Source organism: Danio aesculapii, chromosome 3 (assembly GCF_903798145.1).
Source record: "Danio aesculapii chromosome 3, fDanAes4.1, whole genome shotgun sequence".
NCBI classification, from domain to species: domain Eukaryota; kingdom Metazoa; phylum Chordata; class Actinopteri; order Cypriniformes; family Danionidae; genus Danio; species Danio aesculapii.
In genome coordinates this window covers 7,723,517-7,795,605 of record NC_079437.1, presented here as the reverse complement: position 1 = coordinate 7,795,605, position 72,089 = coordinate 7,723,517, and the positions used below count along the sequence as shown (strand labels likewise).

At 39.7% G+C, this 72,089-nt stretch overlaps 4 protein-coding genes across 4 annotated transcripts in view; all 4 read right to left on the bottom strand.

The window, feature by feature from the left end:
- Positions 1-1,074: 1,074 nt before the first annotated feature.
- Positions 1,075-13,036, bottom strand: LOC130220817 (uncharacterized). The gene is made up of 9 exons (XM_056453062.1): positions 12,904-13,036; positions 11,907-12,224; positions 11,492-11,815; positions 5,464-5,547; positions 4,420-4,503; positions 2,132-2,160; positions 1,967-2,035; positions 1,808-1,879; positions 1,075-1,723 (listed from the first exon to the last, which is right to left on the bottom strand). The coding sequence occupies exons 1-9, from the start codon at positions 12,956-12,958 to the stop codon at positions 1,673-1,675; spliced, it is 1,086 nt and encodes a 361-aa protein (XP_056309037.1). The 5' UTR covers positions 12,959-13,036; the 3' UTR covers positions 1,075-1,672.
- Positions 13,037-25,184: 12,148 nt separating this feature from the next.
- LOC130220767 (GTPase IMAP family member 8-like) lies at positions 25,185-32,300 on the bottom strand. The gene is made up of 3 exons (XM_056453003.1): positions 32,248-32,300; positions 29,806-30,453; positions 25,185-28,618 (listed from the first exon to the last, which is right to left on the bottom strand). The coding sequence occupies exons 1-3, from the start codon at positions 32,273-32,275 to the stop codon at positions 27,636-27,638; spliced, it is 1,659 nt and encodes a 552-aa protein (XP_056308978.1). The 5' UTR covers positions 32,276-32,300; the 3' UTR covers positions 25,185-27,635.
- A 6,173-nt stretch (positions 32,301-38,473) lies between these two features.
- On the bottom strand, positions 38,474-53,251 carry LOC130220768 (GTPase IMAP family member 8-like). Its single transcript, XM_056453005.1, has 3 exons — positions 53,224-53,251; positions 52,449-53,078; positions 38,474-39,502 (listed from the first exon to the last, which is right to left on the bottom strand). Exons 1-3 carry the CDS (start codon positions 53,249-53,251, stop codon positions 38,505-38,507), a joined length of 1,656 nt encoding a protein of 551 aa, XP_056308980.1. The 3' UTR covers positions 38,474-38,504.
- A 14,308-nt stretch (positions 53,252-67,559) lies between these two features.
- Positions 67,560-72,089, bottom strand: part of LOC130220816 (GTPase IMAP family member 4-like) — a 9,619-nt gene continuing 5,089 nt past the window's right edge. The window contains exon 2 of the mRNA XM_056453061.1: positions 67,560-68,701. Coding sequence (XP_056309036.1) covers positions 67,707-68,701 — 995 coding nt within the window. The 3' untranslated portion in view covers positions 67,560-67,706. The remainder of the gene's footprint in view (positions 68,702-72,089) is intronic.

Sequence of the window (72,089 nt, the reverse complement as noted above, 5' to 3'; positions counted from 1 at the left end):
TCTCTCAGCTCACAGCACTTGTATAAGTGGACATGGATGTCTAATAAAACAGAATAATCGCGCGCTTCGATACTGCATGGACTGTTCACGTGGACGCGCCTACTGCACACGGTTCAAATTCTGAAGTAAACAACTTCACAGCGCATGCGCGGCTGAGAACCAAGAATGTATACAAAGAATGCTTTAGAAACAAAACCCATGTCTGCAGGTTACAATCGTTACCAAAAATGCAAACGTTGAGGGAATGACTAAATCTTAAGACTTAAACACATACCAATATGCATATAGGTTATTTAAATATATCTGCTGCAATGTGATTCATAAACAGTCTATAAAATGTTTTCGTTTTCAAACAATAACTAAAAGACACTGCATGATCTAACAGACATGGCCACATTTAGCAGGTTACTGTCTACAAGTCAACTATATATATACATATATTATAAAAAGCGATATACAAATAAACGAATTGAATTGTTCATGTATTGTGCAAAACTACTACATGCACAACAAAAATCAAGCGAGAAACAAACAACATTAAAGTATGTTAAGCATATTTCTTACCTTGAGCAAAATACATGACGAGAAGCCTCTTGATTTCTCCCCCAACTAAGCATCGAGCGACTGTGTGCTCTATTTACTTCTCTGAAGGGCGTGGCTTTAAATGGGGCGTGTGTAGGAGGCAGGGATATAAAGTTGTCTCACAGTTATCGAGGATACATTCACACTGCAGTCGACGAGGTTGTTCATGATGTGGAGACGCTAAAAAAAGCGATTAAGCTTAAATAAAGTTTGTGAATGAGTACCATTTCAAAATTCATCCACTGCAAATGTTTCTATGATTTTTACTTTACTAAACTCTGCAATATTTAAAAACATGTGCAGATGAATGAGATATATTTGTACATTCAGAAAATACACACATGAACTTTTATGTTAAATATGTGACTTGCGTATGGGAATTGTAATTATATTTTACATATATATATATAAATATATATATATATATACTTACATTGTCTCATTTATGCACAAACACTGCATACATTAGTGATAATAAACATTATTTCACTCTTAGTTTGAGATTTTATTTTCACAAAAGTTTCATCTGAAACATTTATACAGACACATAACATCACTGTAGTACTATTAACTTGATGTGAAAGCTAAAAAGGTACTTTCTACAACACATAAACATGTATATGATGTTAGTAATAAGATATTAAAAATACATTTCTATAAAGCAAGACAAGACAAAACTATTAATACAGTAATCTGAACAGAGAGATCAAGATTAGAGATTTCCTCCGTGTTAGTAATTCTGTCAGATATAAACTAATACAAAAACTTCTGATAGAAACACAAACAGACAGTGCTGTAATTCTCCCACTGCAGTCTTCTCTTTCCTCCACAAACACAGCCTATTTTTCTGCTTTCTTTCTTTCTTTCTTTCTCTCCTTCAGAACAGCTGCTTTGTCCTCTTTCCAGTGCAGTAATATTCCAGCTGTGTTTGTTCTGCTCTAAATCTCTCCAATTCTCCCACACTAAAGTCCTGAATCTGCGCATTTGAGGGAAACTTGTGCTCCTGAAATGCTGCAGTGATGCTGCTGTGATTTCTGCCTGTTTGTGTTGATGTTTATTCCTGAAGGCTCTTTTTCTTCTTCTGCACACATTAAGCTCTTCTGCTGACGGCGGCGTAAGTCACTGAATCATTAGAGTGATCCTGAGAAACAGATTCTGCTCATCATCATCATCATCATCATCATCATCATCATCACACACACTGATTGTGCTGAACTCTACTCACACTGGCTGATTTCTCCGGCTTTTTCCCAGCACAAGTGACCTCAGAATAAGTGACTGGATCCTCCGTCTGCTCCTAAACACAATGCAGAAGAGCAGAATCAAGCTGAATCCACTCAATCCGCCTGAAGATGTGGAGAAATCACTGATTTGGGCCACTCACATGGGCTCTGGCAGCAGGATTAATGGACATGTGGATTGTTTGATAGTGGACTTGATTCTCATCTTTGACCTTTACACAACAAACACTGCATGAGGGACACTTTACTGAGCTTTAAAGACACAAAATCAATCAGTCCATCTAAATGAGTGGCGTTACTGAACTCACCGCTGATTCACCAGTCGCTCTTTGATGAGCTGCTGAGGATTGAGGAGAAAACACTCACTGTTAAAGTTGTCAGGAGCAGTTTAGAGCTAGTAATCAGGTAAATTGCTTAAATGATTTGATTTAAAACAGGTGATTGTAATTGATTAATTGATCAACTGTAAATGATCATCTAAAATGACATCTCATCGAGAGAGAACACCCAAGAAGACCCAGCAAAGACTTCACACAACCTTGACCCCAGCCTGCTGCTGACATTTTACTGTGCATCCATTGAGAGTTTACTGACATACTGCAGAGTGCTGTAGCGCAAAATGTGTGGGCCCACCTGCAAGAGTCAAGGGGGGACCCCCCAGAAGTGAATCATAAGGGGGTGTGCTTATGATCACGTGAAGATGAGTGACTTATTTGGAGGCGGTGTTAAGGCTGAGATGAGTTATGATTGCGCGAACTGACGATGGTTGGAGGGGTTTATCACGCAGGGCCCCTGTGTGGCCTGCGAACCTGTCCTATACACCGCTGATACTGCATCACAGTATAGTACAGTTGCTGCACCATAGCAGACAGGGAGAGGCTCCAGAGGTTAGTCAAAGCTGCACAAAAGATCATCGGCTGGCCTCTCTTCTCCTCTCCCTGCCTGATGTTTAAACCTCCCGCTGCCTCAGAAAAGCTGAGAACATCATTAGGACAGCTCTCATCCAGCTTCTGAACTGTTCTACCTGTTGCCCTCAGGAAGACGCTACAGGTGCATCAGAACGTGGACAACCAGACTCAAGAACAGCTTTTTCCCAAAAGCCAATAGAGGAATTACCATCTTACGTCACATATGACGTCACACGGGTTCCGGTTTGCAAAAAAAGACCGGTTGCAATAGTAAAACATGTGTTGTAGGATGCCAAATTCGAAACTTATCTTTTAGCGTACACCACACTGCTTTAATGCCAACCGCAGACATCTTTGGCTAACAGCCATCAGAAGAGCTGAATGGAGTGAGGACCTAATTAAAAATACTGGTCTCTGCAGTTCTCCTGTTATATCACTGAAAAAAGTGTTGCATGCGAAACTGTTGCAAATAATTTATTTGTGTTGAATTTAAACAAACAAATTAAATTTAATAATGTTCAAATTAATTTGTTTGGTTAAAATCAGCCTAAATAAATTGTTTACAACCACTTAACGTAAACTTAACGTTTACCTAACGTAAAAACAATTGAGTTAAATCCAAGGAATCATCTTTGAATAATTTTTTTCAGTGTAAGTTCCTGCTATGCTGAATCAGACACATTACTGGTTTCTGATTGCAGTAATGATTTCAGCATAACAGTTCAACATAATTAAACTGCGGACACTGAATGCTCAGAGTGAAATGTAATGTGTTCACACACCCTGCTGTACAGGTGTAGTTGGCTGTCAGAATGCAGTTGTTCTGCTTGTTGATGATGACTCAGGCCTTATTTCCTGCACATGACCACACAGAACAACATTGTAGGCATCCAAACACTTGTAGATCTTTAACTTCTCTCTTGTAAAATCACTTGGAGTTTCAGTGAGATAGTTGTATATTTGGAGCTGGATGCTTGATCATTTCATCTTATGCAATATCCACTGGGAGCTATCACAAATGGACCTGTCAGACGAACGACGCTCACTTTAATGTTAATTTTGCTGAATAACTGTGCTTATCACTGGGAGATGAGCTGTTATAATACACTGAAAGCATTATGTAAATAATATATATAATATGTAATCAATATAACTCATCTCTAATACAACAACAAACTCTGTACCGCATCGGATGTCATTCCCTCACTGTAAATGCTAGCGCTCCTGGTTTTTTCTGTAACCTCGCTGCGCGCGCATCCTCAATGTTTACAAACATGGTAATTGGTCTATACCATCTTCAACTCACATGCACTGACCAATACATGCACACACATGGACTGTACTTTATGCAGAACACTTCTAATTATATACATCTTGTATATATCTCGTTCAGCCTCGGAACTGTATACTTCACCTCCCCTGCCCCCCTATCATCCCCTATTTTGCACTGTTATTGTCTACAGTTATTTCAGCTGTAGCTGGTTGTTGAGTGTGATTGTATTGAAAGGATATATTTAGATGTGTGCAGCGAGTAGTGAGATGCACTTAATCTCACACACATGTATATAATGGGCATCATATATGTGTACAGTGACAATAAAAGGCGCATCGAAAGCAAGTCAAAGTAAATTTGGAAACCAATTCTGTATTTATTCAGTGTTTGTAATTGGAGTAAATGTGAGACTCACCAGCTCTTCTTCTGCGCTGGATCAAACACAGAACAGCAGCGATGAAAACAGCCAAAGCAGCAGCAGAAAGCAGAACTGAAAGCACTGAACAACAGAAGGACTCAGTCAGATAAAGGCCCATTCAGGACTAGAACAGACTAACTCAAGACTGAAGCTGCTGATGGGGATTTGGACTAGACCTGCCTCTGACTCTTCACTTATTATTCACACTGGGAGGAGAAGGAGGATGATGATGATGAACGCTGCATTCTGATTGGCTGATCAACAGCACCTTATTGGTGAATTTTCCCACTTGTGGCCAGCAGATGTCCTCAGTGAAGCAGTTATAGTCAACACACACTCAAACACACACACTCTCTCTCTCTCTCTCTCTCTCTCTCTCTCTCTCTCTCTCTCTCTCTCTCTCTCTCTCTCTCTCTCTCTCTCTCTCTGTCTCTGTCTCTCTCTCTGTTAATCTCATTCTGAATGTAAAGCAGTATCAGTATCTTCATCTATATTGTTAATATCCTTGCTGTGAACGACTCAGTGAACATAGTGTGTAAAAAACAGACAAAACTATTATGGGAGTAAAATCATCATCATCATCATCCTGTACCTGTTGTTATTGAGGCTCCTGCTGGTTTTATAGTTGTGTTTGTGTTTGTTGGAGTCACGGCTGCGGTTTTAGCTTCAGCTGTAAAAGATGAACATTACAGAATCAGATTATGACAGTCATTCATAGTTTAATTAGTCAAAAACCCTGCAGATAACTCATAAATACTCAGAATAACTCATAATACAGCACTGATGTCTGTCAGACAGTGTTCAGACCTGCTGAAGCAGCTTTTGGGTTTCTGTTGTGATGTGGAGTCGTTGTTGTTGTTGTTGTTGTTGTTGTTTTAGCTGTAAAAGATGAACACTGCCAAATCAGGTTTATGGATATAGGTCATTTATAGTTTCATTAGTCAAAAACACTTCAGATAACTCACTAATACTCATAATAACTCATAATAAATCATAATCACTCATAATACAGCACTGATGTCTGTGAGACAGTGTTCAGACCTGGTGAAGCAGCTCTGGGTTTGTTTGTTTTCAGGTTTGTGTTGTGACGTGGAGTCGCTGCTGCTGCTGTTGTTGTTGTTGTTGCTGTTGTTGTTTTAGCTGTAAAAGATGAATGTTACCAAATCAGCTTTATGGATATAGGTCATTCATAGTTTAATTAGTCAAAAACACTCCAGATACTCTTAATAGTCAATCACTCATAATAAATCATAATAACTCATAATACAGCACTGATGTCTGTCAGACAGTGTTCAGACCTGCTGAAGCAGCTCTAGGTTTGTTTGTTTGTTTTCGGGTTGTGTTGAGTGAGCTGTCTAATATAAATCACCAGAGTAACCCTTATATAATATAGGCCAAATTACAATTAAACTCCACAAATGTTGTGTTGTATTCTGAAGCTATAATATACAGTAAATATAAACACAGCCAGAAATGAATATCCACCTCTGCATGAACAGATGATTTTAATAAAGTGTACTGCTGTTAATTCACTCTAGAAACATGACAGTAAGAGCTCAGTGATTTGACATGATGCTTAAACGTGTATTAACCCTTTAAGGTGCACTCCTTGAAAATATTTTTTTGGCACACGCTTGCATTTAATAATATATTGACACAACTCTGATAAATAGTAATAAGCAATTAAAATAATAATGGTAGCCAATGGATAAAAGGTCGACCAGGTGGTTATGATTCTTGTTAATGGGTTAAACACATACTCAGCAGTCAACATGTGCAGTCTACATCCCTCATTACAAGCCTACTGTGTTGGGCAAGCTTCTTGGAAAATGTAGTGAGCTAAGCTAATAGTTGCTCTACTTAAAATGTAGCTTACCTACACTAAAAGCTATCCCCTAGGAAATGTAGCAAGCTAAGCTAAAAGCTACTTTGCAAAAGTAATTTGGCTACAGTACATCTCAGCTATTTTTTATTTATTTTAAAATTTTTAATTTTTAAATTAAAGAAACTTCAATCCAAGTCATTTCTGTCTTAGTGATCATAAAACTGCCAATGAAGCATACAGTATGCAGCATAATTGTTAAGTTCATTTATTGTACTTGTTAGGGTCTTGCTTCAGAAATAGTTCCTCTACAGCAAAGACTTCTTCAAACTAGGGCCCGCTGGCCAAAGTTGGGCCATGGTAACCTTTGATTTGGCCCACCATTCAACATGAGAATGATGGAGTTGGGGTGAATGCTTTTAACAGAGATCATCATTTCTAATTTAACATGACTTTATTTGTTTGTTTAATTCCTGAGTTACAAAAAAGCAAACTGAAAATAAACGGTTTAATTGAATGCTGTAAATAAATCTAATTTTTCAAAATCACTGTCAAGTTTTGGGGAAGGTGGGAAGGGGGCCTGTTTAAGATATCTTATAGTAAACAGTGAGGAGGATCATTTTATCTGGTGAGCTTTATGGTCTCCCGATTACGTTAATAAATTTGTATGGTCCATGACAAGCCAGAATTTTTTAGAAAAATCTTTTCTTTATATCCAAACTGTCCCAATGAAATCTTGTTATTGGTGGGGACTTTAATTGTGTCCATGATGAATATCTTGATAGATCATCAATTTAAATCGCTCTGCATTCTGCATAACCCTAACCCTAACCCTAATTCAAAACATTTTGTGATTTTTTATTTTATTGATAATTCTAATTTGGTAGACATATGGAGACTTATGTACCCAACTGAAAGAGATTATACATTTCACTCACATGTGCATAAAGTATATACCCGCATTGATTTTTTTTTTTAGTAGACCACAATCTCATTTCCAATATCCTAAACTCTAAAATTCATTCATTCATTCATTCATTCATTCATTTTCTTTTTGGCTTCGTCCCTTTATTAATCTGGGGTCGCCACAGCGGAATGAACCGCCAACTTATCCAGCATATGTTTTACACAGCGGATGCCCTTCCAGCCCAACCCATCACTGGGAAACACCCACACTCACTCATTCACACTCATACACTACGGACAATTTAGCCTACCCAATTTACCTGTACCGCATGTCTTTGGACTGTGGGGGGAACCAGAGCACCCGGAGGAAACCCACGCAAACGCAGGGAGAACATGCAAACTCCACGCAAAAGTGACCCAGCCGAGGCTCAAACCAGTGACCTTCTTGCTGTGAAGCGACAGCACTACCTACTGCGTCACTGCGTTGCCCTCTCTAAAATTCCCGATATACTGATTTCAAACCACGGCCCTGTTAAAGTTGTTCTAGATCAAACATTGTTTATTCGTCCTTTGTGGAGGATGGACCCTCATTTAAACCAATGATCCGAAATCCATAGATTACATGAGTTCGCATTTGGATGGGTTTTTTTATTGCAACGATAAGCCAGAAACTTCACCAGGATTACTCTGGGAAACGTTAAAAGCATTTATAAGAGGTTGCGTTTTATCATATAAAGGGTCCAGGAACAAATTATACAAATTAAAACTAACTCATTTAGAGGAACAAATCCACCAACTAGACACTGAAAATGCACTAAACCCCTCAGTGGATATACTTATAGAAAATAGATAGAAATGTTTACGATTAAGGTATGAATACAATAATATAGTCTCTGGTAAAATTAATACAACTTTTCATTATGTGAAACAGAAATATTTTGAATTTGGAGAGAAACCCTTTAAATTACTAGCTACACAGTCACGCAAAATAAAAGCCAAACATGGGACTCACTGTATCGCAAATAAGGAGATAAACAAATGTTTTAAGGTATTTTACTCAAAGTTATACTCCTCTGACACTGAGTTGGACTTCATGAATGTAATCTCCCCAAGTTATCTTTGGAGGACCGGGCATCTCTTAATAAAGACATTACTTTAGAGGAATTAAAGATCAAAATAAATACTTTAAAAAGCGGTAAAACTCCCGGTCTCGATGGGCTGCCTGGATTACCGCCAACTTTTTCTGAGGCTATTGTCACAGTGATTCCTAAAAAAGGTAAAAATCCTGAAGAAGCTGAGGCGTACAGACCTTTCTCCCTTCGCAATGTTGGTAAAAAAATATCATCTAAAACACTTGCTAGTAGACTCTGTACATTAATTAATAAACTGGTTAACTTAGATCAGAATGGATTTATTCCAGGAAGAAGCACTATCCATAATATAAGATGACTATTTAACATAATTTATCACCCTAGGGCAATTTGATTGTAATGGCCCGTTTCCATTGAGTGGTACAGTACGGTTCTGTTTAGTACGCTTTTATGGCTGTTTCCACTGTCAAAAGGTGTACCGAACCGAATCGTACCGTACCACTTTTTCGGCACCCTTTCGAAAGGGTACCAAACACGAGAAAGGGTACCAAAAGGTGGAGCTAAACGAGCAGCTGAATGCTATTGGTTTACAGAGATACGTCATTCGCTTACGCAACAAGCCAGAATGAAAACAAAAAACCCGCCATGTTTAAAATACACAACATGGGTTGCAGCTGGAAGGGCATCCGCTGCATAAAAACATTCTGGATAAGTTGGCGGTTCATTGCGCTGTGGCAACCCTGGATTAATAAAGGGACTAAGCCAACAAGAAAATTAATGAATGTATGCGGATCCCATTGGTTTGAAAAATCTATAATATTTACGTTCCACAGAGAAAAAATTTTATACCTTGGAATTGTAGTTACCTGTAAATACTCTCTACTCTTCAAAGCTCATTTCAAACCCTTATTGTCTAAACTACAGAACTGCATAAACTATTGGAAGACTCCCCTAATCTCTCTAGTTGGAAGAATAAATGCGATAAAAAAGATTTTTCTTCCTCAAATATTATATTTATTTCGTAATATTCCAATACTGTTACCCAAGACCTTTTTAATCACTTGGACTCCATTATTCTTCCATTTCTGTGGAACTACAAAAGTCACATAATTTTAGAAAATCATCTTTGTAAACCCAAACAGGAGGGGAGTTTAGCCCGTCTGGATTTTTGCATTTACTACTGGGCTACACAGATACAAATTTTTACAATGATATTATCTCCAGTGATGGTAGACCAAACAGCAGTTAATAGTATTGTTATAAATAATCAGTTATGTATTTAGAGATAGATAAAAGATCTGTTAATCCAAATTGCAAATAACCCATCATTCTTTCCTTCAAGATTGGATACAACCCTTAATCAATGGAAGGAAGTGGGTATATGCACAGTTAAGGACCTTTATATGGATGGGGTTTTAGGTTCTTTTGTTCAGTCACAACAGAAAAATAACCTTTCAAAAAAACATTTTTTCAGATTTTTACAAATAAAGAATGACCTGCGTACACAACGTTTTCCCTAGGTGGGGGATTCGAGAAGAATGGGAACGAGAGATTGGCATCAAAATTTCAAGAGATTTGGCAGAATAGCTTAGAGGATATTGATAAGTAATCAATCAACACTAGATTACGCCTCATCCAGTTCAAGGTCCTACATAGACTACACTTCTCCAAAAAGAAACTACATAGGATTTTCCCCAATATATCTCAAATCAAATCAGATCACTTTTATAGTCACATCACCAGCAGCACGTGTGCTATGATGAGTGAAAAGCTTAAATGGCTTTTGCAAAGGGCTCTACTGTTAATGCGAACAAAAAACAACCCTGCCTGGTTCCTCTTTTAAGATAAAATTGTTTTCTATTTGTTAAAACACATGCTAATGGACTACTGTACAACATTTTTATTCAAGTTATAAACTCATATCCCAAATCAAATTTTTCAAGGACAACAAAAAAGTAACTCCACTCCACTCGGTCGAATGCCTTTTCGGAATCTAGTGATATTACAATCAAATTGTCTTTGGTTGATAAATTATGTTAAATAGTCGTCTTATATTATGGATAGAGCTTTTTACTGGAATAAATCCAATCAGATCTATGTTCAGCAGTTTATTAATTAATATACAGTCTACTAGCAAGTGTTTTAATATATATATATTTTTTTATATCAAGATTGAGAAGGGAGAAAGGTCTGTATATCTTCTAATTGTGATAAGTGCAAATGAGAAGAAGCTGATTTAGCTCATAGTTTTGTATTCTGTCATAAAATACAGGCATTCTGGAATAAGTTTTTTTTTATATATTTATGCTTATTTGTGCTATATTTGTGCTTATTATATAAGGACATTCTGATTATATAAATTTACTGAGCAGTGCACAACAGAAATACCTCACATATTGTTTGATAACTGCTGCTATTACTGTCCTGGAAAAATGTTAATCCTTCAACTGCCAAACTATGGCTTGAAGAATTGATATCTACTCTGCACTTGGAAAAAACCAGACATCATTTAAAAGGCAACATTGGACAATTTCAGAAGATTTGGAGCCCTTTCGTTTGTCACTTCATGGGAAATTCGTTTCCCCAAAGCAATGTATTGTAACTAAAAAGTTGTTTTGATTATTACTGTATTGTGTACGGACAGGCTGGGCTTGGGGTGTTTGGTTTTGTAAGTTTATGCATATCAGAATTTGTGGTTATTGTAAGATTATTCAATGACCAAATAAAACGTATTAGACAAAAAAAAATTAATCTGTAGAATATAAGCAGTTATACACTGACACGGGTCATTCTGGCATACTTACTGTCCAGCCCTGGGTCAGAATAAGAGATCTGGACAGCAGAAAGGATTTTCAGTGCTGGATCATCACTACAGGTTATAGTTTGACCCTGAACATTTATCAATGTGTGTGTGAATGAGATCTTACAATTAAGAAGCAGCATGACTGACACGAATAACTGTGTTCGAGTGAGGAAAATGATGTAGGTGAAAACATACAGAGACTGAGAAGGAGAGGATGATCATGTGATGTGTGATGTCACAGCGAAGGTTAGAGTTAGTGTTTGGTGTTCATATCACACGTCTGCATATCTGAGCGTGCCAGAGACAGACTCTTCTCTATTATTATCCCCATAACTAATACACCAAATTATCATGATGAGTTTAGGCAATGCTTAGAGTGACTTTTCTATCAGGTTTATTGTGGTTCAGTGATGTTAATGTGAGTGTTAAAGTGACTGATGTTCTGACCTGAATACTGGACAGTAAACGTGTCTGAGGTCTTCAGTTCATTTCTCTGATAGACTCCACATCTCCACTGTTTATCTTCATCTTCACTGATGAGTGTTGTAGACAGACTGATGATACAGCCTGTAGAAGAGATCTGATATCTGGAGTCTGTGTTCAGATTAACACCAGCCTCATTCAACCAGGACAGATGAAGATGCTCAGATCTGAACAAATCAACACAGGAGAGTCCAGAATCTGAATACAGCTGACAGGAGAGAGTCAGAGAGAGACCCGGACGAACATCAGATGAAGATGATGATGAAGATGATGATGATGATGGAGAGACTGAAAGTGAACAGAAGACACAAATCACTAATCATGAGCTGAAACACAGAATTCAGCCCTGATTAAACTGAACACATGAGGAGGAAATTACCAGCAACAACATGCAGATACACAGGTGAATCAGAGCCTTGTTTCTGGTTTTCTCTCCACTGTTGGCAGAAGTAACGTCCAGCATCTTCTGTTGTGACTCTACTGATGATCAGAGAGCAGTCAGAGCCCAGATTCAGTCTGTCTGAGTTTCTCTTCTTTACCCCTAAACCAATCAGCTCAACTGCTTCTGTCTGTCTGTGACTGCTATTGAGCCATGTAGTTCCTGATGTGCTGCAGTACTGAACAGTATTTCTACAGGGCAGATGAACAGTTTCTCCAGATCTGCTGAACACATGAGTCTCTCCTGCTCCAAACACACCTGAAACACAACATTTAATGTCATATTTTACTGCACTGTAATAAATAGTTAAAACAGACATTTTAGTGTACCAATATATAAACTGTTGTGAATATTGTAAGTGGTAGGATTATAAATACTAAATAGAGTGGTTTGAACAGAACACTGCATCAGAGATTTAAAAGACATTTGACACTGAACCACAAAACCATAATTCAATGGGTCAATCACTTTAAAATGAAATTTATACGTCATCAGAAAGCTGAAATCATTTTTTCATTTGAACTTTCCACTGATCTACACTTTATTATAACAGGACAACATTTGTCTGAGAAACAACCAATTAAAATCTGGAGTCTGAGCAATCTAAATATCTAAATATTGAGAAAATCACCTTTAAATTGGTCAAAATAAAGTATTTAGAAATGCAAATTACTCACAAAAATATAAGATTTAAAATATTTACAGTAGGAAATTAATTTAACCAATCTTCATGACATAAAATCAATCATTTTGACCCAATCAATGACTCTCTAAATGTCGGCTAAACTCTGCCGCTGCATCATAAGACACTGAGGTCCAGAGTCACATACTGACTCACAATCCATTACTGCAAACATCACAGCCTCCTAAAACACACAGAATAATGAGCTGAAGTGCTGAGTTTATAATCTTGTAGATGATGAACAGCAGTGTTTACCTGTGCTGAGTGTCCAGAAGATGAGCAGCAGAAACAGAGGACTCCTATCAGCCATTCTGTGTTTCTGACACTCGTCTTCTGCTTTATATATATATGTTCAGCTCTTCTTTAAACAGCAGCAGCTCCTCCTGTGCTTCTGCAGCTTCCTCTCAGTGATACGTCACTGTTTTAACTCTATAATGGACACACAACATTGTCATATTGCTGTATTTTAGTGACATGAAGAAAAAAACAGAAGAAATGTCAGTAATACGCAAGCTTGTGTTTCTCGACACAATATCAGGAACTATATTAGTATCGTATGATGTGAATATTTCATCTTTAAGCCTTCCTCATTCATAGACTAAATTTGAATGATTTTAATGTGATTATTTCCTATTTAATCAAGCACACTCCTAAACTCAAGTTTAACAGTGGGGTTTCCTGTGTGATCAGATAGACGTGCGGTTTCATGATGAAGAAAGCTAATAACAGAACAATTGAGAAGAACAAGTCATGATGGAACTCAGGAGAAAGAGCTGAACACAGGTTCAAGCATGTTTGTCCTGTAGCTAAAATGGATCCTTTTACTGCCATTCAACTCTCAGCCAAGTAGGTCCGCAGATCCAGATCTAGCTTTCTCTGCTAATGGCAGGGAAAGAAACGATTATATTCCCGGCTCGTACGCGCAACTGATGGAACGATAGAGATACAACGATAAAGATTTTAATGGAGAGTAACTATTGTCATTCTTACACGATAATTGTTTGTTATTTACGTGGGCCTACACTCTCAGAAAAAAGGTACATGGTGGTTAAATTATGTACCTTAAGGAACAGTTTTGTACCCCTGTAAAAATTGTACCATATATGGTACAGTAAAGAGCTTGTATGACACTGTTCAGTGCCTTTTACGGTACAACTGAAATGAAGGTACAAAATTGTTCTCCCATCAAAGGTACAAAAGTGTTGGACAACCCCTACTTCATTACATTTGCAAATAAAATACAATCGTTCATTCATTAATTCTTCATCTTAGTCACCAAACTGCCTAAAATACAATCTCTATTATAAATATGACTGGAAAGTGATTGTGACTCAGTTATTACACAGTGAATAACTGTGTAAGTGGATATACAGTATGAGAGTCATACCCTGACCCTTTTTCTTATTCAAGTCATTTACTTATTTTCACAGTTATTTAGTTTGATTTAATTACAATTCATTTTATGCAGACTCAAGACTATCCTGCAATACTGTCATGTCTGATATACTGAAACACACACATACACACAGATCCTACAGTGTAGCTGATCCTGCATCAGTTCTGCTGTTTTCAGCGCTGTGATCTCGCTCTTCTGGTTTAGATCTGTTGTTCTGCTGACTCTGTGGAACTCGGTTAGTTTGACCACACAAGTTAACCCACATTCAGCAGTGTTTGGTCAACCAGTTTAGCTGATGGTGTGAATCTTTCCATCACAGCTCCTCTGGGTTCCTCTTTCCGTGTGCTACTACAGGCTGCCTTTGCTGTTAACCACAGCTTAACACTTGTCTGATGCATCAGTTTTTCACACAATATTATCTGAAGGCCTGATAACTATAAATAAAGTGCTCTTACTATCTGACCAGTGTTAGTTCTGGAGTGTCCTGTCCAGAGCTCTTGTCTGACCAGTTATTGTAATCTAGACCCAACACTGCTTCTGATAGCCAAAATATCAACATCAACTGAAGGTACTAGATCCTTCTCAAGTCAGCAGCTAAACTCTGGATCAGCCTACCTAGCTCAGTTCTGGAGGCAGACACACTCTGTCAGTGTAAAACTAGACTAAACACACATCTCTCTGGATTAGCATACACATAAAACACAAACTCAGAACTTTTGCAAAAAATGAAAATCCAAATCTTCTAAAGGATTGTTAGGCTGCATTTATTAGGGCAACCAGAGCCAGGAACACTTCCCTAAAAGACACTGTAAACTGAATAGCGTCTTGATCCTTGTCAACTATGATTTTACCCATATTCATGTCACGGTTCTGTCAGGGAAAAAACTCAGGAAGAATCAAGTGCAGGCAAAAAATTATTACAGAGTTCTGCAGAGGGGATTAACCCAGACAAAAGATCAAAGCACAGGGTGCTGTAAATGCCAAAAATAAGGCCCCAAATCCTGGCAAAAATAAAACAAAAAGTCTAACAGAGGAGGGTGCAGTGATCCGAAGTCACCAGTCAAAAGCTCAAGTGAAAGTTCATGGGCAATACCCAAAGCGTCCAGCAGGGGGCGCACGGTGATCCAACTCGCCAGTTAATAACGGGTGAAGAAGAAAACTAAGGACAATACTGAGTGCCTCCAGCAGGGGGCGCACGGTGGTCCAACTCACCAGTCAATCACAGGCGAAGAAGAGAAACTAAGGACAATATAAAATGCCTCCAGCAGGGGGCGCACGGTGGTCCAACTTGATGGTCAAGGAGATATCAGCGGCCGAACTACGAGAACCCAGCCGGGATGTAAGATGACCAGAGGGGAAGCGAGGAGATTGCTGGTGGGCGGAATAGAGGGGCTGAAGCAGGAAATGAGGAGGGATGCGTCTGCCACACCTAATAGCAGCAGGAGCGATCTGACAAAAGAAAAAGGAGAAGGTCCAAACCAAACAAATCAAACTGGCACTGGTGTCTAAGTGAAAACGAGACTGGACAGGACACGATCTAAGAGACCACCGCGTGAGAAGAACATACAACGATCAGGTACAAGACAATGAGTGTGAGAAGAATAAATAGGGAGACTAATAAGGATAAGACTAGAGACAGGTGGGAATAATGAAATGATAATGATCTGAGTAGATTGACGAGTGGGTGGGGTGAAGCGGCGGAGCACATGGCGAGCTGTCAAAACAATGCCATGTGCACCGAGAAAAACAAACACAAATTACTGTGACAACAACATGCAGGTGACAGACCATGACAATTCAAGTTGGTCCTCTGCATTTAACCCATTCAAATGCACACTCACACATATTTGAGTGAGGTTTTTGAGTGTGCGCACACACACAAAGTGAGCATACACACATACCAGTGGGCAGCTATTGGTTTCAGCGTGTGGGAGTAATTAGGGGTTTGGTGCATTACTGGGTATCAAAGATGGAGAGAGTGTGATTCATTCACTCCACCCGTTGTTAATTCCTGCCGGGACCAGAAATAGAACCTGCTACCTTTTGAATACAAGTCCACTCTCTAAACATTAGGCCACAACTACGCTCATCTCTGTCTGTTTTTCCTTATCCCGAGGTTCATATAATCTTGGATCTGGCCTGTATCCAGAGCAGATGTTTTGAACTCAACACAGCTTAACACGGTCAGAGCGCACATTATTGACTCAAGAACACTCAAGAAGACTGATTCCTGAAAGACGTCTCCTCATTGATCCCATTGTCCAGCCTGAACACCAGCCAGTGACCCACTCAGACCTGCAGCTTCACCATGATGGACGCTCATCATTCTCAAGCCCTTCGATGTCTTCTAGACTGCAGCTCTGCCCATTACGATTAGCCAGAGGAGAACTGGCCCCCAATTGAGCATGGTGTCTCCAGAGGTTTGTATGTGAGCATAGTCATGTGTCTAGAATGCCTACTGTAGCGTGTAGAGAGGGTCTGGGAGTCCTGGGTGTGGAGCTGGACTGAATGTTAATAATCATCACCTGTGTGCCACACTTATCTCCAATGGGAAGCCCATTGATGTCTTCTGAACTGCAGCTCTGCCCATTACATTTGGCCAGAGCAGAACTGGACCCTGACTGAAAGAATTGCTACCTGTTATAGGAGAACCTCTTCTTAACATTATCAACTCTTCTTTATCTTTAGGCCATGTTCCAAATCCCTACAAGTTAGCTGTTATTAAACCTATTATTAAGAAACCACAACTGGAACCCAGCAACTTAGCTAATTATAGGCCTATTTCAAACCTTCCATTTATATCTAAAATACTAGAAAAAGTTGTTTCTGCTCAATTATGCTCCTTTCTGCAGACCAACAATGTTTTTGAAGTGTTTCAGTCAGGTTTCAGAGCTCATCACAGTACAGAAACTGCATTAGTGAAAATAACCAACGATTTACTCTTAGCTGCTGACCAAGGGTGCATCTCGCTATTAGTTCTACTCGATCTTAGTGCGGCATTTGACACCATTGACCATGGTATCCTTATTAATCGCTTAAAGTCTACTGGTGTCCAAGGACAGGCCCTACAATGGTTTAAGTCATACTTATCTGACCGTTACCAGTTTGTAAATATAAATGGACAGCCTTCACAAATCAGCCCAGTAAAATACGGGGTGCCTCAAGGATCAGTTTTAGGCCCTTTACTGTTTACAATATACATGCTACCCCTGGGAGACATTATTAGAAGACATGGGATCAGCTTTCACTGCTATGCAGATGATACTCAATTATATATTTCAACTAAACCTGACGAGACGTCTAATCTGTCCAAGCTAACTGAGTGTATTAAAGATGTTAAAGACTAGATGACCAACAATTATCTTCTCTTAAACTCAGACAAAACAGAATTATTACTTATTGGGCCTAAATCCTGTACACAGCAGATCTCACAACTCGATCTACAATTAGAGGGATACAAAGTTAGCGTTAGTTCTACTATAAAAGATCTGGGTGTCATATTAGACAGCAATTTAACTTTTAAAAATCATATTTCCCATGTCACAAAAACTGCTTTCTTTCATCTGAGAAATATAGCTAACTTACGAAGTATGCTATCCATCTCAGATGCAGAAAAGCTAGTCCATGCTTTTATGACTTCTAGGCTGGACTACTGTAATGCTCTGTTTGCTGGCTGCCCAGCATCCTCTATTAACAAACTTCAATTAGTACAAAATGCAGCTGCCAGAGTTCTAACCAGGTCTAGAAAATTTGATCACATCACCCCAATTTTATCCTCCTTACACTGGCTGCCTGTTAAGTTTCGTATTGAATTTAAAATATTGCTTCTTACATATAAAGCTCTAAATAATCTAGCTCCTGCTTATCTAACCAATCTTCTGTCTCGCTACAATCCAACTCGCTCTTTAAGGTCTCAAAACTCAGGGCTTCTGGTAGTACCTAGAATAGCAAAGTCGAGTAAAGGAGGTCGAGCCTTCTCATTTATAGCTCCTAAACTCTGGAATAGCCTTCCTGATAACGTCCGAGGCTCAGACACACTCTCCCAATTCAAAACTAGATTAAAGACCTATCTGTTCAGTAAAGCATACACTTAGTGCACCACTTAGGGGGCTTCCACACAGGTTATGCATCTTGCTGATATACACTGTGAACATCAGCTACGCTAATTATTTTCTTTATTCTCCATTTCCACCTGGGGATACTCTTCCCGAGGCCCTCAGACTATGCAGAGTCACTGATTCGATCCAAGACCAACGACGAGATGATCCCAAGGTTTCCATATCCTGGACCTGGCCGAATCCTGAACAACTACTGCGATGGTCATGGAAGAGTGGAGAACATGAGACTGTTTCCTATGACGCTCCAGAGACAGACGAGTCTTCGCTGAGGCCAGCTTCCAGCCTCCTCCACTGAGACTGCAGCTCTGCACAAGACGTTTGGCCAGCGGAGAAATTAAAATGGTCGTGCCCTACTGAGCCTGGTTTCTCTCAAGGTTTTTTTTCTTCACTTTCGCCTTTAGTGAAGTTTTTTTTCCCTCTCCGCTGTCGCCACTGGCTTGCATGGTTCAGGATCTGTAGAGCTGCGCATCGTTGGATTTGCTCTTCAATATTTGGACTCTCAGTAGTGATTATTAAACCACACTGAACTGAGCTCAACTGAACTGAACTTAAACACTACAAACTGAACTACACTGTTCCTATTTACTGTGACCTTTTATGTGAAGCTGCTTTGACACAATCTACATTGTATAAGCGCTATACAAATAAAAGTGAATTGAATTGAATTGAATTGACTGATCATAGTTCCTCCAAAGGTGTGTGTGTGTGTGGGTGTGAGCATAGTCATGTGTCTAGAATGACTACTTTAGGTTGTAGAGAGGGTCTGAGAGCTGTGGGAGTGGAGCTTGGCTGAATATCAATGAGCATCACCTGTGCACCACACCTGTGTCTAGTCAGAGGACAAAGGACCAGGCCTGGGACATTTATGTTGGAGTTATGTTTGTGTTTAGACCGTGATCATCCACGAGGAGCTGTCCCCAGACATTTGATTTCTGCTTATTATATTATGTTAAGTGTTCACTGGTTCCTGACTCCTTATATGAATTTATTTCTTGCCATTTGGGTCATTGTTCTGATAAGACAGTATTTAGACAGGAAGTGAAGTCAGAAAGAGAGATGGGATGAGATCGGGAAAGGTCCATGAGCTGTAACTCAATCTCAGGACTCACCTGAATTGCAGTGCTGCTATATGTCTGTGTTGCCCACTAGGCTACAGGCACTGACATAACCCTGTTACACTGGTGCCAAAACCCAGGATGGAGGAATATGCTGTCTGAGATCCCTTGCCACTAGAGGATGGAGATTCTGCCACTAGAAGGTTTTATTTACAAAGTCTGGGATGAAGAAATCACCACCTTTGTCCAGAGGCTGAGATAGAGCGAGGAAAACAGAGACTCGATGCTTGGTGTGACCAGCCAACAGTGTGCTTTGGAGAACTGGATGTTGTTTTTATCTCTTTGGTACTTTGGTTTATTGTTTTTCTTCTCTACTTTTTCCCTCTTCTGTCTCTCCTCATTCTTCCATCTCCTTTTCTCTTGCCGCCTCTAATATTGCCCATGTCTCATAGCCCCTATGACTTCAACCTCTGGATAGTGAAGAGCTAGGCACAGTTTTGGGTGACTATAAGCATCACCTGTGCACCACACCAGTATCTAATCCCACTGAGGAACACAGAGAGGAAAAACGAAGGAGTGGCGGCAGAGGACCAGGCCTAAGAAATTTGTGTTGGAGTTATGTTTATGCAGCTGTTGTCCATGTATCATCCACAATTTAGTTTTGTATTATATTGATGTTATTATTATTATTAAAGTGTGTTATATGTTCATTGGTTCCCGTCTCCTCATTATGTTATAAGGGTTTCACCTCATTACATCTATGCAGAAATGTGACCCAGATTCAGATTTGATCACACAGGCGAACAGGAATCTCAGGTAAAACACCAGAAGAGGCATTTGAAAGGGATTCTTTGGTCATTTAGAGTTTGTATTTTAAGTTAAGAAACTCCAGAAAGTCTTTGGACTTTTTCATAGCATTTTCATGATTATATTCTTGTGAACCGGGTAGACCTAAGGTATACCTAAGGTGGAAAAACCCGGAGACAGGGGACTTCATTAAGGGCATTGCAACAAAAACACTTAACTTAGTGTTTTTTATAATTAAGCGTCTCACTCTACTTTCTGGCAACACATGGAAATGAGTGCTGTGCTTGCTATAGTTACTGCATCTCAAGTTATGAATGTGCATGAGGTGCAGGTCATTTATTATAAAAGAAAAGGCCAACAGTAGCTTCTACTACCACAACAAACGACATTTTCCTGTCTGATATTTGGCACCAGCTTATCAGGAAGTGAGAATATATTTTCCTTCAAACATCACAGAAATCAAAAATGTAAACCAAAGAGAATGAAAGGGTCTTGTTTTAGATAAATAAGCAGAAAGTAAAAACACTCTTCAAAGTTGCTTTAAGCCTCTGACAGCAGATAAAGTGCAACAAGACAAGGCTTTACACACACTGTAGGAACTGGTTGAATTTAGACCTGTTGTTCATGTTAGTTTGACCACACTGGTCTAACACACATTTAGCAGTAGGGCGTCACCTATAAACTAGTTTAGACTAAAGGTGTGAATCTTTCTGGCTCAGTTCCTCTTTCTATGAGCTGCAACACTTCGGTTAGCTCCTCACCCCACACCTCATGTCAAAGTCACTTGATGTAGTCATCTGGCCATATAAAGTCATGTTTATTCTTGAGTGCTTTAACAAGACTAGGTCAGATATGACCATATATGATGATGGTATGAGTGATAACACTAATCGAATAAAACGATTTTATTTTATTTTTATTCTTACCATTTTTATGTTTGTTTTTATTTCTCTTATAATTGTTTCTTTTATTCCTGTTTATGTAAAGCACTTTGAATTGCCACTGTGTATGAAATGTGCTATATAAATAAACTTGCCTTGCCTTGCCTATTAACACTAACACATAACCCTGATGGTTAATCTGCTGAATAACAGTATAAATACTAAACAGATCTATATCCAAATGATCAGTGTCAGTAATTCAGTGCATGCATGACTTTATAAAATAAGGTGCATATTAAAATAAAGTGTGTGTCCATGGAGCTCTAAAAACTGTGAAAGAAACTGCAAAGCTGTTTACAAATGTCATCACAACACTGGGTTTAGCTAACACAGAATTGTTTTGGGAAATGCACCCCAGGTGAGACACCATATTTACAATTGCTATAGCATGATTAAAACATAATAGAGCACGAGAAGGTGGGTAAAAAATAAATTTTTTTTCAACTTAATGAAATGTTGCATTACATTTTTCCAACTGTGGAAAGGTGCCAGTAAAAAAATATTGTTACCACATTATCCAGCCATTCATCCATCAATTGCCTGCCACTTATCCGGGGCTGGGTATATCTGAGAATTTGACCCAAAACTCATGATTATAGGTGAGACTAGGAATGTAGTTTGACTGGTAAATTGAGAGCTTTGCCTTTTGGCTCAGCTACTTTATCACAATGGACCGATACATTGACCACATTACTGCTGCCATTGCATCGCTTCACCTGTCAATCTCACATTCCATCCTTCCCTCACTCCTGAAGAAAACCCCAAGATAATTGAACTCCTAGGGTAAAGACTCTCCTCCAATCTGGAGATGGAAGGCCACATTTTCTGGACGAGCACCATGGCCTCTGACTTGGAGGTGCTGATTCTCATTCCTGCCACGTCACACTTGGCAGCAAACCGCCCCAGTGCATGCTGAAGGTCTATGTCCGATGAAGCCAACAAAACAGCATCATCTGTAAATAACAGAGATGAGATCCCTTGATTCATCCAGACCCCCTGAGACTCTTTGGCTGTTTCCAAAAATTGTGTTTGTAAAAATTATGAACAGAACTGGTGACAAAGGTCAGCCCTGCCAGAGCCCAACATGCACCAGGAAGTCTGACTTATTGCTGGCAATGCAAAACAAACTCCTGCTCTGTTCATCCCTTAACAGAGCACCTCTGACCACAAATTCCTAGAGCACCCCCACAGAATCTCTTCACCAACTCCACAAAACACACATGGACTGGTTGGGCACCCTTAAGCACCCTGGTGAGGGTATGGAGGTGGTCCAGTGTTCCACCCCTGCTGCTTTGCCACTGTGGAGCTTCAGAGTCCCTCTGTGAATTCAGCTTGGCTCCATCCCTGCATCTCCAAACTCTGTTTCCTTAAATTGTCAATGGGATTGAGAAGGTCCTCAAAGTATTCCTTCCACCATTAGACAGCATTCCCCTCTTCTGTGGTAAATAGTGTTGGTGTGGAACTGCTTCCCCTCATGAGGTGCTGAACAGTTTGCCAGAATCTCTTTGAGGCTGACCAGTAGTCTTCCTCCATGGTCTCCATAAATTCGTCCCAGGCCTGAGTTTTTGCTTCTGCAATCACCAGAGCTGCATTATGCTTGGCTTGTCAGTACTCATCAGCTGCCTCAGGAGTCCCACAAGCCAACCAAGCCTGGTAGGAGTCTTTCTTCAACTTGACAGCATCCCTTACTTTTGGTGTCCACCATTGGGTTCAGGGATTGCCACCTTTCAATCCACCACAGGCCTTACAGCCACAACTCTTAATGGCTGCTTCATCAATGGAGTCAGAGAACATGGACTACTCTGTCTCAATGTCTCCAGCCTCCCTCAGGATCTGGTCAAAGCTCTTCAGGAGGTGAAAGTTGAAAATTGTCCTGTCATTTTATTTTACAATGCAGTAAGTTTTACAGTAAGTCTAACTTCACCCATTGTCCAGGCTTCTCCCCCTCAGATCAAATCTACAGCTCTAACAAAGTCCAATAAAGCAAGTTATTTCACCAGCTGACAGGGCTTATTCTCAGTTTGGGTGTTACACTTTTGCTGTAAATGAAATTGCCCCCTATTTAACAATTCCCTACATTAGTCCACTAAGACAGTCATTTGGAGGAGTGAATGAAGCGAGTGAGTGAATTCGAGCACTCGGAGGACTGAAGGGACGCAGTTTGGTTAATGTTTTGCTGTTTGATAAATGATTTTAAACTTCAACTGATAGCATTGTGCTTTAGTTGTTATCTTGTGGTCAGATGTGGTAATTCAGATGGCATGTGAACTCACTGCATTTTGAGTACTCCCTAGCTGTTGAGTGTGCATGGGTTGTAGAGTTGCCATTCTAGTCGGGATTGATTGAGCACACTTCAGACCATCCACTATGGTTTTGGACAACATTACAAATGGCTACTTTCTCGAATAGTGCACTTTTAAGGAAAGTCTTTTTTCCCATTAATAAGTAATAGAATGGCATCATCTTCCTATACATAAATAAAGTTTTTGACACAACACACACATACACACATACATACATACATACATACATACACCCCAGTCTAACCAGCAGGGGATTTAAACCTCTGCTCACACTGTGGGATTTCAGCCACGATTCGGTCATCTGAAAAAAAAAATCTGTGATCTTTGTTCGTTGGTTTGACATGTTTACTGACAGCCGATTAATGGCCATTGCGATCAGATTGTCCCTCAGATGAAGTTCTATCAGATTCCAGACTCTTTCCTGCAGTGTGATTCAGCTGTGACGAGTGTCAAACCAAAAACCAATTGGAATCTGATGACGCAGCACAAGCAACAACCTCAAACCACCAGGGAGAAGTCAAAACCTTTTTCTTCCTGGTTTAGCTATTGAGGCACACTTTATGCAAAATTGCCACTGCAGATTGTTTGCTGTGAGGAATCATTTTAGAAAGTGGGATAATGAAAGCATCACACGGGGCGTCAGTGTCAATGCTTCTTATTCACTTTGAATGGGTCCGTCGGCACCGCTTTAGTGGTGTTGCACGCTGCAGAAGTTGGGACTTTCTCAACTTTTCAAGCGGCGACGGAAGTGTCAGCCAATCAGATCACTGTATGCAAATACACCAGCTCAGACAGTGGCCTATTGCTGACTGATTTCATTGAGCCGGCAGCTAGCTCTCTGCAACTCTCACATGGTCACCCACTGAAGCTAAGCAGGGCTGCACCCAGTCAGTATCTGGATGGGAGCTCACATGGGAAAGATAGGCGCCGGAAGTGGTGTAAGTGAGACCAGCAGGGGGCACCCAACCTGTGGTCTGTGTGGGTCCTAATGCCCCAGTATAGTGACGGGGACTCTATACTGCTCAGTGAGCGCTGTCTGTCGTTAAACTGAGGTCCTGACTCTGTGGTCATTAATAATCCCAGGATTTCCTTGGTAAAAGAGTAGGGGTTTAACCGTGGCATTCTGGCCAAATCTGCCCACTGGCCTCCGGCCATCATGCCCTCCTAACCATCCCCATACTGTAATTGGCTTAATTACTGTTTCTCCTCTCCACCAATCAGCTGTTGTGTGATGTGCGGTCTGGCGCAATATGGCTGTCATCCAGGTGGATGCTGCACACTGGTGGTGAATGAGGATTCCTCCCAATGTGTAAAGCGCTTTGAGTGTCTAGGAAAGCCCTATATAAATGTGAGGAGTTATTATTATTATTATTAATTTCATTGGCTGAGGCTGCTATGACGACTGTATCAGCCCCAACTTTAGACATGCCCTCTGTCAAGCACTGACTCTGAAGCCCCGTGTGAAACGGGTTTAATGGATGAGTTTTCTTCCATGTTTGTAGCATCGTCATTGTTGTTTAGTCTGACATTACAACAGCTGATATCTTACAGAGGGACATGGGAGTCATGATCATGCCGTTTATTAAAAATCACAGTGTGAGCTGATGTTCTTGAGATTTGTCCTACCTTGTCAGATTGTCCTCCCTCCCATTCAAAAAGTAGGTAGCAAATTTGTGCTCCTCTACTGCCGTCTGCTGGCTCCTCATGCACACTGCAGTCTGGCATTTAGCAGACCAGCTCTGGACGAGGAGTTCAGTGCAGTAAACACCATTTAGGCCCACTATACAGAGAAAAAAAACATTTCTTTTTGATTGAGGAAATAAAATAAATTATTAAAACAGGAAAGCTAAGAAATAAATTCACCAGCACAGTAAAGCCAAGACCAAAACCTAATTTAGGAACATAAAGTCCATTTATTCAGTTTTCCAATGTTTACATCTCTTTTATGCTTAACATATTTCAATGAATTTAATTATACATATATTCATTGAGTAGATGCCTTTATCCATACTGAATTACAAATGCTGACAGAAGACGACAGAATTAATCAATCAACAAACAAACAACATGTAGATTGCGATGATTCTAAGATAGTCCAGCGTAGTGTAAAGCAGTGCTTTTTATTATATTAGACAGAAAAATAGTAGATACAATAGAAACAGAATAGAGTGCGCTCATGTTAGTTAACAGTTAAAATGTAGAATATCTATATTTAGCTTTTTGTATCTTTTGTCTTTGCTATTATTGGTTCTGGATACTGATATAATCAATTCTAGTCTAATTAAACACATTAAAGCAAATGTTATATTTATAGCCTATAAAGTATAACAATAACATCTTTCCAAGGTTAAACACAGAATTTAGCAATTACATAAGAAATGGTAAATTACAGCCTGTTTCTTTCAACAAATGTAATGTTCATTAAAGTTTTAATCTTTGTATAACTGTAGTAAATCACTTTCGAGTCCACCTTGATAAGCATGAGTCCACGCTTTCTCTCACTGATCCCAATTTCATTCACGCCAAGCAAATGATATGAAAATGTGGTTGAAAAGTACTTTGTCATAATATACATGAGAGACTAGTAATTATTTCCGCATGTTAGAGCAATACTGTACTAGTTTTAGTTACTTTAATCCAGTGGCTCAATCAACCACTTTGAAAGCATCAGCTGGGTTTTTAATCAACCATGATCAGTTATGTTGTTGTCACACCCCTACACACACCAATCATGATCAGATATGTAGTTGACCCACACACTCACATGCCTGTCATGACCCCACACACCCCCCTCCCCCCGCACACAAACACACACACAAACATCAATCATCATCAGTTATGTGGATGTCCTGCCCCTATACACACACACACACACACACACACACACACACACACACACACACACACATACACACACAGCATTCATCTTCATCAGTTATGTAGTTGCCACGCCCCTGCACACACACACTCCAGTCATTAATAATTATGTGGCTGCCTCACCCCTACACACACACACACACACACACACACACACACATACACACACAGCATTCATCTTCATCAGTTATGTAGTTGCCACGCCCCTGCACACACACACTCCAGTCATTAATAATTATGTGGCTGCCTCACCCCTATACACACACACACACACACACACACACACGCCAGTCAATATTAGTTATGTGGTTGTCCCGCCCCTACACACACACATACCAATCATCATCAGTTATGTAGCTGTCTTGCCCCTACACACACACACACCAGTCATTATTAGTTATGTGGTTGTCCCGCCCCTACATACACACCAATCATCATCAGTTACGTAGTTGTCCCACCCCTCCAAACACATACCAGTCACTAATAGTTATGTAATTGTCCCGCCCCTACACACATACATGCCCGTCATTATTGGTTTCGTGGTGGTCCCACCCTTACACACACCACCAATCATCATCAGTTTTGTGGTTCTCCGACCCCTACACAGACACGCCCCAATCATCATCAGTTTTGTGGTTCTCCGACCCCTACACACACACGCCCCAATCATCATCAGTTATGTGGTTCTCCGACCCCTACACACACCCCAATCATCATCAGTTATGTGGTTGTCCCGCCCCTACACACACGTCAATCATTATCAGTTATGTGGTTCTCTGACCCCTACACTCACGCCCCAATCATCATCAGTTATGTGGTTCTCCGACCCCTACAAACACGCCAATCAACATCAGTTATGTGGTTGTCCAGCCCCTACACACACGCCAATCATCATCAGTTATGTGGTTCTCCGACCCCTACACACACCCCAATCATCATCAGTTATGTGGTTGTCCCGCCCCTACACACACACGTCAATCATTATCAGTTATGTGGTTGTCCCACCCCTAAAGACACACCAATCATCATTAGTCATGTGGTGGTCCCACCCCTCCAAACACATGCCAGTCATTATTAGTTACGTGGTGGTCCTGCCCCTACACACACATGCCAATCATCATCAGTTATGTGGTTCTCCAACCCCTACACACACACACACACGCCAATCATCATCAGTTATGTGGTTGTCACAGCCCTACACACACACATGCCAATCATTATTAGATATGCAGTTGTCAAATCATATGGTATGCGATGTGGTATGCAATCATCTTCACCAGAGCAGGGCAACAGAGTCAGGAGAAAACGTCTTCTGTGAGCTCAAATGTAAATTGTGTATCAATTATCGAGTGCCACATTGTATTGTCAGTAATGGCATTATAATGGGGGAAACAATCATTTATTTAAGTACTCAATACTGAAAAAGTTATTTCATTAGTAATGCGATGGATTTATAACGCCGTTACGATCTCTGATCATTACGGAATCAGTTACTGAATTAGGCACATCTTCTGTTTTGATAGTTTTTGTGTAGCTCTAAATGCGAGTCTAGCAGCCTTCATACGACTGATTCCTTTGCTCTCAGCCTCCGCAATGGCACTTATCTCCTCCTCAGACTGTAGTGCATATAAAAATGGTATTGTTATGTACATCTCACACAGTTTTTCAATAAAAGACTCCTTAGCCTCTTGTTGAGACTCCTCCACTAAACGCCAGTAGATTTTCTGCCATTCTGTCTGAGTGACCTCTGTGTGCTCCTGCTTGAACTGCTTGACTTTCTCCTCCAGTTTCTGCTTCTGAATCTCCTGAATGTGTTTCTCGGTTTCGTTAAACATGTCACTGGAGAAGTGTGCTCCTCCATTTTCCTCCACCATCTCCTCTACTTTACCAATCAGATCTTTAAACTGGGGGAAACTGGCAGATTTATTGTCCAAACAGAGAAACCGTCTTCCACAACTCTCCACAAGTCCTTTAAGATCAGGATCACCTTTCTCTAGGAACTGCTCAATGGTTTTCTTCTCCTTCTCTAGCTGATCTTTATGAGTGAAGATGATCATGGAGTATTTCTCCATCTGTTCTCCAAACACCTCTTTCAGCTGCTGTATTGTGTTTTTCTCTTCTTCAGTGAATCTGCCCACTTTAATCACAATAATGAAAGCGTGTGGACCAGGAGAAGCGTAAGTTATGCATTTGGCTATTTCTGTAATGATCTCCTTTTCACTCAGTTCAGTGTCATAGAGTCCAGGAGTGTCAATGACGGAGATCTGTTTTCCATTCCTCACTGTAGTTTCTGACTGGCACAGTTTGGTCAGAGAGCTTGAACTGGTGGAAGAGTCAAACTGGTTTCGGCCGATGATGGTGTTTGCTGTGGCACTTTTCCCCACTCCAGTTTTTCCCAGTAGAACCAGCCTGATCTGATCCTCAGGAACCTGCTGCTCATATGACTCCTCTCCAGCTGAACTTGTTCCTGAAACTACAAAAACATGTCCATGAAGAACCTTTAACATCCATGCATTTCAGTGCACAAACGGTTCTTAATAATAAAAAAGGACTGCAAGGTTCCTCATAGGTTCCTTACAGAAATCAAAATAGTTATTTAGCATAAGGTAGATCAGGTAAGGTAGATCATGGTCAGCTGTGAGCAAATGTAGAGGGGGTGTGGTCAGCTGTAAGCAGAAGGTACAGTGGGTGTGGTCAGCAGTAAGTACTTTGTTTGGTGATGGTGACGCTAGAAGTCTGCTGAAAAAAATGTATGCCTGCCAGATTATACTGTACCTCAACTCATTCACCAGTATAAGAACTTTTAGGTAGATTATTTAATGGTAACATTAATATTCAGAGGAGAAATGGCTTGGATTAGTCAATCAAGTAGAAATCTTAAGGAAGGGATATTTAATCTGGAAGGGGTGTCCTTTTTAGAGATAAAAAGCTAAATTAATTAGCACCGGGTTACTGTTATTTATTTCCAATGGAGAGGGAAGGAATGATTTCCCCCACGCCAACTCCACCCCCGGCTATGACACAACTTTGACCAAGTCTACTAAAAAAACTCACTCAGGGGCTCAGCTGAAATGTTTAATACTTACAAGTGCAAGGATTTAATTATGGCTGAACATAATTATGGTCAACTTCGCTTTACAACCAAAAACCCACTTCTGTGGAGCAGTGATTGGGTAAGTCTTTGTGAGTTCTGCTCATCTGGAGTCGTGTTTGAACAAAATAGAAAAAAAAAATCCAAAATGGGCTCAAACCCGGATGTTAAATCTTTCAATTACTTTGTCTGTAATAATGTACTTTTATCACTTGGTGTATGATTTGCATGATAATCCTCTAAAGTTCTTTAAATAACTGTGCATATGCATTGATTCATGATACCCCTTCAAGAAAATACCTATTAAAAATATGACAAAATAATAAAATGATCTTGATTTAAAGTTTGAACTTCTCATGTGCTCAGATTCCAGAACAGTGTTTTCACAGTGACACCGCAGAAGATTTATTTTTATTTCCCCAGTTTTTGAGAACCAGCTAATTAACTTTTTTTTTTAACAATCTCTTCCATCTTAAGGAATGTTTGGTGAAATAAAAAGGTTGAAGGAATCTTAAGTGTTCTTTAAGAAAAATTTAGAGAGTGTATTAATATCACCAAAAACAACTTACAATTAGCAATCGTGTCCTTGCTGTCGGTCCTCCTCATGTGCTCCATCATAAACTTCCCTCCGTTCACCTCCACCGTTCCCTCAATCTTCTGCAGCAGATCTTTCACCTGATCTCCTGATTTACTCTTGTTATCAAAACTGTGAAATCTTCCTCCACATTCAGTCACCAGTCTCTGGAGATCTGCGTGATTTTGGAGATATTGCTCAATGCTCATTGGTTCATTCAGATCCTCCAGCTCATCTTCATGTGTGAACAGGATCATGATGTACTTCTGCACTTCAGGACCAAACAGATGTTTCATATACTCCAGCATCTCCTCTTCATTTTGCAGTGGTTCCTCCAGAGGAACGGTGAGCAGAACTGAACTGAGACCTGCTGAACATGCAGACAGCAGCTGCTCCTCCAGTTTCTGCAGTTTCTCTTCATCCACATCTGGATCCAGCATATCTGGACAGTCCAGCAGATGAACATGTGTCTCTCCGATCTGTGTTTGACCCTCACCAATTTCAGACTCATGTTTCTTGTTTTGTTTGTAGACTTTAAACTTCTTTTCTCCCAGTATGGTGTTTCCGGATGAGCTTTTCCCAGAACCCTTCCTGCCCACCAGGAGAATCCGCATCACTGGATCACCTGGACGAGCAGTAATATCTGAAAGAGACAGATAAAAATGGAGGACTTACTAATGTCTATTTACACTCACCACCCTCTCTCTCTTTTCCCTTTCTTATCTTGTTTTCTTGTTGCGTTGCGTTACGAAAAAACCCGTCTAACTGTGTATTTTGTTGTTGCCCGTTTCTGTGTGCACGTTATCCGTCCGTTATTTGTAGATCACTCCATTTCTCTGTTTAAACGTTGTTTATGAGGCTTGGACGAAGCGGACAGGTAAGAAGGTCACGTGACATACATTTTACAACACTTAGGACTACTCTTCTGTATAGTACATTAGGTTAGGGGCAAACGCCACCCCTTGTACTTTTGGATAGATAGATAGAGTAGACAGTCAGGACTCGGAAGACTCTTCGCGTGCTAATTATTTTGTTTCACATAGTTAGTTAGCTAGATGCTTCTGGAAAGTTAGATTTAGTTTGGGTTTTGTTCTTTTCGTTTCTTTAGCGTCGCCCACGTCCCTTCTGCCAGCTCTCCTGTCTTTGTATTTGTTTCAGTGTTGTAAATATTGTAAATAGTATATTTTGCCTTAATTTTGGATTTATTCGTTGTTTTTGTTCACGTTGGGAAATATAAATAAAATCACAATTTTGGTATTATTTTGGTTGTCTTTGGCACTTATTTACTGTTGGTATAAATATATTTTAATTACAAATAAATGTCAAACCCCACCATCCCCCGGACTAACATCAGGGGTTTGTAACACTCTAGCACTTTTTTGCTTTGTATAACTAGCACTTCTTGTATGTAGTGCTCCTTGTTGAATCTCTGAATTGCCTCCGCAGTTTTAAGTCGTTTTGAACAAAAGCATCTGATAAATGGCTGAATGTAAAGTTCTGTTCGTAATTACATTAACTCTGCATTTACAAAAGTGTATATTAAGTACAATAATCAGCTTATTTAACGGTGAAGTCATTTTGTAGACTATCAAATACTCCCTCCGACATTGATTAATTGCAGCATTTTATGTAGTAGTCTAATTTACCATTTTAATTATAATTATAGAAATTCAATTCATCAATGCATACAATTGTCTGGCACATTTTTAGAAGAATTACGTAAATTTTTTTTTTTTTTAAATGTTATGTTATCTTCAATGTTGCTCAAATACACAAGGATTTCATATAACAGCTGAAGTCAGAATTATTAGCCCTCCTGAATTATTATAAATTACTGTTTAATGGAAAAAAGATTTTCTACACATAAGCATGATAACTAATTTCTAATATATGAGGCTCCGTGTAGGATTTAAATCAAACTTCATATCAACACATCCATAAAGCATGTGCATATACATCTATAAATTACTCGCATATATACACATACTATTTCAAAACAATATATATGAAGCTATACATATATACATATAAACTTAATGCATGCATACACCCACATACATATTAACACACGCAGATACATATAAACTTACTGCATACAAACACACATGTACACACTAGCATATACAGTGCTCAGCAAATGAGTACACTCCATTGGGAAAATGAATATTTTTTACTTCATCTTCTGTAAATGTATTTGCCTCGTAAAATCGTTCTCATTTAGATGTATAGCTTCATTGTTTTTAACACACACACACACATCTTTTAATAATTGTACTCATTTAAATGTCCATTCGGCAACTGTTTTTGACTCTGTAATGTCCCTTTTATCCATTTTGCGTGCCGACCTCAAACTGTGTTTTGTGGTTGGAATGTAGCATATATTTCCCCGTCATCATGTGACAGACAGTGGTGAAAAACAAAAGCTTTTTCCTCCTACCAGGCGGTGTTTCAGGCGCCGTCGCCATGTTTCCTGCGCAGGAAAATCTTCCTAGAATCAAATACATTCAAAACATGACCACAGCACTGATATATGTCTGACTGTCATCGCTTATAAATGGATCAACATCTTTTGACGGCAGGAAATTTAAACTCACCAAGAGTCGAGCTGCTGTTCAAAACTCGTCAGATTTTCTTTCACTTTCGATTCCTCGTCAACCTCTCGCTGCAGTGACGTCATGCTTATTTCTGAGCCTGAATAACATTTATTCGTTGATTTGGGTTTTTCAGAGCAAGAACAAGCGGATTTTCGCAGAAAACACTTCAATAAACAAAACATTAACCTGATAAAGCAAGAACAACACTGGGGTTCCCCAAGGATCTGTTTTAGCTCTGTTGTTATCTTCTATTTACATTAGCGATTTAGGTCAGTGAATAGATTTAGCTAAAATACACCTGTATGCCGATAACCCAATAATATATACAGCCAAAACCAAGCTGTAGAGTATTTACAGAACGCTTTTCAAGCATTACAGTGTACGTTGAAGGACTTAAAACTGATTTTAAATTCACAAAACACTAAATATATGATTTTTAGCCGTGGCCGAGGTAACAGACCAGACAATCACATCTCTGAAGAGTTCAAATAGAAAGAGTTAGCTCCTACAAATATCTAAGTATTTGGATTGATGAGAGATTAGCCTTTGATACACACATTGACAAGTTCTTGAAAAAGCTTAGGCCAAAATTAGGATTCTTATAAGGCCCGTAAGAGGTAGAGAGTACACTTCTGTCTATAATTGATTATGGGGATCATCTATATATGTACGCAGCCGCTACTCTACTTAGAAAACCAGATTCTGTTTATCATGCAGCAATACGCTTCGTCACAGGCGCAGACTCACGGATGCATCATTGTATTATGTATGATTCCTTAGACTGGTTATCTTTATATCAAAGGTGAAAATTACATCTGTACTTATTTATTTTAAAAGCTCTTAGGTAAATTACCATCATATCTATCTAATTTGTAAACATTTCACCTAAATAACCAACACACTCGATCTGGTTCCTGTATTCGTTTAACAGTCCCAAGGGTATTGGCAGAACTTGGCTCAATCTTGACACACCTCAGACTCTGAGTAAATATCTTCTGTACAACGTCTTGAAGGACACTTGTAGTTGTTTTTTATGATCTGCTCTTTTTATTAAAGGTGATTTTGAAATTTTGTGGTTTTGTTTTCGTGACTTTTATGTGAAACTTTATGTGCTGCCTGCCATCTTGACCAGGTCTCACTGGAAGAAGAGACAGTACTGTCTCAATGTGATCTCCTGGCTAAATAAAGGAAATAATAATAATAATAATAATAATAATAATAATAATAATAATAATAATAATAATAAAATACTATAGTAAAATACGTGAATTTCTGTTGTTGTAATTCTGTGGAAACAAAAACAAATTATTATACTGTAGTTTACTACTACTAATATTCAACCACAATACACCAGTTTACTATAGTAAAAAAAATTTATACTACAGAAGGCTATTTATTAGTTTATCGGTTATATATAGTTAAAACTGGAGTATGCTATAGTGCAATGATCACCGAACTTGTTCCTGGAGGGCCAGTGTCCTGCAGATTTTAGCTTCAACCCTAATCAAACACACCTGAACAAGCTAATCAAGGTCTTACTAGGTATACTTGAAACATCCAGGAAGGTGTGTTGAGGCAAGTTGGAGCTAAACCCTGCAGGACACCGGCCCTCCAGGACCGAGATTGGTGATCCTTGCTATAGTGGAGCATTCACAACACAGGCTCATTCTGAAAACGTAGCCCTAGACTTTTTCATGGTTACTCCATAGAGGGCGCCACTGCATCTTCCAGTAGGATGCTGAGAACTTCCCTTTACAGCATTTACAACTGATTAATCTTGATCTGAAAATGGTTGTCAATTTAGTTTTGAGTGGCTTACGGAATGTTGTCATCCACAATGTTGATTTTAAAAGGTGTGTGTTAAAGCCGTTGTCAGATGCGGTTAAACACAAGAATCTGCCGTCAGATTAGATGCTGAAATATAGCATCAGTGTTCCTGAGCGGCTTTACTGCACTCACCGGGCTCTTCAAGACAATAGAAAAGTGTTCTGTCAACGTCAACAGATTAAACACAGGGGTTCATGAGGAGTTAGGAATGGGTTAATGATGATGTGCCCCTCCAAGTAAAGTCATGACATCAACATGTATTAACAGCTCATGAGTTCATGTTGGTTACATTTGTAGAGCTGCAACAACGAATCGATTAAATCGATACAAATCGATTACTAAAAAGCGTTGGCAACGAATTTCATAATCGATTCGTTGTGTCGTGCGACGGGGGGCATTTTATTATTAAATAAAACACTTTAGGTGAGCGCGGAGCGAAGTGAACACGGTCTCCCTCGCGCACTGATACAGAGTTCAGCGCCTTATAAACAGGGATGAGGAAGGAAGGGAGTTTAACAGCAGGGTAAATCACTACAGAATCCTACTTCTGTTCCATTATGAAGTGAGGACCGTAAAGGTAAAGCCATCCGGTCCTGCAGCTAAAGAGCGCTGGTCACAGACCCGCCTACCCCCTCCAGTGGGTGAAAGCACATAAAGGCGTGGGATGAGGGGCTAGGTGGTGATTGTCTATCTGTAGCTGTGTTTGTGTAAGCCTGTAGAGTGCAACAGGTGTCCTTGACGGAGCAGGAATTTCAGAGCATCTCCTTATCTTGCTATCCGGGAGAAGTTGTTTTCCTCAGGCCGAGGCCGTCTGGCAGGAAAAACAGGGGAGCCTAAAGATTAGAAATGTACTTCAACTTTAGGTCAATACCTGCCAATTTTACAGATATTTAATGTTTGTCACTCATCTCCATATCTGGCCAAATCTTGTTGCAAACCCGCTAGTTTCACCCCGATGTTTTCCAGTTTGCGGTCTAGGACCATAGTCTGATTATTAGCGAGCCTACCCACCTGCGTTTCAATCAAGCCGGCCAGCCTGGTGGGGTTTTGAGCAGCACTGACTGCTTTCATCAATCGTCGATACCCCAGGGCCCCGCATAAGCCCATCAGCAGAAACCCTGTTATCAAAGTTCCGAATAGGTAAATGTCTTCAATATCCTCCAGAGACAGAGCAGAAAGGCACAGGACGCGCCACTCCTCCCACCCGTCCATCACGTATCCAGCTGCAAACGTCCCCGCAGGACGAGTGGGCTCTCCCGAGCCCAAACTTCTCGTCGAGAAGATGGTGCCAATCGCATTCTGAGACCAGTTGATCAAATCCATAATTCCTTAATCGTTTGGATAGCAGGGCACGGAGAGCCTCAGAGATAGAATAAGACGAAGACAAGAAGAGCTAGCGAGGAAAGATATGGGACGGAGAGGGAAAAAGTGTGACCGCCTTCGCCGAGAGCCAAAGAAGAAAGTAAGCGTTAACTCATTTACACTTAGAGCGGCAACTGAAAAATAAACTTCTGTTCTTTTTGACTGAGTAAAAAAAAATTATTAACACAGGAAAGCTAAGAAGCAAACTCATCAGCACAATAAAGCCAAGACCAAAACATGACTCAAGTTCATAAAGTTTAATTATTCTGTCACATTTTTACATATTTCAATGCATTTATTTACACATACATTTATTAAGCTGATGCTTTTCTTTATACTAAATTACAAATGAAGATGAGAATTAATCAAATCACTACACAAACAACATGTAGACTGACGAGTCTCTGATAGTTCTGTGTAGAGTGTTACGACTAAAGTTTATTTATTTATTTTTGTTGCGTATTGCATGTGTCTTTTTCTTAATCCCGCCTTCTTGTTGTTGTTGTTTTTTTTTGTGATCCCATAGGCTCCCATTCCGGCGTGATTTGTGTTTTGATTGGCTGCTGGTCTCAGAGGCCTGTATAAAAAGGAGCTTCCAGCAGGGTTTGGGGAGCTCATTTGAGCTGCAACGGTTGCTGTGGATCTCCTGGATTTCCCATACCCCTCCGGCCGACGACCAACATTCAGACTTGTTACCATTATTCATACGTTTAACTTATTTTGAGAGTTTGAGCTTGTAGGAGTGGCCGGTCTATTTATTTAATTATGTTTGACTATGTTTATGCTTAGAGAAGAAGGTAAGCTTCCGGTATTTTTCTTTAAATATTTATAGGTAATTTAGTTCATTTACTTTATAGATTCTTCCGTTTGTTATTTTGGTCTGTGGCCACCCTAAAGAGATGCTAATTTAAATTGACTACTTTTAATGACTCGACAGCCCCACCTAGAAAATTGATACGGACAAGCCCCCGACACACGAATCACGCACATGCACGAAAATTGGCACACACCTCAAACATGCCAAGACCTACGAAAAAGTCTCAAGGAGCGAAATCTCAAACCCAAGAGGAAGTCGGATATTTATGGCTTCCTGCGGCGAAAAAGTGGCGTTTTTGCCATTTCGTTGTACTTTAACGAACTCCTCCTAGGGATTTGATCCGATCGACACCAAAATTGGGTTATGTCATCTAAAAGGCCTTGGCGATGTTAAATTGCAAAGTTTTAGAGTTTTTGTCGATGGGCGGGTCCGTGGCGGCCTCGCAAACTTTGACGACTCGCCACGAAACAGGAAGTTGTTATAACTCAGGCATGCATTATCCGATCTGCCTCAAAATTCACACGTTTGATAACCGTCCTGACCTGAACACGTTTACATGCCAATATCCAGATACCGTTATAGCGCCACCTGCTGGCTACAGGAAATGACGATTTACAGTGAAACAAACTCCTCCCACAAAATTTATCATATCAGCACCAAATTTGAGTGGTGTCATCTGAAAGCTCTAGCGATGATATATTGTAAAGGTCTAGAGTTTTCGTCGATGGGCGGGTCCGTGGCGGACTCGCAAACTTTGATGATTCGCCATGAAACAGGAAGTTGTTATAACTCAGGCATGCATGATCCGATCTGCCTCAAAACTCACACATTTGATAAGTGTCCTGACCTGAACATGTTTACATGCCAATATTCCGATACAGTTATAGCGCCACCTGCTGGCAACAGTAAAATTGCCTATAACTCAGCCAAACAATGTCCGATCTGCCTAAAACTTCACATGGTTGATAAGATTGCTCTCCTGAAGACATCTACATGCCAATATTGAGTCACAGTCATAGCGCCACCTGGTGGCAACAGTAAAATTGCCTATAACTCAACCACACAATGTCCGATCTGCCTGAAAATTCACATGGTTGATTAAAATCCTCTCCTGAAGACATCTACATGCTTATATTGAGTCAGTCATAGCGCCACCTGCTGACAGAATGTAGTTTGATTTATAACTCAGCCACACAATGTCCGATCAGCCTGAAAATTCATAGGGCTGATTAAAATCCACTCCTAAGGACAACTACACGCCAATATTGAGTCACAGTCATAGCGCCACCTGCTGACAGAAGGTAGTTTGGCTTATAACTCATCCACAAAATGTCCGATCAGCCTGAAACTTCACATGGTTGATAAGACTCATCTCCTGAAGACATCTACATGCCAATATTGAGTCACAGTCATAGCGCCACCTGCTGACAGGAGCAGGTTTAGCATAAATCCTTGATTTTCTCAGGTTTTTTATATGTATCGGCTTAAAATATTATTGTTCGCGGTTCTCTGTCATCCTACGGCCACCGGGCGGCGGTGAGCCCGGGTGCGAGGTCCCTTTCATCGCTGCTTGCAGCTTTAATTATGCCCCAAGACTTGGGGCATAATAAGTGTGTAGAGCAGGGGGTTATAAAAATACAAAGTGCTTAAACTGCTAGTGTTATAGTTAGGTCTTGAAAAAGATGCATATTTAGCCATTTCTTTAAAATACCCTTCTTTCTTGTATTTGACATCTGCATTTTTTTGTCTCTGCTTTGCTTTAATCTAATCTACTATTTAGATAGTGTAGTCCAAATAAAAAAACATTACAATGATTTGTGATAAGTGTAAGCAAACAACAGAGCAATGGAGTGAGAATAATGCAATCAGTCCTGCGTATATACATGCACATAAATCTTACAGCTGATTAATATCACAAGCAGTTTAAGTGTTTAAGTGAGTGTAAGTGTAATGCAGAGACTACTGAAAAATATCATCACATGATCAAGTCAAAGCTGACTTGTCTTTATACAGTTTCGTTTCAATATTTACATTAGCGTTAGTAAGAAAAACGAGCTGCAGGAAGGCTCATTTGTCTGGTCATGACTGAATCTCTCACTGAACGTTACACTTCTGTTTTGCTAGTTTCCGTGTCGCTATAATTGCGAGTTTAACAGCATTTCCATGACTGACTCCTATCCTCTTAGCCTCCGCAATGGCACTCTCTTTCTCCTCACGGGTCACTTTTAACATCTCCTCAGTTTTTGCCAAAGATGTGGCATAATGTTTTAAAAAACTTTCAACATTGATTTCCTTAGCTTCATGCTTGGACTCCTCCACTAAACGCCAGTAGATTTTCTGCCATTCTGTCTGAGTGACCTTCTTGCCCTTCTGCTTGAACTGCTTGACTTTCTCCTTCAGCTTCTGGTTTTGAATCTCCTCAATGCGTTTCTGTATTTCTTCAAACATCTCACTGGAGAAGTGTCCTCCTCCATTTTCCTCCACCATCTCCTCCACTTTACTGATCAGATCTTTAAACTGGGGGAAACTGGCGGATTCATTGTCCAGACAGAAGATTCGGTTTTCACAACTCTCCACAAGTCCTTTAAGATCTGGATCACCTTTCTCTAAAAATTCTTCAATTGTTGTATTTTTTTTATCTAGCTGATCTTTATGAGTGAAGATGATCATGGAGTATTTCTCCATCTGTTCTCCAAACACCTCTTTCAGCTGTTGTATTGTGTTTTTCTCTTCTTCAGTGAATCTGCCCACTTTAATCACAATAATGAAAGCGTGTGGACCAGGAGAAGCGTAAGTTATGCATTTGGCTATTTCTGTAATGATCTCCTTTTCACTCAGTTCAGTGTCATAGAGTCCAGGAGTGTCAATGACGGAGACTTTTTTACCAAACCTCTCTATAGTTTCTGACTGGCACAGTTTGGTCTGAGAGCGTGAACTGGGGGAAGAGTTAAAGCGGTTTCTGCCAATAATAGTGTTTCCAGTGGCACTTTTTCCCACTCCAGTTTTCCCCAGCAGAACCAGTCTGACCTCTTCTTTGCCTTCAGGAACCGGAAGCTCATCTGACTCTTCTCCAGCTGAACTTGCTTCTGAAACTACACAAATACCACCAATGTCAAATTATCAGCAGTGATTATTCCATTAAGAGCCTTTAACAATCATGCATTTTCCATCTCAGTGCACAAATGGTTTTTAATGATAGAAAAGGGATCTTTCTGCACTGCAAGGATCTTTAAAGAAAGCAGATTGGTTCTTTGGCATCACTGCAAAATTCATTTGAAACCTTTGTTTAAAAGTTTAATAAGACCGATAGTGAGACATTTACTAATAAAATTACGACAAGATTAAATTATCTTGATTTAGAGTTTAAACATTAGTAACCCAACTTCCCATGTTCTCATGATTCCAGAAGAGGGTTTCACAATGATGCCTTATAAAAAAAACACTTAAAAGGATCAAGACACCCTGGAGTACTTTTTTTGAGATGTGAACAGATTTGTGCGTGTTGTGCAACAGTTAAGACTATGTTAGCACCTGTCAGCTTTAATTGTGGGGAAAACTGGATAATTTTGAGCTTTTGTCAGCTAATTTCATCTTCCGGGTTTAAAATGATTTTTTGGGGCAGATCAAAAATTGGTGACGTAGCGCAAAACTGCAAGTGCACTGATGACGTGTCGGTTTCTCATTATTATTCATAGCGGAGTTTTCTTATCCTATGAGAAGAACCGGCTTCTTAATTATTCATGACTGCGCGTGCTTTCCAAAGGCAAGACAGACCTGCCAAGCTGTGACCCAATGACTGGGTGAGACCGCACATGGCATGGATCGTTTACAAGGACATCAGTAATGGAATGATTTGCCTTGATCTGAATAAAACAGTAATATGATGAAGGTGTTTACATGAGCTGCTTTGTAAATGTTCCTTTCATGATACTGTTTTACATGTTACAGCACAGAGATCAATTAACATCATTGCGTCACCGCGCTGTCCACGTTTCTTCCAGAGTTTCATGTAATTTTGGGTGTTTCATTGGTAATTTGTTGACTTTAACTGCAGTTTGGCACTTTCACTTTCATTCAGGAACATTTCCTGCACGCCCTCCGTGATAAACGGGATATTGGATGCAACTATGAACTGCTGGAAGAGTGTTGTTTTAATGGAAGTTCATACCGCATGCTGAATGGAAGAAAAAAACCCTGTATTTCATGATGCAGGTGTCTGTGGTCTGCACTCACTCGGTAGGTGCAAAGAGTGTCAAACAGCCCTGTGTGGACTATCCTGTCACAAAACATGGCAAAAAGTCCTACATGACGGTAATAGTTTGACTGTGGTGTTTACATGTCTGTACTGCGCTTCAGTAATGCCACTAACCAGCATACTCCACATGTCTTTATATGATTTCTGTTTAGTTCCATGATGACATTAATCTGCTTAAATCAATCAGAAATCTCTGTTAACATGGTCGACTCTTAATCAGAGTATTGTCTTAATCGTATTAAATCAGATTATTGGTGTCTGTGTAAACGTAGTCACTGAGGGTCCTTGTGGCACGCTGGATATCTGAGACCGACGCTGAATCAAGATGTTGGTAGTAAAACTTTATATAAACTTGAAACATGACATACACAACAGGTATTCAACCCACAGATTGCTGTTTGTTATATGGCGTTAAGGCTTATTATTGCGCTGTAGCGTGGCGTGTAGTGATAAAGGCTTGTTGCGTGTGCCGCAGCGGTCAACAAAAAATATGGCTACCCCACTCTCAATCTCTCTTCCTAACACCTGTGTGAGTATGCATGCTCTTTGCTCTAGCAGGTGCAGGTATGCCCACATGACCAAAACATAATCATCGTTATCATTAGTCAAAATGTTATCATTAAATAAATAGTAACATGGCTCCTTGTATTAGATTTATATATTTTTGTTACACTCAGCGAAGAACCAAGATGATAAAGAGAGGGTCAGGGGTACAATATTGAGTTAGATTTCTGATGTACATGACAAGGACAGGAATTTTATGACTGTTTTTATGCTGTTTCTCAAATAGGGTCAGGAGTACAATATTGACTCCAGATAATCATACTGTGACATATTCAACAAATGACCAGGTGACTAGAAGGTGAGATTAGGACATTGAGTCCAGTCATGCTGATAGTTCAGAACCTCTGAAATTAGAAATAATGTGCGGCTAGTTAAGAGAGGGAGGAGCCTGATCAACTCCCTCTACTCTCTCAACAAGCAGGCCGACCTTTGGCCGGCACCCAAATTTTGACTATAAAGGAGAGAACTTCTTGTAGTAACATTGGAAGCTCAGCCGTGGGACAAGCGCGCATCGCCTGGCATTCTAGGACATATGTGTTGGTCTTCCAATGTGACTGCAACGGGATCCCCAGTCTTTGGAGAGGATGATGATGGCACATCTCTGAGGTTGTCAATATTCTATCCTCTTGCTTAATATTGTATTATTCATTCCTAATCTGTCTTCCATCCACTTGTGTTATTTCCTGTGATAAGCCTTTTATGCATTTTTATTACTCATTATTGAATATGGTTTATGAATATCATGGTTATTAATATTATCATTGATATCAGCTGTATGTACCAGCAATAAACAGTTGTATTGCTTGATTAGTATGGTGTATGGATCTTTTATTGGTACCTTCTCTTGTCGATTAGCACCACACATTGTCTCACTTGAGTAAAAATTTAAACCATTCAAAAACATTTTTGGTATGCTGAAACATTTCAGATACTAATTACTAAACCACTCCTATAGTATGTGTTTGTTTCCATGATCCACTGGGGGTTGTTGCAAGGTTTTCTCCGTGATGCTGTCAGGGCCGATACAGCAAAGCTAAAATTTAATCGACATCAATATGAACAGGCAACGGATCTAAACCAAACACAAATCATTTACTCCAGTTGACTCGTTTGTTTAATCAATAGTGTTCTAAACACGGTGCACTTTCAGATTTAACCTCAGCTGGATGTGTTCATTCACTCATTCACTTGTGATACACTACATGAAGATCATTCTCATAAACTAATGCTAGAAACTCTTAAAACAACATTTTGTGGGCATGAAAAAAATTTGTGAATCTTAAAGGTCCTGTGAAAGGTTTAGATGTTCGTTTCAGCCTGTTAGATTTAAGGAAATCTATAATCTAGTGTGCTCCAAAACAGTCACAAAACTCGCTTTTAGAAGATATAAAACAAATCTAAATATGTAAACCTTGCAGTCTCAATGATTTTTTTTCACATCACCACATACTACATTTTCTTATCAAATCTTGACCAATCAAATGCTCTCTAGTGTCTGACATGTCCTGCCCCTTCAAGACGCTTCTCATTTGATGCCATAGATATATATACACTAGATATCGTATATGGACCCTGAGCATGTGTCAATAGCGCTGCCAAATTTGTACAGGGCTCCCAGCACAAATATCATTCAATCGCACTAGTCAAGACTATAGTCAAGTCAAGTTCAGTCAAGACTAAAGCCAATGTGAAGATGCTGGACTTTTATGGGTGTAGTGACGAGCAAACGGAGAAAATAAAGTACAAAGGCAGAACATTTTTATAAGAAGATTTCATTCAGAAGATTTAGTTTATTACTATTTTGTATGTTATGAACTTTTGTGCTCAACAAGTTACATTATTGATGAGGATACACTGCACTACACTCTTACTGCACTGACCATAAGGCAAAGTAGCATCAACTCACACTAAACACTCGGCTTATGCTAGTTAAATAAAATAAACAAACAATGAAAATAAAATGACAACAAGCTGCTGCGCTGCCAGAAACATGTATCATTGTGGCTAAGTGAGTCAAACATAACGAAGATTCATTCACAAACTAATCGCTCCCTCCATTATGCAGTGTTCACACCAGATGCAGGAAGGAGCGCAAAGCGTGAGTGATTTACATGTTAAGTCAATGCAAACCTGCAAATAGATACACGCATGATACACGCGAATGACACAAATGGTGCAGCGCGAATTGAGCGTTTTGCGCGTTTGACAGTCTTGTGGACTCAGACACAGCTCCAAACGTATCGACGCTGTTTTTCAGCCTTCATAAAGCACATAAACACAGTTATTTTATATATATATATATATATATTTTTTTTTTTTTTATTTTCTTTTTCTCAATAAAATCCATGTTAGCCATTTAGCAATGAAGCTAGAGTCACCGGGCAGACAGAACCCCTGCCCATCATGCGAATCCACATCTGTTCTGAAGTGAATTTGACATGTGAATGAAGTGGATTTGATGCACGAATGAAGCAAGTAAACTCAAATGTTCACGCGGCTATTTACACGCAAATAGCGTGACTTATGCGTTCTGCGGATTATGCTGTGTTCACACCAGACGAAGAAGAAGCATGAAGCGCGAGTGATTTACATGTTAAGTCAATGCAAACAAGCAAATAGACATCCTGCGGCGCTATACGCGCGAATTGAGCGTTTTGCAGCTTTGACGCGCTAAACGCACGAATCGCTCGAGTTCTGAACTCTGAACTTCAGTGGACATTTGCGCCGCTTTAACCAATCAGGAGCTTGCTGGGGGAAATCCTCCAGCTGACACAGACAACAGTTCATCAAGCTGGGCTGGGCTCAGTCAGAAGCACCGCTGAAAGCCTCCATCATCCAGGTTCAGTTCATGGAGAAGTTGATGAGCTCACAGAGCTGGATGCACCTCTGAAAGGATCTAGTGGACACGTCCATAAATGTATCGACGCTGTTTTTCAGCCTTAATAAAGCACATAAACACTGTTATTTTCTAAGTAAAATCCATGTTAGCCATTCAGCAACGCAGCTAGAGTCACCGGGCAGACAGAAGCCCTGCCCATCACGCGAATCTGCATCTGTTCTGAAGTAATTGGACGGATTTGACACGCAAACAAAGGGAGTAAACTCAAATGTTCACGCGGCTATCCGCACCTGATGTGAACAGCATTAGAATAAGAAGAAAAAGCAGGAGAGGGGTGTGTTTCAGGACACGGATTAGATCAAATTTACCAGGGAGGGAGATAATACATCATGCACACAAACTCTTTGTCAGGCATGCCCGTGCGGTCACATTGATGTAGAAAAGTGATGTAAATTTTTTTTATTAATAATAGTTTAAAAATAATATTTGCATATTGACCAGCAGGAAAACTCCTGATCATAGATATATGTGTGTATATATCTCTAGGTCTGGATGGCCAGTCCATCACTGCACCTTGGTCCCACATTCACTACAAAGGAGCACTACCCTATACTAACATGGCGGGTCAATTGACGCATTTCTTCCAATAAAAAAACAACAGGGTAGGCGACATCTAATGTAAATATCTTTGACTTGATGAGCTCAAAAACTCTCACTGGCAGAGCTGTGAGAAAACAACACGCTATTGGCTGTTTTTTAAAAAGGGGAGGAGCTACTCTATGTTCCACCCTCTCTACATCTTTCAGTTACGATTTTGTTTTATTTCAAATTTTTAAAAAATGCACATTTCAAACATTTTATAGCACTTCACGAGACCTTTAAAGGTTCTTCAAATAAACGTAGATGACTTCACATTGAACATCAATAACTTTTATTTTCAGAGTGTGTATTTATGGTACAGTATGTAATTTAGGCAACTAGATAGAGTATTCACAACAACCTAAGGTGTATTCTGGCTGAGTGTAGAATCAAGAGAGTTTGATCTCAATTCGACCCTACACGCGATCTAAATTCAGCTTTTCTACGAGTCAGCCAATTATATTTTCAAGGAGAGAAGCATAGAGATGGATGCACAAGTCTTCACAGTAACATGGACACCTCTAAATAGCGTTAAAAGTGTCACATACTGTATTTATCAGGTATAATTTACCCATAAATGTAATGTCTGTCTAAATGCAATGACGTTTTCGTGGCTGCGAAATCACGCATGAGCTAACGCACTGTTTGTTTACTATCAAGAGGATGCGCGCTTGCATGCCAGTGAAGTCTACTTTAATTAACAGAACCTGCATAGGGGCGACGCAGTGGCGCAGTAGGTAGGTGCTGGCTTGAGCCTCAGCTGGGTCAGTTGGTGTTTCTGTGTGGAGTTTGCATGTTCTCACTGATTTTGCGTGGGTTTCCTCAGGGTGCTTCGGTTTCCCCCACAGTCCAAAGACATGCGGTACAGGTGAATTGGGAAGGTTAAATTGTCCGTAACGTATGAGTGTGAATGAGAGTGTGTGGATGTTTCCCAGTGATGGGTTGCGGCTGGAAGGGCACCCGCTGCGTAAAAACGTGCTGGATAAGTTGGTGGTTCATTCTGCTGTGGCGACCCCGTATTAATAAAGGGACTAAGCCGACTAAGTTACGGCAGCCTTGAGCTGCATTTGGCAGTAAAACTGAAACCGTAAGGATGCATGTCATTTAAATGATCATATTGCATTTTAGAGTTAAGACAAGATAGTATAACAACAATAATAATAGCTTACTCATATTAATCTTCATTTTACATCTACAGAATCAGGACTAAATACTGATCTTGATTTTAAGCAAAAATCGTGATTCTCATTTTAGCCAGAATCATGCAGCTCTACTCTGCAACATTCTGTCTTCACACCTTTAGGAGCAATGCATTGTTTAGGAAAGCTATGTGAGACATGAAGGTAACGTTTCATATATCGATGTCACTCCACCTCTCCAGTCAGCGGCAGGAAACTTCTACTTCTGCAAAAATGCTTCATTAGTATTGACCTTATTCTAAAATGCGGAAGTGCGCCTGTTTTCGCGATTGTTTTAGAACTTCCGATTCAGCTGCCTATGGGAGAAATGACTAGCAATAATAAACGGCAGAAACGGTTAAACTATTTGCTCTACAAACAAACATTTGCATGAATAGAATAATATAATATAGATAATAATATAGAATAATATAATAAGAAAATATCTGTTTGCAACATCAAGCAGCAGAAAGAGCAGTTTTTAATGTCTAAATATGAATGGAAGTGAATGAGACCAGAAGTCTTGAGCCAAAAAGCTGTTTAACTCTAAAAATATATATATATATATTAGATTAGATTAGATTCAACTTTATTGTCATTACACATGTACAAGTACAAGGCAACGAAATGCAGTTTAGGTCTAACCAGCAGTGCAATAGCAGCAAGTGCAGGATACAGGTATAAGTTATAAAGTGCAGCTATAGAAAACTATGGTGATTTTTACAGATGGATGTACTATAAACTTTATATACAGGTTGTAGGGGTGGGCGATATGACCTAAAATTAATATCACGGTATTTTCATCTTTTGAACGGTGATGGTATAATATCACGGTATTACTTTCAATAGCAAAATAATATACATCTCAAGGAAGAACGGACAAAAGAAAGTCTCACTTCTATCACTCTTTAAAAGTTTTGGTTTGGATCATTGTAAATGCTCAGTCTCGTTATGAGCTGATCTTCATTTCTCTGTGTTTGGGTCATTGTAAATGCTCAGTCTCGTTATGAGCTGATCTTCATTTCTCTGTGTTTGGGTCATTGTAAATGCTCAGTCTCGTTATGAGCTGATCTTCATTTCTCTGTGTTGGTGGAATAAAGCAGGTGAGTCAGCCGCACCAATTTATGAGCAGACAGAGCAGGATTCTCATGATGACCACCAGCGCAATTCTGCTCTTTGTTATGAGCCGTAGTTTCAGTGTAAACTTAGTAAAGGTGAGTTTCTTTGGCAATGATGTGTACAGTATTAGACTTTATATTTAGCGGACATTTGCGCTGAACACGCGGTGAATGCAACGCATCAAGATTCGGGCACCTTCTCCGAAAACACTCGATTGATCTCAGCTGGCGGATCAACATTTACCTCATGTCATGATCGCTGTCATCTGCGCCATTATTATTATTATAACTTTAGGTGAGGTTTCAGGATTGTATAGAAAAACAGAATAAACTAAAAGGAATAAAAGGCCTGCCCTGAGTATTTTCCACTTAAATTACAAATTTAGATTACAAAACGAAAACACTGAATCCTTTTTATAACCAGCAAAGGCTGTTATTATTTTAAGCTTATTTTAATAAAACAGGCCTATTTACTCAAATCAATCGCTCCACAGAAAATAAACATTTTAACGCACCGCTGTAATTTCTATATCCCAATCCCTTTATCAACATGTTTAATACAAGTCATTATTTTAAAGATTATGACTTGAGAATATGATTTTACCTCAGCGCTGCACTTTTCTCCTTCGCCCTCGCGCTGAGTTCAGGTGACGGAGTGTTGTGAAGTAGTTAAACTCTCCTCAGTTTAATTTACAGTGTCAAACTGGCACAGGAATACCAGTATATTAATATTGGCTTTGCTAAAAGGCTGCTCAAATGTAGGTATTTTTTTACAGAAGCTATAAACAGACGCGCATGCTGCAACTGGTGATAGTCAACAATCGCAAATATTTTTGACTTATTTAAAGTAGGCTATAGCATATAATAATTTTGTGTAAAGACATTTATAAAAAAAATGTAGCTAATATATCACAGGGGTTTGTGTAGCAATTACAGTGGAGCATTAATTAAATCCTTTTTTCCCCGTGGAGCGAAACAAACACACAGTTGTGTAGCGGATGGAGACGCACAAAAATATACAATTCAGATATTTTCGTCGGAAGAAAAATATTCTTTGAACGAATTTCGTTTTGTACAATTTGTATCTTAGTTTTTGTGGGTCAGTTATTTACAAAATAAACATGAATAACTAATAAACTTTGAGGTGAAGCGATGTGCCTCAGTGTCCGCTATATGCCGCGGCCAAAACACAAACTGGTCTGTTAAATACAATCGTAATATAAATAAAATAAAAGTGAAATATTCAGTTTCGAATATGGAATCTTTGTTAACTGCATGATCAAAATTAAAAGAGCAGCCTATTCGAAATATTCGAAACTGAATATTTCACTTTTATTTTATTTATATTACGATTGTATTTAACAGACCAGTTTGTGTTTTGGCCGGAGCATATAGCGGACCCTGAGGCACATCGCTTCACTTCAGTTTATTAGTTATTCTTGTTTATTTTGTAAATAACTGACCCACAAAAACTAAGATACAAATTGTACAAAACGAAATTCGTTCAAAGAATATTTTTCTTCCGACGAAAATATCTGAATTGTATATTTTTGTGCATCTCCATCCGCTACACAACTGTGCAGTGTTTGTTTCGCTCCACAGGAAAAAAAAGGATTTAATTAATGCTCCACTGTTGCTGCTACACAACCCCCTGTGATATATTAGCTACATTTTTTTTATAAATGTCTTTACACAAAATTATTATATGCTATAGCCTACTTTAAATAAGTCAAATATATGCGATTGTTGACTCATCACCGGTTGCAGCATGCGCGTCTGTTTATAGCTTCTGTAAAAAAATACCTACATTTGACCAGCATTTTAGCAAAGCCTATATTAATATACTGGTATTCCTGTGCCAGTTTGACACTGTAAATTAAACTGAGGAGAGTTTAACTACTTCACAACACTCCGTCACCTGAACTCAGTGGGAGGGAGAAGGAGAAAAGTGCAGCGCTGAGGTAAAACCATATTCTCAAGTCATAATCTTTAAAATAATGACTTGTATTAAACATGTTGATAAAGGGACTGGGATATAGAAATTACAGCGGTGCGTTAAAAATGCTTATTTTTATATATCTGCGCGGTTAACCGACATACCGCATGATTTCTTCCATTACCGTCACAGCCCTAATTCAGACACACAAATGCTCCCAAATATATTATGAGGGCGCATAGATTAAATTTCGGGCGTTCATGCGACCAAAATGGTTGCAATTTCGAGCCCTGTAGTATAAGGACATGTACTCAGACCACAACTGAACGTTTGAAGAAAATTGAATGCCTTATTATTTAGAATTAGCTATTATTGATGTAAATGCAGCCGTTCAAGGCGCATAATTGATTTATACCGGTATTGACGGTATTAGAAAATCCATGTCGTGGCGCAATGTCACACCGGTGATGACTATGACACCGGTGTACCGCCCACCCCTAACAGGTTGTATTAGCTATGAAAAGCTTTACAATAAATGAATATTTATTGTATATGTAAATATATATATATTTTGAAGGATGTTGTCAACCTTGACATTCATAGTAAAATCTATCAGGAGACAACAACAGCGACAGAATAATTTTTTTTTTCTGAATCCCAGGATTTAAAACATCCTTATACAGCACTGCTTGACGCTGATCGCTTGATTTCAGTGTCTGCGCGTTCACGGTCGCGTGCATGAGCGACAAGCACGTTCCCGAGTGAAATTTTTACTGAACAGCGTCCTCTGGTCACAGTTTTCGACGGGTCACAGATTTCGACACAACACCGGACGTGCCACCAGCAATAATATCCAGCTGCAGGCCCGCAGAACCACACATGTTTTAGGCACACACATAGACTGTAAAATATATGGACGTAGCATCCGTGACGTCACCCATAGGTTTCTGAAGAGCGCAAAAGAAGCTACAAGTAGACGCGGCCAACCGTCGCCATTTTGTTCGCGCGTCATCGCACCCACGGCGGGATACCAAACAAGGGCAAAGAGGCGGAGAGTGGGCGGAGCTACAGACGCCTGCTGGCACTTTGCTTAGACCTGGCAGACAGACTTTACTTTGGGAGAAACGCTTGATACTTTATTACCTGCGACTCGTTTGTGTTCTGACCACATGTGCTTGGCTGTACACTATATCAATAAAGTGTTTAGACTTTTAAAAACACTGTAGTAATACAATGAGCCACTAAACATTGTTCTTATGATGTTTTTCTACAGGAGGAAAACGCAAATTACTTCCAAACACTTCAGATATAGTGTGTGTTAGTAAATGCAAGACTATTGATAAAATCCAGCATTACACTGTATGATAACGCTTCAGATGACTGTTCTAGAGCCTACAGCTAATCAATCTGTCACATTCTGGAGTGCTTTACGGGTCTAAAGAGAAATATTAATGATAAATGATCTTAAATAAAACAAATACATTTATAGAGATGGTATACAAGTATATCACTTTACTCACATGGGAAACGGAGGCCACGTGAATGGTTTGTGAGCACAATTAAATGCACACAGCATCCCATATCATCTGATAATTGTAAGAAATAAGTCCAAAAGGCAGCTGACTGTGTAAAGCCACATAAAACAACACAAAAATACGATGAATATGCCGAGATCAGTGGCTAATCTGCCAGATTCAGCTGAGGTGAAGTGACGGCGACCAGCGAGACTTAGCTGTCACTCAAGTGGCCACGCCCTTAATTATGCAAACTTAATATAACCTAATATAAAGGAAACGGATGAGTTATAAAAAAATTCACCCCCCTCACAGTTGTCATGGAGGGTAATAATAGCTATATGAACCAAAATCGTTCTTTGTACCAGGCTGTAAACACCTTTTTTTTCTGCTGTAAAGTTGGCCATTCTAACAGTGGGCTCAATTGCAATTTGCTCTATTATGGAGCCAGGACTAGCGGGATTTTGATGAATTGCAGTTTCAGTTACTTCCGTATTGGCTTCCCGAGGGAGAGCGGGAGGTTGCCACTTGGGCACACACAATCTGGCACACACAATCTAGGCAAACCACATATGGTTACGACGGATGTTAATGGTATTAACGTCTTCTTGGACAGCGTCATCGATATATTTTGATATATATGGTTAATAAATATTGTACACGGTAAACAATAGTGTTTACTTTACTTTATTTCACAAATACTGCGATCGAGATGTTTCCGATCACCATTCAATATAATAGACTGAACAGTTTTCTATCAGTCATCATAGATGATCAGTCATTATTATCTGACACAGTCAATATAGCAAATACATTTGCTGGCCTTGCTGAAAGACCTAAATTGGACAGGTTTAATTTATATAATGGATTCATTTATAATGACGGAAATAATAGCAGGTTAATATAGGCAATAATACATCTTTACATGTAATAAATGTATACCACTATATTAATATTTTACTCAAGCGATTTAATAGTGTTTGCTTAATTTTCTAATAACTTTTTAATTAATGATTTCCCACATTAAATACTGTAGTAATTTATAGAAAGCAATATATTGTTTTTAAACCAAAATTTAGCAATAGAAACAAATTAACTATTAATAATTAATTAAAAAATAATAATAAGTATATATATATACACACTATATATATATATATATATATATATATATATATATATATATATATATATATATATATATATATAACTAACAGCTGTGACAGTTTAGTAAAAGATAGTAGTTTATAATCAGATAATCAGTTAAGATAATCAGTTTATAGCTATATTATATATTGTTTAAATGATTAACTATAGTAATTAATTTTAATGTGACACATTATTGTTTGCTTTTTATATTTTACAACAAACTTATTTTAACCAAGTATGACAAAAAGACAAAAATAATAAAAAACAGATTCCTTTTTCCTAACAGAAGCAGCACTTTAAGACTAAACTCACTAATGGCTTGTGTTATAATGCTGTTCTGTAGAGTCTAATAAAACACACAACACATTAAAGCCTCACTGCTGTTTCCCTTTTTTGTAGAAAACTACTGTCATTTATCCTACAGGTCAGATTATGATACCAACTCTATTTGAATGGTTTTGAGGTTGGGTTTAGGGATTGGGGTGGTTTAGAGTGATTTTACAGCCTCATATCATACCCCTCCACATCTAAAAATTACACTGTCAGCACAATGTGACAGGCAGAATATTTCATTATCAAAATGTGCCATCTACTTTTTGAATGAAAGGTTGGACAATCTAAAAAAAGCTAGCACAAATCAATAGAACACTGGAAATGGGGTGTGTACATGAACACATGAACACACACGCTCCGTCCACCAGTCCTCCGCATTAGAATATCCTCACATATTTGGCATAATTTAAGCACATAAACCAGCTAAATATATAACACTGTTTAGAATTTTCTGGAGAATTTAAGTAATTAAGTAAACATAGTGTGCCATTATCAAAAAACAAAAAAACTTACAATTGATGATCGTGTCCTTGCTGTCGGTCCTTCTCAAGTGCTGTATAATAAACTTCCCTTCGTTCTCCTCTACTGTTTCCTTAATCTTCTGCAGCAGATCTTTCACCTGATCTCCTGATTTACTCCTGTTGTTGAAACAGTGAAATCTTCCTCCACATTCAGTCACCAGCCGCTGGAGATCTGCGTGATCTTCTAGATATTCCTCAATGCTCTGTGGTTCATCCAGATCCTCCAGCTCATCTTCATGAGTGAACAGGATCATGATGTACTTCTGAACTCCAGGACCAAACAGATGTTTCATATACTCCAGCATCTCCTCTTCATTCTGCAGTGGTTTCTCCAGAGGAACGGTGAGCAGAACTGAACTGAGACCTGCTGAACATGCAGACAGCAGCTGCTCCTCCAGTTTCTGCAGTTTCTCTTCACCCACATCTGGATCCAGCACATCTGCACAGTCCAGAACATCAACCTGTGTCTGTCCAATCTGTGTTACCACATTACAAATCTCACACTTTTTCTCCTTTTTAACTTTAAACTTCTTTTCTCCCAGTATGTTGTTTCCAGATGAGCTTTTCCCAGAACCCTTCCTGCCCACCAGGAGAATGCGCATCACTGGATCAACTGGACATGCTGAAATATCTGAAACAGGTATCATCGAGGATTTCGTGTAAATATAAGGTCAGTTATTTGTAGTAAAGCACTAAATACCCACCAGTAATAATGATTTACTAATGTAATTACTGTGACTGCTGGTCGACAGAGGACTGACTCTTACCGGGCGGTGTTTCAGGCCCCGTCGCCATTTGAGCTGCTGTTCAAAATCCGTTAGATTCCTTCAGTGTTAGCGTCGTTAAAGTAGTGACTACACTAACGTTAGCTGAACTACATTTCTCAAATCCAGTCCTCAGGCCCCCCGCCCTAAACATTTTGTATGTCTTCCGTACTTAACACACTTGATTCAGACCATCAGCTCACAGAGATCCATGAACTGATAAGTGTGTGTCAAACAAAAGAGACATGCAAAATGTGCAGGGTGGGGGCCCGTGAACCGAAAGCGAGCGTTGCAGTAGCGTGTCGGTAGCGTCGCTACGTTCTAAATCAAATGGCTTTTCAGTAGCGAAGTTGTTTTTAAGCCAGAAACGTTGGTGCTAGTGATGTGACGTTGTGCGCTGACACTTCACACGCAGTGAAGCATCTTCTTCTTCTTCTTGTGGGTTTAATGGCGGTTGGCAGACCAACATGGTGCATTCCCGCCACCTACTGGATAGGAGTGTGGAGCGCGTAATGTAGGAAAAAGCATGGGAACAAAAGATTATATACATGAATGGAGGGGATGAGATTACCAGAGGGAAGAGCGAACAGGAAGGAGAAGATAGGAGGAAAATAAAAATAAATAAATAAATAAATCAAATTTAAAGTTTAAAATCTAAATAAATTTACAATTTCTTTATTTTGCTAAACTATTCTCAAATTCTATTAATCAATTTTGTTTCTTTTAAGTAATTAATTAATTGGAGTATTATTTTACCTTGATTTGCACCATTTCCTAATAATGTCTGAAATGACAGATTATTTATCCTGTAAATGTTTAATCCTTTAATTAATTGACTTCTCTGTTTTTCATATGCAACACATTCTTTAATTACATGTTCTAATGTTTCTATTTCCCCACATTCGTCACAGCAGCCTGTCTCATGCTTTCCTATTCTAAACTTATACTGGTTTAGCAAACAATGACCAACACGCAACCTAGTTATCACCTCATCATTCCTTCTATTTCCAAACTTATTTCTAATAGCACCCACACATCCTTGAATACTATGCATATGCCTGCCTTTTTCTCCATTTTCCCACTCCCTCTGCCATTTCCTACTTATTTCCTTTGCAATCATGCTTTTCATCTCTGACTTACTTATTTTTATTTCTATTTGAGTGTGTTGCAATGCTTTCTTTGCTAGTTGATCTGCCTCTTCATTTCCTACTACTCCCATGTGGCCAGGAATCCACAAGAAGCTCACAAAAAGTCCACACTGTCTGATTCTAAATAAATGTAGCATCACCTCATTCACCATGACCTGTCTTGTGTTAGATGTTCCAGTAGTTAAGCTGTTTAATACTGACATAGAGTCTGTGCATATTACTGATCTTAAAGGTTGCACTTCCTCTATCCACTGAAGAGCGAGAAGCATTGCTACTATTTCTGTAGTAAAGACAGAAAGACAGTCTTGACATTCTTTTTGATATTTTAGCTTGGAATTTTGGGATATATACTGCTACTGCGATTTCCTCGTATTTAGGATCTTTTTAACCATCCGTATAGATCTGTACATAGTTGCAGTATGATTGATTTATGTACTGTTGCAATGTTTTTTCATTTAGCATATTTAATTCCATGTTGTCTTTTTCCTCATATAAATATAAATCAATTACTGGCATATCTGAACTGAACTTAAACACTACAAACTGAACTACACTGTTCCTATTTACTGTGACCTTTTATGTGAAGCTGCTTTGACACAATCTACATTGTATAAGCGCTATACAAATAAAGCTGAATTGAATTGAATTGAATTGAATTGAATTGAATATTAAAAAGCCAAGGAGGAATTGCAGGAGTTGGCACAGCTGGGGCTATATTGATGTCACTTATGCCCATATTTTGAGCCGTCTCATTTGCGGTCCATCCAAAACTATCCATCTTTTTTTGTCCATATTCCCAGCATTCTTTCAATACTGCCTTTACTGGATGATTCTCTATTTGGCTTTTTATGCTGACCCAATATCTCGTCTTTATTTTAAGCCTTCTTAATTTTAGAGGCATTTCACCCATCTCTACCTGTATTGCTGTAATAGGTGTTGTTCTTAATGCTCCGCAACATATTCTCAATGCCTGAGACTGAATTGCTTCAATTCTCAATAATTGAGTTTTAGCTGCTGAACTATATACCATACATCCATAATCGATAGTTGATCTTACCAATGCGTTATATATTCTTTTAAGAGAGAAACGACACGCTCCCCATTCAGCTCCTGCCAGACATCTCATTACATTTATTCCTTTTTTACATTTATCTATTATTTTCTGAATATGTACATTAAAATTCATTTTTACATCCATCCACATTCCTAGAAATCTGATTACCGATTCCTGCTCTAATTTCTGTCCATATAATTTAATATTTATACTTGGGTTCATTTTCTTTTTTGAAAAGCAAATAACTTGAGTTTTATCAATAGAAAATCTAAACCCCCACTCATCTGCCCAATCTTGTACTACACTAACTGCATTCTGCATACACCTTTCTACATGTCCTACATTTCTCCCCCTCTTCCATAACGCACCATCATCTGCATATAGTGATCTTCCAATCCCTAACTCTATTTTTGAAAAAATGTCATTGATCATAATGTTAAATAAAACAGGGCTACTAACACTTCCTTGTGGAGTTCCATTCTCTACCGTATATACTTGGGAGAATGCAGAACCCACTCTAACTTGTATTGTTCTCTTGAGCAAAAAATTCTTGATCCAATTATACATTTTTCCTTTAATTTGCATTTTTTCTAATGTGATTAAAAGTCCTTCTCTCCACATCATGTCATATGCTTTTTCGACATCTAAAAATACTCCAATCAACACTTCCTTATGTAGAAATGGGTTTTAAACCACAGCGGTTCGAACTGTAGTTCTGCCGAATGGGCAGTATTAATAGCTTTAAATGTGGGAGAGCGTTGATATTATGTGATTGTATTGTATTGCAATATGGAACAGTTAAGTGTTGATGTTAAATCAAAAGTAACTCACAAATACTTGATAATAAGATGATTTAATGACAATAATTCTCTATGATTACAACTGAATTAATTACAAAATAACTGTATAAAATGATCAAATATGGAATGATAAAGCGTGATATAAATTGTACCCAGCTTAAATGTTAAATTAAAGTTACCAGAGGTAGAAGGAGAGACACAGGGAGAGGGAGAGAGAGAGACAAAGAGAGCAGGCCCAGAAGTTAGCCTGATTGCAGTAGAGTCAGAGAAGATTCAGAGGAGGAGAGGAGCAGAGGAGGAAAGCAGACCAGGAAAGACAGGCCAGGAAAAGAAAAGAGCCAGAGCAGCGTTTTACCACCTATTTTGTATCTTTCTTGACCATGTGACTAAAGCCCAAATGCTGAGACATTCAAACTGACCAATCAACATGTGACCACATCATAAACCCCCAAAGTCCACATACCAGTCCCTGATCTTATCAGTATCTGCCTTTGGAGCCAGTATGGACCTTCTTGAGTCTAAAATACATGTTTTGTCATGTAAACAAACGCAAATAATAATTTAGCCTCTTACACTTATTAACTTGTGCCTTTCTAATTTCTGCTTCCAAACAAATCACAGAGTCCATTGTATTTCGCCCTTTCCGGAAACCACTTTGATAAGCGGAGAAGAGGTTTTCCTTCTCAATGACATAAACCAATCTGTTCATTACCATACCCTCCATTAATTTACTCGCAGTGAAGCAGTGTACCGGAGCTTGATTTGTTTAGCCATCATCACGTGATCAGTGACGTCCGAAGCTTCACTTTCGTCTATACCCACGTGACTGCTTTGAATTTTGATTCAGAGGTTTAAACACCCTCATGGGTTAGTAAAGTGTATAGCGAGTGTATATCTATGAGGCCGATTGAAGTATCCATATGATAGTGAGAAGGGTGATTTCTTCTTCGCGTCTTTACAGTGGTAAACGACAAGCTATTTGGTGCATTACTGCCAATTGCCGCGTGTTTTTGCTTTCTCAATATGTATTTTATACCCCTGTGTTTAGCTGGTTAGCTTTTTTCTTTGTTTTAGTTGCATTTTTCTTCATTGTTAAAGATAATTATTTTGCCTATTTGTTGCTGTATGTATGTGCTTATATTGTATACTTTTGGGCTTATTAAAAAAATGAATGGAATGAATAACCACATGAAAAATACTATGGTAAATATAGTGTTTTTGAGCATGTTTTCAGTATTGGGCCATGTTTATAGTTCTAATAATACCAGCTCTATATAATTGAAATAGGCTATTTTTATAATATGGTTTAAAGCACTGTAGTATTGCTATAAATTACTATAGTGTATCTTAATGTGGGAGTGTAAGCAATTGTGAATGGATGCAAAAAGATGGTCACAATCACAGAAGATTAACAGCTCATTACTTAAAAGGGTGTATTTAAAATACAAATCTGTATGTTCAACAGTGAGCCTAGATGTTAAAAGAATGTCAAAATAAACAGCTTATACAGCAAGAAAGGTTTCAAGAAATCGAATTTGGCTGCATTATGAATTAAGTAGCTATAGCAAGGGGCTTTTGAGTGACAGGTCATGAAAAAAATGTTTGTTTTGCTAGGAATGTCCCTAGAATTTGGCATTTTATTGAACGAGTGGTCATTTCTATAGTCATTACAGACTTTCTAAAGGGCAAAGTTTAAAATAAAATTGTATTGCATCAAATATGTAAAAGTGTTGTTTAACCGATTTTTTTCAACAGTTTTAAGAACTAATTCTTTGCCATGATGACATAATATTCATTCATTCATTTTCTTTTCAGCTTAGTCCCTTAAATAATCTGGGGTCACCACAGCGGAATGAACCGCCAACTTATCCAGCATGTTTTACACAGCTGCTGCGCTTCCAGGTGCAACCCAGTACTGGGAAACACCCATACACACTCATTCACACACACTACAGCCAATTTAGTTCATCAATTCGCCTATAGCGCATGTGTTTGGTGTTGTGAGTACTATAATAAATACAGTACAGTACTGTTCAAAAACACTAGTATTCACAATAAATGACTATAGTATTATTTCATATGGGCTTGGAGAGCTAAACGCACAACCTTAATAAACTGAACAGAACTAGAGTTTGTTCAATAAACTTTATTCATTTGATCAATATTAATATCTCCAGTTGATGATGAACAGATATAATAACAGTCGCGTGATCACATGATTATGATGATGATGATGATGAATAAAAGCATCTCAGGCACAGAATAAAGCAGTTTGATTCTCTCTCACACACCCACACACACTCACTAAATGGTCTATACTGTAATGGCTGTAAAGAAAGCACAGAGATGTGAATCGCCCACAGTTCTCCTCTTATTATTCTATAAAGTACCCTGGAATAAAGCATCTCTTCAGTCTAAATATTCTCAATATCTTGTAGAGGAACTTCAACAATGTCTGATATCACATTATCAAAACAGATTAAGAGTTAAACATATCTAAATAGCAGTGTCTAAAACACCTTAGACACAGAGCCACGGTGACCACGCCTACTGATCAAACCACACCCACCCAGACTCCTCCCACACACACACCCCTCTCTAAAAGGGATAGTTCACCCAAAAATGAAAATAGCCATCCTTTACTCAGCCTTTACTTGTGTGAGACCTGTTTGACTTACTTTTGGTGAACACTAAATACATTGTTTGAAGAATGCTGAAAACCTGTAACCATTGACTACCATAGAGGTTGTTTTTCCTACAATGGAAGTCAATGGTAACAGGTTTATTAGCTTATTCAAATATCTTCTTTAGTGTTCAAGAAGGTTTGAAACCCTTTGAGGATGAGTAAATAGTGAGTAAATGTTCATTTGTGTATGAACTATTCCTTTAACTGCCCTATTGACGAAAACACTGTGACCCCGCCCACCCAGACTCCTCCCATAAATAACCACACCCTCTTTTAACTCATGTATAGTAAAAACACCCTCATGACCAGACCCACAGAGACTCCTCCCACTTATATAAAAACACCCTCCCTTCAAAGACACCTCCCACTGGCTTAACCACACCCACATTTAACACTTCTATATGACCAAACAGAAAACCCCGCCTACAGACTCCTCCCTTTGAAGCCCACACAGACTCCAGTGAATCCGGTCCTGCGCCCGCCCAAAAACAGACCCCCCCCCTATAGTAATGAGTAAACAGCTCATGAGTAAACAGCTCATGACCCTGTCCCTATACCCTGAATCCACAGACTTCAGTAAACCCCTTGTGACCCCACCCCCCCACAGACTCCTCCCCCTAAAGCCCAAACAAACTTGTATACCTCTCGTGACACTGCTCCCACACCCAGACTCCTCCTCCTGTAACCCAGACTCCAGTAAACCCCCCTCGTGACCCTGCAACATACAGACTCCTCCCCTAAAGCCTAAAAGTAGTATACCCTTTGTGACACCATCCCCCCACCCAGACTCCTCCCCCTGCAGCCCACGCAGACTCTAGTATACCTCCTTGTGGAGGAAAGGAGTCTGTTTAAAACACTGAAGGTATGAGCAGACTTATGAGGCGCCAGAGTGGACAAAAGCCAAGTGAAAGCAGAGAGGCCGAGTGTGCGCGAGGTATACAGAGTGTGTGCGCGAGAGAGACCGAGTGTGCGCACGAGACCGATTGTGCGTGAGAGAGACCAAATAGGTGCGGTGTGCCGAGTGTGCACGAGGTAGACTAAGTGTGCGCGCGAGAGGCAGAGTGTGCGCGAGGTAGACCCATGTGCGCGCAAGAGAGTCCGAGTGTGCATGCGAGACCGATTGTGTGCGAGAGAGACCAAATGTGAGCGAGGTAGACCCATGTGCGCGCTAGAGAGACCAAATGTTCGCGGTAGACAGAGTGCGTGCAAGGTAGACCAATGTGTGCGGGAGAGAGGGCGAGTGCGTGCGCGGTAGACAGAGTAAGCGCGAGGTAGACCGATGTGTGCGCAAGAGACTGAGTGTGCACGCAAAAGAGACCAAATGTGTGCAAAGTAGACAGAGTGTGTGTGCATACGTTTGAGTGTGTATGCTTTTGTGTAGGAGTATATGTTTGTGTGAGAGTGTATGTCTTTGTATGAACACTTACTGGCTTTATTAGGTACACCTCACTAGTACCGGGTACCGGGTTCCTCAGAGATTTTGCTCCATATTGACATGATAGCATCACACAGTTGCTGCAGATTTGTCAGCTGCACATCCATGATGCCAATCTCCAGTTCCACCACATCCCAAAGGTGCTCTATTGGATTGAGCTCTGGTGACTGTGGAGGCCATTTGAGTACAGTGAACTCATTGTCATGTTTAAGACACCAGTCTGAGAAGCCTTTATGATTAATTGTGACTAATTAAAGCGCGGTTAAAAGTAAAACCAGTTAATCATTACATCCTTTTACGGATGACGCATGCATCATTACATAGTTGCTGTAAAACTAAACAAAGACACAAATGATTTTGTAACTACCACTGACACATTCTGGCACATTAGGAATATTGATTCCTCAACTGTAGTCTCTGCTTGGTCTGTGTCCGAGTCGTACATGTACGGCTGAATGCTGGTCCTCTCACTCATGTTGCTTCTCTCTGACTGCCTGTCTGTTGCCATGCACAAAGCGGAGGAGCTCTTGGCTCCGCCCCTTTAAGTTGGGCGGGAATTCAAAACTAATTTTCATGTGAAGCAACACACCCTTAAAACAACGACCTGTGTACACCCCCCCAACATGACATTCTTTAACACATTATAATAAACAAATCTGAACTGTGTTTGGAACTGAAGCTAAACTGGCACAGAAGAACCATAATATAAACATAAAATCTTATAAAAGGGGTAAAATAGGTGCCCTTTAGATCAGATTAGATTCAACTTTATTGTCATTACACATGTACAAGGTAATGAAATGCAGTTTAGGTCTAACCAGCAGTGCAATAGCAGCAAGTGCACTCACTTAAAACAGTTGTGTTAATAATAACCCAACAGGTAACCCATAGATGGGTCAATTTGGCACCGACCTTCTGTTGGGTTATTTTAACCCAATCCATTGGGTTGATAAGGTTAACCCAACAATTTGGGTTATAAAAATAACTAATTTGTTGGGTTATTTTTGCCAAAAAATGGCTTAACCACTATATAATAATAAATTATTATTATTATTATTATTATTGTAGTAATCTTTATATGTAAATAAAAAATACACCGCTTTTATTACATTGGCAAAGCTTTATTTAAATCCATGAATTTAGTGGCACTCCTCCCACAATAACAAACGCCTGAGAGCAGTTTAGTTCATCCCCAAGCAGCAGGACAAGAGGGTTCTGTCTCTGTTGCTCCTCCTCCTCTAAGTACTGAACGAAATACAAGTATACACACATGAATGAAATAATGTCCAACATTTATTGTCATAAATAATGCACCTATAAGTCGCAAATCAACAAATTCTTGTTTTGCCTCCTGGTATGAGGGTTGAGCCATCTTGCTGAACAATCTGTATGGCAGTGGAGAAATGATAGCTGGCTGAGTTGTTAAAGCACCATCTCCAAAGCGGGATCTCCAAGGCTGTCTTTATATAAAAAAATCTATAATAATAATTAAACTCAAAACAAGCCTCTCATATCACAGGTGAAATGCTATAAATTGGGATTAAAACAGAGCTGTTATGCAGGATTGTCTCACCAGATGAAATGTCTGCTTGAACTGGTAGATCCAAGGCTCTCTTCTTTTTTTGCAATACGAGAGGGTCCGCAGTGATGCATCTCCCCAAACTTCAAAAAGTTTCTTTGGTGTGTGGGGATAAAATACCTGTCCTGAGCAATCTAAAAATAAATAAACAAAAACAGCACTTAAATCCATGCCATGCAAACAGTACAGTGGATTTATTAAAGGGATATTTTACACAACAATGGAAATTCTGTCATCAGTAATTTACCCTGCCCTTGTTCTAAATCTCTTCTCAGATGAACACAAAACATGATATTTTAAACAATACAGGTAACTAAACCATTCTTGGTCCACAGTGAAATTCCAAAGCGTTTTTGTCTTCTGTTGAAGTCAGTGGAGAGGGGACTATCAAGTTTTTGATTTGCTTTGTCCTTTAAAGTTATCATTTGTGGTCAGCAGAAATAAAAATAAATAAATAAAAAACAAATCAACAACTTGAGGGTGAGTAAATGATGAATACACCCAAAAATCAGGGAAACACCCATACACTACGGCCAATTTAGTTTATTAAATTTACCTATACTGCATGCGTTTGGACTGTGAGGGACATGCAAACTTCACACAGCAATGCCAACTGACCCAGCTCCAGAACATGATGGATTCGCCTCTGCTGCTGAATGAGTGTATGGGTGTTTCACTGATTTTTGGGTGTATTCATCATTTACTCACCCTCAAGTGGTTGATTTAAAAAAAAAAATTCTGCTGACCACAAATGATAACTTAAAGGACAAAGCAAATCAAAAACTTGATCGTCCCCACTGACTTTAACAGAGGAATAAATGCTATGGAGATTCACACCAAGAATGGTTTAGTTACCTACTCCTCCATATACCAAATGATATTCACTCCAACCTTAAAACAGAAATTTTAAACTTGCACATGTACGCCGGACCAAATAACAACAAAAATCATGCATTTACCCAGTTTAGCAATGGAGAAAAGATAACTGGAAGGCTGTAAGTGGTCATCTCCAGGGGTACCTTAAACAGATAAAGAGAAAAATAAACTATGAAAATGTGCACTTTTAGCTGGAGGATTAGTCTTTTATGGGAGTTGTTAAGGTGCATCACATTTGCAAATTTGGTGGGCAAATAAGGTCCATTTTACATGGTCAGTTGTGCACTGATGTTCATCAATGTGCTTAATTCACATGCTCAGAAACTAGCAAAAGGGTCAAACTCCTGATCACATTTTCTACTGAAATAACTGGAACCTGTCAGTAAATTGTCATTGTCATGTGTATCGATGCATTTTTACATCATGTACATATTACAAAATAAAGAGCTGTTGTTTTCTCACCTTTCTCAACAAGATTATCAAGGAGGATTAAAGAGCAACCTATAATGAACAAACAAACAAAAAATAAAATAAACTACAAATTAACATGAGCAGACAGACATTTATCAGTTGAGGGGTCACAGCATCACTAAAATCTCTGGCAAGGAAAACTGGGCGAGGACATGTATGTTTAAGGGGTTTGTATTATTGTTTATTAGCATATATTACTAATATAATTATACAAAGCTAGCAGATGTTACAATTCCTATATATATCATTTTTTAAGCTTATATTTAATTGTTGTATGACATATATAATCGATTAAACATTTATATTGGCATCTAACATTATCAGGTTGTGGTTTCATCCCTGTAGGTTAGTTTAAGATGTAGGAAAAATGCAATTTTCAGGGCCTTCAATATAGTACACACAAACACTAATAATAACATTTAACTTTCAGTAGTTAATAATCAAGTACCTTGAAATGGATCATGAATCCTCTTCTGATAAAAGATGATGTAGCAAGCTTCTGCTCTGCTCTTGTCCAGGATAACTTTCTCACGTTGCGATCCATTCAGCGCCCTCTAGCGGCGATTAATAACCAATAATAATATAATGCTCAGATTCCGTACTTCTTGGGAAAACCATCAACTTCCTGAACAAAATGTAGCACATATATGTGTCTATATTAGCATTTAGTTGTTACAATATAGTTTCCTAGCGAAAGGACAGTGTTTTTAAGACAACATAACATACCTTCAACAAGACTGGACGCGACTCCGGTTTGATGTCTCTGCTGGGTCCTAAAGACAAAAATGACGGCGGAATGTCTCAAATACGTGTATCATTTCCTCCAAAACAACTGTAGAGATGAACACGGAGGTAGAGAAAGCGTTTTTATCCGCATATGGATCGACTATGAAGCTCGCACGCTTGTATTATCAATAATTAAGAGTCCAGGTGAAACAGATATAAAAAAACGACACGAAGAGGCAATTTGCTGCATTTCTGCTCTAATTTACTGCATTAGAGCTAGCATAAACTTTATAACGCAAGAGCAACATCACGTACGCATATTGATACAGCGGTTCTGTGTCAGTTCAATCAGTTGACTGTTGAAATTCAAAAATTGTAACCCAACTGGTTGAGTTATTAAATAAATAACCTAATAAAGGTTTAAAATAACCCAACAAAGCACCAAATATTTTTAACTCAACCATTGGGTTAAATAAATAACCCAACGTTTTTTAGAGTGCAGGATACAGGTATAAGTTATAAAGTGCAGAAAACTATGGTGATATTTACAGATGGATGTACTATGAACATTATATACAGGTTGTATTAGCTATGAACAGAGATTTACAATAAATTAATATGTGTACAGGATCCTATTAATAATCAAGTGTGCAGATAGATAAACAATAACAAATGTATATGTACAGTGGGTGTGTACATGATTACAAATGTCCATGTGCTGTGGGTATGTCCAGTTCAAGTAAATGAATCAGTGCAATGAATATGTGCAAATTTAAATGTGCAAATGTTAAATAGTGCAGTGATTGTGAGGAGTATAAGTTAGAGGAGAGTGGGGGTGTATTGGGGGGGGCAAAAGAGTCAGTGAGGGGCAGAGTTCAAGAGGGAGACAGCTCTGGGGAAAAAGCTGTTCCTCAGTCTGCTGGTTTTTGTCCGGGGGAGCCTGAAGCGCCTGCCGAAAGGCTGGAGAGAAAACAGTCTGTGAGCAGGGTGAGAGGTGTCCTTAAGAATACTGTGTGCTCGGCGCAGACAGTGTTTCTTCTGGATGTCCTCAGTGGCTGACAGTGTAGTCCCTGTGATGCGTTGGGCAGTTTCCACCACCCGCTGCAGTGCCTTACGCTCAGCAACAGATCAGCTTCCATACCAGACTGTGACGCAGTTGGTCAGGATGCTTTCTATTGTGCAACAGTAAAAGTTCACCAAGACAGCTGATGAAAGCTGGTTCTTCTTAAGTTGCCTCAAGAAGAATAGGCGCTGATGAGCCTTCTTGACCAGGCTCGAGGTGTTGGTGGTCCAGGAAAGGTCCTTTGAGATGTGGGTCCCCAGGAACTTGAAGGATGAGACAGGCTCATTAGCCATCCCATTAATGTGGATGGGATCATGTGAGCCTGTTCGTCCCTTCCTGAAGTCCACAATGAGCTCCTTGGTCTTATTGGTGTTAAGGAGCAGATTATTGTCGGTGGCCAGATGCTGTATCTCCTCCCTGTAGGCAGTCTCATCATTATTGCTGATTAGACCAATCACTGTGGTGTCATCTGCAAATTTGATGATGGTGTTGGATCTGTTCACAGGCCTACAGTCGATGGTAAAAAGGGAGTAGAGGAAGGGGCTCAGCACGCAGCCCTGTGGTGCACCAGTGTTGAGTGTGACGGTGGTGGAGCAGATGTGGCCTGATCTAACATTCTGAGGTCTGTTAGTCAGAAAGTCCATAACCCAGTTGCAGAGAGACTTGTCGATATCCAGGACTCTGAGTTTGATCAGTAGCTTAGAGGGTATGACAGTGTTGAATGCTGAGCTGAAGTCAACAAACAGCATTCGTGCATAAGTGTTTTTATTGTCCAGGTGTGTGAGTACAGAGTGCAGTGCTATGGAGACGGCATCTTCTGTGCTCCTGTTGCCACGGTAGGCAAACTGATGTGGGTCCAGTGTGGATGGCAGAGAGTCTTTCAGATGTGCCAGGACCAACCGCTCGAAGCTTCATGATGATAGGTGTGAGTGCTACAGGGCGGTAGTCATTCAGGCATGTTGGGCTGGAGTGTTTGGGCACCGGCACAATAGAGGTGGTTTTAAAGCATGTTGGCACAGTTGCTAGGTTAAGTGACAGGTTGAAAATGTCTGTGAATACCCCAGTGAGCTGTTCTGCACATGCTTTGAGGACGCGCCCAGGAATACCGTCTGGTCCAGCAGCCTTACGCACATTGATCCGACTCAGTGTGGTGTAGACTTCTGAGGAGGTGAGTGTGATAGGTGAGTGGTCGGTTGAGGAAGTGATCCTGGTGTAGGGTTTTGTATTGTCTCTTTCAAAGCGGGCATAAAAGTCATTTAGCTCGTTCAGGAAAGAGAGATTTGTGGCTGTGGGTGTGGACTGGCTGGGTTTGTAGTTGCTGATGGCCGTAACACAATCGTAAACAATCTGTAGAGGCATGCCTCAGTAATAAAACCAGGAACAAAAAACTTTTGAAATTTCCCTGCAGTCATTAGAATTGTTGCATGGATTGCATCATCAGATTCGGAGCTGCTATTGGTTCTTGGATTGACACTCATCGCAGCTGTCGTCACACTCCAGGAAAGTGTCTAAAATCTAACACTGCCAGAACTTCATCAGAGGGAAAATCTATTTGCAACGGGCTGTCTGTGGACACGTCAAACCAACGATCATGACAGCTGAGATCTTACAGTGTGACATGGGAGCCATGTGCATGCAGTCTGACATGCTGCAATCATTTCGGATTATAAACAAAATCAAAATAAAAATCGCACAGCATGAGCAGGCCTTAAGATGTGTGACTATCTCACTGATGATTGACAACTGAAGCACATGTGCTCCTCTTCTGCTGCTTGCTGGCTCCTCCTGCGCACTGCAGTCAGGCAATCAGCAAACCGTCTCTGGAAGAAGAGTTCAGTCTACTAAACACCATTTAGGTCCACTATATGGGGGGTTAATTTCTTTTTGACTGAGGAAAGAAATTATTAACATAGAAAAGCTAAGAAACAAATTCATCAGCACAGTAAAACATCACTCAAGAACAGAGTACATTTATTCAGTTTCCCAATGTTTACATCTCTTACATGCTTACATATTACAATGAATACATTTACACATATATTCATTAAGTTGATGCTTTAATCTATACTGAATTATGAAAGAGGACAACAGAATTAATCAAATCAACAAATGAACAACATGTAGACTGTGACAAGTCTCTGATAGTCTAACGTAGTGTGTAGAGCAGGGGTTTATAAAAATACAATGTGCTTAAACTGCTAGTGTTATAGTTAGGTCTTGAAAAAGATGCATATTTAGCCATTTCTTGTTTCTTGTATTTGACATCTGCATTTCCAGGCTCTGCTTAACTTTAATCTAAGCAGATTGTGTAGTCCAAATAAAAAAACATCTCAATGATTTGTCACAAGTGTAAAAAAACAAAGCAAACAGCAAAGCATCACACAGCGGCTGAGTGAGAATACAATCAGTCCTGCATATATAAATGCACATAAATCCTGATTAATATCACAAGCAGTTTCAGTGGTTAAGTGAGTGTAATGCAGAGACTACTGAAAAATATCATCACAGTATGTAGACTGAGGCACAGAAGCTCCTATGAAGCAGATAACAGTAAAGATGCCTTCAGCTTTGACTAAATCATATTTGGTTTCAAGTATTAGTATGAAAACCTGCAGGAAGGCTCATTTGTCTGGTCATGACTGGATCTCTCACTGAACTTTACACTTCTGTTTTGCTAGTTTCCGTGTCGCTATAATTGCGAGTTTAACAGCATTTCCATGACTTACTCCTATCCTCTTAGCCTCCGCAATAGCACTCTCTTTCTCCTCATGGGTCACTTTTAACATCTCCTCATGTTTTGCCAAAGACGTAGCATAATGTTTTAAAAAACCTTCAACATTGATTTCCTTAGCTTCATGCTTGGACTCCTCCACTAAACGCCAGTAGATTTTCTGCCATTCTGTCTGAGTGACCTTCTTGCCCTTCTGCTTGAACTGCTTCACTTTCTCCTTCAGTTTCTGGTTTTGAATCTCCTCAATGCGTTTCTGTATTTCTTCAAACATCTCACTGGAGAAGTGCGCTCCTCCATTTTCCTCCACCATCTCCTCTACTTTACTGATCAGATCTTTAAACTGGGGGAAACTGGCAGATTTATTGTCCAAACAGAAGAACCGTCTTCCACAACTCTCCACAAGTCCTTTAAGAGCCGGATCACCTTTCTCTAGGAACTGCTCAATGGTTTTCTTTTTCTCTAGCTGATCTTTATGAGTGAAGATGATCATGGAGTATTTCTCCATCTGTTCTCCAAACACCTCTTTCAGCTGTTGTATTGTGTTTTTCTCTTCTTCAGTGAATCTGCCCACTTTAATCACAATAATGAAAGCGTGTGGACCAGGAGAAGCGTAAGTTATGCATTTGGCTATTTCTGTAATGATCTCCTTTTCACTCAGTTCAGTGTCATAGAGTCCAGGAGTGTCGATGACGGAGATCTGCTTTCTGCTCCTCAGTCTAGTTTCTGACTGGCACAGTTTGGTCTGAGATTTTGAACTGGTGGAAGAGTTAAAGCGGTTTCTGCCGATGATGGTGTTAGCGGTGGCACTTTTTCCCACTCCAGTTTTCCCCAGCAGAACCAGTCTGACCTCTTCTTTGCCTTCAGGAACCTGAAGCTCATCTGACTCTTCTCCAGCTGAACTTGCTCCTGAAACTACACAAATACCACCAATGTCAAATTATTCCATTAAGAGCCTTTAACAATCATGCATTTTCCATCTCAGTGCACAAATGAGTCTCAATAACCTTAAGCACTGCAAGGTTTCTTTAAAGAAAGCAAACTGGTTCTTTGGCATCACTGCACAATCCATTTGAAACCTTGATGTTTAAAAGTTTAATGAGACCGGTGGTGAGACAGTAACTACTGAAATGAAGACAAGATTAAATTATCTTGATTTAGAGTTTGAACACTTGTGGCCCAACTTTCCATGTGCTCAGATTCCAGAATTCAGAGGGTTTCACAGTGATACTTTTGGTTGCTCAACCATTTTTAGAAAATCAGTTAATGAACACCAGGAACTTTCATCTTAAAGAACATTGTGTGGGATGAAAAGGAATCTTAAATGTTCTTCAAGTAAACATCAATGCCTTCACATCTATAACTTATTTTTAGAGTGTGTATTAAAGTCACAGTGTCTAATTTTGGCCACTAGAGGGTGTGTACTGACAACAAACAAAGGCTTATTTTAATGGCTGTGTGGCTGAGTGTGGACTTATGGGAGTTGTGATCATCTACAAACATGCTTCTACACCGCATACTTATATTTCATCCTACAAGGACAAATGTTTACATGCGAATGCACCACAAATCATGTTGAGCTACTTGTTTTCATCAACCGTAAATGCCTCTTATGCACAATATTGTTCTGTCTTAAGGCTGATTTATACTTCTGCAGCAAGCACCGCATATGATCTGGCGCAGCCTTTGCGAGGTCGCATAACCCTTGCTGTGGCTGACAATAATGACAATACATAGCGCAAGCTCTGTGATTGGTCGGCTTGGTAGCTCTGACGAGCGTGGGCAGCGCAGAGAGCTGCGAGCCTGATGGAGTGTCTGCTTACAGATGTTGAGTTCCATGAAGGAGCTCCAGATGGAAACGTTTGTGTTATGTTTACCTTACAATTAAAGGTGTTGTACGTCCACTGGTTCCCGCCTGTTCCTGAAGGCACACCAACAGTACACATTTTCAAGCGCTCCCTAATCCAACACACCTGAATCAACTCACCAGAACATTAGAAGAGACTCCAACACCTGAAGTGAATGGGTGAGATAAGGGAGACATCCAAAATATGTTCTGTTGGTGTGCCTCCAGGAACAGGGTTGGGAAACACTGACTTAATGTACAAGTAGCTAAAACTTACTCAGCTAGAGTTTGAGAAGAGTTATTGCAGAACAACAAACATCACGCAGAAGTATAAATGCACGACTATGCGCAAGGCAGGCACTGTGGGTCATGCTGATCACTCGACACAGAAGCGTAAACAAGCCTTTATATGAAAGCATTTGTATAGTCAGTCTTAAACCCTGAAGCAATTGCTGTTGATAGACTAGAGAGATGTGCCAGCAAAGCATTTATTATGCCAGAGTCCACCACCTCCAGTTCTTCAGCTCATGTGATTGCATGTGCTGTTACATCTGACAATACATTTTAGGCTTATAATGCTTATAGTGCCCTGTGGATATTAGAGGAACATATAATTTCTCTACTTGCCCTGTTTGAAGAGCTCAAGCAACAGCTACTGTCGCATTATACCATCCATAAGCAGGAGTGTTCAACAGGTGGCGCCGTGTCACGCTGGAGACAGTCTATTTTTTAATTATAATTAGTACCCATGCCACGCCATTAGGGCCGTTCACACATCTTTACATTTGTTTTACTTCTGGAAAGTACCTCACTCCTCTGACCTCTAAAGGTGCTCTAGCAACAGACACTAGACGCCATGGTCTTTAGCCTCCTTGTTAGAGCAACTGACTCCCATGCGGAGGGTTGCTCGATCGATCCCAGCTCGGTGTGGGTTGGGTGGTGTAGAACCGGCAAAGTTACATTTACATTTTATGATGAACCTATTATAATGACAACATAAGAATTAAATTTCTAACACAATGGAGTTTATTGTCAAGCTGCACCTGCCTATTCCTTGATTTGCACACCGATGACTTCTGTAATCGTTGATCAGTATTGGTCGATATGGATTCAAGTGATCAGTAATTGGTGATCAGCCTCAAAAATACTGATCAAAGCACCTCTAAAATGTGGTTGGTCACTACACCCCATTTTACCCTTAAAAAGACTTTAAGTGTGTTTATAAGTGTGCAAGATACTTCATCTAGATGCCCTAGGACGCATCATCAGTGATGTATCCTGGGGTCATTGGGTGTTTTGGGTGTCTTTCAACATCAGACACCCTCACCCAGGTGACCCAGCTGAGGTTGAAAACTTTACAGAGTGAACGCCCCGTAAACCCTACAGCCCACCTTTACTAGCTTCTGGTACTTTGAGCATTTCCTTTCATTTGCCTCTTCCATCAGCTCTTCCCAGGGCTCTGTGAGTTCAGGCATAATCAACTGCCTTGTTGCCTTAGAAATGATAATTCTGTCTGATCGGAGTGATGTTGTAACTATGTGCTGTGGGAACTTTAACTGCTTCCCCAGATCAACTTGCAACTGCCAGTCAGGGGCTGAGTGGAGGAGGCCTGACCTTGTCCTTTACAGTTGGCAGAATTCCTCCCCAGCTTTCACAAAGTCAATCCTCCTTTTCGGGGTAAGATGGTACCTACCGGAGATGATGGCATTGCATATGCTTTCTGCCATAGTCTTCAGTACCCTTCTGCCAGGGCCTTTGGATAGCTGCTCAATAAGTGTTGATACCCTTCCAGAGCATAACTGGCATGCTGGAGTATTAATCTTGCCCCACACATGAAGTTTGGCTGGACTTGGTAGTGTATCATATCGATTCCGGGATGAGGAATCAGATGTGCTCGAAGTCTGCCTGCATGATGTTTTTTCCCGGTGATCTTTTTCCCCCTGCTGCCTCAGCCCCACTGTCCAGCTCACTCGCTCTTCCTCCACACCAGCTCAAACTTCTTCCTTAGCCGGTGCCTCTCCTTTCCTCCAGCCTGGCCTACTAGGGTCTTTGGGAAAAAATCCCAAGCCAACTCTCCCTGTTGCCAGTGTGCCAACCAACTCCCTCTGCCTGAGGCGTGACTCCACCACCTCTACTGCTCTCTCAGTCCTCCACTTCCACTCTGTTCTTCCCTCAATGCCAGCTCCTGACACTTTCTGATCCCGGAGGTCTCTGTACTGCAGGGCTTCTCTTGTGCGTGACACTCTAAATTCTTCAGTGAGTGCATTAGAAGGCAGCTGTTAGTTGTTACTGGTCCCATAGAGAGCAGCACTAATAAAACTGCAGGGTAGGCCAAGCCTTCTGCGCAGAAAGCCTGTGATCTTTCTTTCCGGAGACTCAAATAGATTTTTGGCTCTTATATACTAATGCGGTGCAATTTGTTTCAGACACCTCAATTAGGTATTCACCTTTATCAGA

Coding starts and splice junctions, on each gene's coding strand:
- LOC130220817 (XM_056453062.1), bottom strand. CDS start 12,958: ATGGCTGATAGGAGTCCTCTGTTTCTGCTGCTCATCTTCTGGACACTC. Junction 2,161..4,419: donor CCAGCGCAGAAGAAGAGCTG/GTGAGTCTCACA, acceptor AATCCTCAGCAG/CTCATCAAAGAGCGACTGGT. Junction 2,036..2,131: donor GAGCGACTGGTGAATCAGCG/GTGAGTTCAGTA, acceptor TGTTGTGTAAAG/GTCAAAGATGAGAATCAAGT.
- LOC130220767 (XM_056453003.1), bottom strand. CDS start 32,275: ATGGCGACGGCGCCTGAAACACCGCCTG. Junction 30,454..32,247: donor GGCGCCTGAAACACCGCCTG/GTAGGAGGAAAA, acceptor TGTCTCTTTCAG/ATATTACTGCTCGTCCAGGT. Junction 28,619..29,805: donor CAAGGACACGATTGCTAATT/GTAAGTTGTTTT, acceptor ATGTTTTTGTAG/TTTCAGGAACAAGTTCAGCT.
- LOC130220768 (XM_056453005.1), bottom strand. CDS start 53,251: ATGGCGACGGGGCCTGAAACACCGCCCG. Junction 53,079..53,223: donor GGGGCCTGAAACACCGCCCG/GTAAGAGTCAGT, acceptor CAGATATTTCAG/CATGTCCAGTTGATCCAGTG. Junction 39,503..52,448: donor CAAGGACACGATCATCAATT/GTAAGTTTTTTT, acceptor GTATTTGTGTAG/TTTCAGAAGCAAGTTCAGCT.